The 71,875-nt window shown below is 39.5% G+C and overlaps 4 protein-coding genes across 7 annotated transcripts; 1 reads left to right on the forward strand and 3 right to left on the reverse strand.

Annotated features, from left to right (window-relative positions):
- Positions 1-6,595: 6,595 nt before the first annotated feature.
- On the forward strand, positions 6,596-27,763 carry thrap3b (thyroid hormone receptor associated protein 3b). Of its 2 annotated transcripts, none has more exons than XM_080862978.1 (11): positions 6,596-6,969; positions 15,505-15,659; positions 18,518-19,354; positions 21,437-22,042; positions 23,222-23,388; positions 23,533-23,644; positions 23,752-23,827; positions 24,419-24,600; positions 24,714-24,945; positions 25,387-25,536; positions 26,501-27,763. In XM_080862978.1, exons 2-11 carry the CDS (start codon positions 15,538-15,540, stop codon positions 26,726-26,728), a joined length of 2,712 nt encoding a protein of 903 aa, XP_080719104.1. In that variant the 5' UTR covers positions 6,596-6,969; positions 15,505-15,537; the 3' UTR covers positions 26,729-27,763. The 2 variants fall into 2 exon arrangements, with proteins under 2 accessions (XP_080719104.1, XP_080719105.1); XM_080862979.1 differs by having other exon boundaries at positions 6,596-6,898.
- A 1,130-nt stretch (positions 27,764-28,893) lies between these two features.
- eva1bb (eva-1 homolog Bb (C. elegans)) lies at positions 28,894-38,275 on the reverse strand. Of its 2 annotated transcripts, XM_080863256.1 has the most exons (4): positions 37,883-38,275; positions 37,680-37,735; positions 33,128-33,268; positions 28,894-32,515 (listed from the first exon to the last, which is right to left on the reverse strand). In XM_080863256.1, exons 3-4 carry the CDS (start codon positions 33,192-33,194, stop codon positions 32,082-32,084), a joined length of 501 nt encoding a protein of 166 aa, XP_080719382.1. In that variant the 5' UTR covers positions 33,195-33,268; positions 37,680-37,735; positions 37,883-38,275; the 3' UTR covers positions 28,894-32,081. The 2 variants fall into 2 exon arrangements, with proteins under 2 accessions (XP_080719382.1, XP_080719381.1); XM_080863255.1 differs by lacking the exon at positions 37,680-37,735 and having other exon boundaries at positions 37,883-38,274.
- A 1,251-nt stretch (positions 38,276-39,526) lies between these two features.
- On the reverse strand, positions 39,527-44,620 carry lsm10 (LSM10, U7 small nuclear RNA associated). 2 transcript variants are annotated; one of them, XM_080863440.1, is made up of 2 exons: positions 44,532-44,620; positions 39,527-43,147 (listed from the first exon to the last, which is right to left on the reverse strand). In XM_080863440.1, exon 2 carries the CDS (start codon positions 43,139-43,141, stop codon positions 42,728-42,730), a length of 414 nt encoding a protein of 137 aa, XP_080719566.1. In that variant the 5' UTR covers positions 43,142-43,147; positions 44,532-44,620; the 3' UTR covers positions 39,527-42,727. The 2 variants fall into 2 exon arrangements, with proteins under 2 accessions (XP_080719566.1, XP_080719565.1); XM_080863439.1 differs by having other exon boundaries at positions 44,487-44,601.
- A 1,039-nt stretch (positions 44,621-45,659) lies between these two features.
- Positions 45,660-53,719, reverse strand: oscp1a (organic solute carrier partner 1a; the record flags this gene model as incomplete). The annotated part of the gene is made up of 11 exons (XM_080863740.1): positions 45,660-45,932; positions 46,184-46,244; positions 46,331-46,476; positions 48,477-48,531; positions 48,616-48,744; positions 49,671-49,774; positions 49,875-49,955; positions 50,042-50,209; positions 51,912-52,066; positions 53,393-53,422; positions 53,608-53,719. 11 exons carry the CDS (start codon positions 53,717-53,719, stop codon positions 45,807-45,809), a joined length of 1,167 nt encoding a protein of 388 aa, XP_080719866.1. The 3' UTR covers positions 45,660-45,806.
- Between the last annotated feature and the right edge of the window lie 18,156 nt (positions 53,720-71,875).

Here is a 71,875-nt window from a genome sequence, read left to right on the forward strand (position 1 = left end):
AAAGCTCATTTTTGTCAAGATTTCCACCTTTAGGTAAATAAAGCGTCCATCAACGCCCTTCTCAGGAATATTTAAATATAGGATGTAACTCGGAGAATAGAGTCATAATAATAATGTGCAAATGCTTTTCCTCCTAATGCTCCAGGACAGTTTGATTTTTGCATAACCACTTGGCGACTGTGATATGAAAAGCATCACGGTCTGTCCAGGTTTGTGTGCTCGCTGTCAGTTTGTTATCTCCGGTGCCACACAGACCCATGTCTTTACGGCCCAAACACTCTGTGAGCTGAGATAAAAGACGGACGCTTCTATCTAAATACGGGGATAAAATACGACCACTAGCTGCTCCGTCATGAGGCAAAACCTTAAACACAAGTCATCTACTATCTGCAGCTCAGTGACTCACCCAACTTAGCTTTCACATGAAAAATAAAGTGATATCATTATCATGTTTATGTGATGATGACCATTTGATCCATAAGTGTGCTCACTGAAAACAACACATGCAATTACATTTGCCTTTTTTCAAGGTTTTAACACGCCATCAGGCTCCGCAGGAAGATTTAATGTGTGCCGGCAGAGGGTGAAAATCATCATAAGCTGCAGAAAACATTTTTGAAAACTCTTTCAGAGGATGAACTATTTATAATTCAGATGCGATTTCTCCAAGTGGCTGTCAGACGGTCACAGGTTGTTGGAGTCTGTGCACGTTTCACTGAGGTTTCTTCTTCAAGCAAGGATACACAGATGTCTCCCGCTTGTCTGTTTTAAGCAACTTTCACTCTTCGCTGCAAGGTGAGCCCTTTTTCTTTCTCCATCTTTATTTTTTCATGCCTGAATGAATTAAGATGTATTGAAGACCCGCTGCTGTTGTCTCTGGTTGATGCACAAAAACAAACTAACCCTCTTGTGAAGAAAAAGTAAGAAAATTCAAATGAGTGATTTCATGTGTGTTTTTAAGTTTTCCTGCTGCTTGAGTTCCTCTGTTTTGGAAAATGACACAAATGCTCCAGCGGGTAAACAAATCCCTATAATCTCACTGACTTTACATGAATTTCATGAGCTCACTGGTCAAAGGTGTCCTCTGTCCCTTGGAATTTAAACCTCGACCGACACCATAAACAGCTCGTAACAGACGGTGACAGACAAGGAGCGTCGTGTGGTCTCACATTGTGGCCGAAGCAGAGATTTGTCAGGTTTAAATTTAAGTCCGACACATATAAATGTCCAGCACCTGTGCTGCAAAGGAAAATGACAGTGATTAGGACGTGTTTGCATACCTTTGTGGAAGGTCAACGAGGGATAAAGGGATCTCAGCGTGCCAAACTGAGCTGTAAAAATTCAAACCAGGTTCTTTGTGCATGTCGAAAGACACACAGTTGGCTTTGAGGATCAGAAGTTCATAAGACTTTGATAAGACCGCAGTTAGATCAGCGATATAATCCTTATTTAAATTGTGTTATCTGTGTTTAAACTTTGTTTGTTTACTGAATTGTTATTTTGTTTTTCCTTTTCTCCCCTCTCCGTATTTCCTTTCTTGGACTCTATTAGAGTAGCTTTGCATGATTCACAGTTCAACATAATCCTTGTCTAAAACAAGCTGTATTATTAACTCCTCTTCCTTTAAGTCACCTTTCTTCTCACTGGCTACCCTCACAAATTGATAATGTTGCAGGTGGGTGTGGCTTTTGTGTTCAGAGCCATATTAGTATATCTGCTCTTTTTGACATCATTCAGAGCCAAAAATAGGAAAACTGCCTGGAACTGAGTATTTAGAGCAGTCTGAAGCCTGAGCTCATAGAGATTATTGCCAGATGCACCAATTATGCACCTCATTATGTGAGTTTTTGGCCATATTTAATATGACCAGCCACCATTATAACAGATTATAAATGACAGAAAGGAAGGAAAAGCTTGAAATGGGCCATTTAGAGCCACGTGTTGCTTTTGAGAATGTGTGGAAGAATTCTTAAAGAACAGTTTTAAATAATTTAAATACAATAGATGGTAAACAGCAAGTGTCATCAGATAAAAGTGATGGTTTAACAGTCACAGCATTGACATCCACATCAGAATCAGCTCAAAGACCCAAACTTTGGATCAATACTGTTCATAGTTACAGAATAATTCAGCAAATGCTTTTTTTTATTCTGTTATGATGTACCTAATGTTGATGCAATTCAGTTATCCATTTGCAGAAATGCATTTTTAGGAAAAAGTAACAAAGATACAAAATATGCAAGAAAAAAAAGACAGAAATAAAAAAAATAAATGCAAAAATTCAATTATACACAATGACAAAATGAATACTGTCACAAATGTACAATAACACTGTATTTTGCCAGACCTATTACCATATTATATTCCTGATCCAATTGCTTTTTCAACCCATCCACCCATTCATCCATCAATTTTCTTAACTGATTATCCAGTTCAGAGCTGCACCATCTATCCCTAGTGCCAAAGATGGGCTACACCCTGGATAGGCTGCCAGTCTGTCACAGGGCTAACACAGAAAAACATTCACTCAAATGTTGTCTGAATCACTAATTAACCAAACATCCAGCATAACTTTGGACTGTGGGACCAACCCACGCTGTCTCAGGGAGAACATGCAAACTCCACACAGAAAGGCTGATGGCAGGTTTGAAAATAAGAGCCTTTGTGTTGTGAGGTGACAGTGCTCAGCACTGCCCCACTGTGCCACCTAAACCCATAAATAATAAATTAATGGACTTTTCTTGTTGTCACCACCTGATATTTCAAGTCCAGCAGGTCACAAATGGTCCAACAAGAACATCAGGATCAGCACTGCTCAGTCCACAAAATCAAATATGATTACTTTAGACACAGTTTTAACCAAAGAGCTTAAAACTGACCTCAGAATAGAAAATTGTTGTTCTTTAACAGAAAAGACTTTAAAAATCAGAAGTAAACTGTTATTCAATACGTGCTAAAAACATCTTATTATCTCAGCAACTTTATATCTTTTTTTCATGGTGCTTTTGATTAGCTGTGACGCCGTGATATTTAACATGCACACTTCAAAGATATAAGAGCCATTTTTATTTGAAAATTATTACTATTATTGTCAATGCTTATATCCCATACAGTGATGTCATGCAGTATTCCTGCACTAGCAATGAGGTTTTGTTGTGTGTTTTCTCATGTTTGGATTTTGGTCTTGAGTTTATTATTCTAGCGTTCCTTCTCCCACTATCTCTCGGATTATTTCCTGTTTCACTGTGATAGTTAGTTGTCTCTGATGTTTTGACTCATTGCTCCAATTACCCCATTGTGTATAAATAGTCCTGTGTTTCCAGAATCTCTCTTGATCTTGTGCTTGCATTTTAAGCTTTGCTTGCACTTTACATCACCCGTGTCCTGTACTTGAGTCCTCCCTCCTGTACTCCACACACACAGGGACGCTGTTAGTGTTGCTTAAATTAAAGTTTCTCCAATTATTATTGATGCATGCAACGGATTCTTAAAGACACCTGAACACACTGCAGTTGTAAACATTACATGAACATTTCAAAATTTGTGAAATTAAGGTCAATAAGGTTCATCCATCCATCCACTTTCAGAAAATGGCAACTCCACTTTCTTCCATACTCCACTATCCCAGCTTGAGCTGACTGCAGTTCCAACTTCAGTACCATCAACCCAGACTTCCTGGTTTGGGACTTTCACATCCTTTCTGTCACTGGAGAAAAGACTTTCAACTAACCACCCCCACGTGGTTAGGTTATGCTCCTGCCTCTCTCCCTTCCTAAACGTTGTGTGCTGAGTCCCTTTTTTTATGTTCTCCATACCTAAAACTGTGTCCCTTCTATGCTATCAGTTACAGCATCGTCTACTGAGAAGAACCTTGGACCGAACGCCACCAAAACAAAATAACTCACAATACATTTATTAAGATCACAACCCAAAACACATCAATGTTTTTGGGCATGTTGCATATTATCAGTCCTGATCCACTAAGCTTACAGTGGTAGTTAAGAGGGCACAACAGAGACTCCACTTCATGAGGTTTCTCCAGAGAAGCTCATGGTGTCTTTATATTGCTGCTCCATTGAGCACGTTGTCAGACTGCATCTCTACGAGGTATGCCAGCAGCTCCGTGGCAGACAGGATAGCCCTTTAGAGGGTCATAAAACTCTGCCCAGAAAATCACTGGCTGCACACTGCTGTGTTTGGAGGAACCTTTCAGTTCTCACTGCCTCAACGGAGCTGCAAGAATCACAAAAGATCGTCCCAAACCCATGGTTCACTACCAACTCTGACATCTCCAGCAGAAAGGACACAAGAGAGAATCTAACTTTACTGAATGTATTTGTGGAAAGAGGCTAATGGTCCACCAGCAGCTGCGAGCTGTCTTTATGTGGCTCACTCTGATAAAAATAGAGCACAATCTGCAACCAGTGTTTACTTCACTGATATAAACATGAACCAGTGGAAATGCAAAACTGATTCATTTTCATCACCTCATTGTTTTTAATTCATCGTTTTGGTCGCTCAGTTGTCATCGTCTGAAATAAAGTTAATCAGATTTTCAGTCTTACTTTTTATTTTCATATTTGATGGTTTGATTATATTTTGTCATCATTTGTTTATTTACATTCAGGAAGAATAGCTACTCCTACTCAGTATTAATCAGAACTTAGTCAAAGTTGCAAACAATTATTGTATTTTTAACAGCCAATTTCCCATTTTTAATGAAATTAGATTCATTTGTCCTGGATCTAATTATTTGTGAACCTCGATGACTACTTGGTGGATTTAAATGCTAATTTCTTTGTGCAGTGAAGCCAAATAGCGACAACAGAACTTCTCACTTACTGTACTATTACATCAGCGATGTTCGCTTTTTTAATGTTTATTTTCAATCTTGTTGTAAATCATGTTTGATGTTTGTTCTTCAGATCAGCTACAGTTTGTTGTTGCTGTTGCTTCCATGGTAGCACTCGTTTTGTGCAAGACTTCATGCTTCCACCAATTTAAAATGTTTAACCAATGTTTTAGTGCGTGTGAATTTTAACTTTATTGCATGTGGACTGTTAGTGTTAATTTACTTTAGTTTCCCCCGTATCCTCAATGTGCATAGAGTATATTTTATAAATGCAGTTTACAAGTTTAGGTGAGGTAAATGTGTAAAGGATTATGCTGCTAATAAATGTTTAATAAGGTTTTTATCTGAAGCACCAAATAAAATGATGCAGCGAGATCATGACTTTTGATTGAGTCCTTTATAAGGTCTTTATGTAGGGGGTTCATGAGCACTTTGGCCTTTGGTTCTTTGCGCTTCTCTCTTGCCTGTCTTCTGGTAAGTGTCAGGCGTTTTGGTTACTGTGAAAGGTTTTACATATTTGAGTTTCATGAGATGCAATTTCATGCTACATGTACAGGCAGGTAAACACAGTGGGCTCAAACTCTGCTACAGAGAAGCAGACACATGGACTTAAACAGACACACAAATCTAGTAGACATGTTTTCCATCTATTTGTTTTCATTTTCATCTCTTTTTCCTTTGACCAAAGTTTTTTTTAATTAATTAATTAATTCATTCATTCATTCATATTTTTAGTGATTTTGCAACTTTCTGGTGGTTTTATGTGTCTTTGTAGTCCTCTTATGTAATTTTGTGTTAACTTCACATGTCTTTTGTGTTGCTTTGCATCTTAGTCATGTTTGTCTTTGTGTCTTCATGCAGTTGTTTTGCCTTTCATTTGCATGCAACTCACCAAGGCTGGTTTTGCTTTAAAGTTATTATGGATTTATCTCTTTTTCTGTTGTTTTTTCTTATTTTTTGGAAGCTACATTATTACTTTTGAAAGTGCAGCCTATATTTATAGTTTCTTGTTGCTTTCTCCCATCATTTTGTATTTCTTTTTAAACTGGGGACTGGAGACACTCCATTTAACCTGTTTTAAAGCATTATTTGGAACATGGTTATAATAAAAGTGTGTTCGTTAAATTTCCAGTAAAACAAGGAATACGTGCAGAACATGCAAGGAATGCTTTGTGACAAGAAAAAGAAAAACGTGTGAAACGTGAACTTATACAGGAGGTATAATTAACTGAGTGTCCAAATGATGCTTTACGTTTGCAACACATTTGTTTTGTTTTCTCATATTGTAGTTTATTTTATTGAGCTACATGCTATTCACCTTATTTAAGCTGTTATGAATTTTATATATATATATATATATATATATATATATATATATATATATATATATATATATATATATATATATATATGTATGTATGTATTTATTTTTCTTAATTAAATAATCTTATTCAATTTATTTTATTTTTTATTCTTTTGACGATGTCTTAATATATAAACAGACATCTACTGCTTTCCATGCCAAATAGTAGCGTAATACTTTTATAAATATTTTATTAAATTGTGTCTTTAATCTTTCTTCATATATTTGTGCATTTTGTGCACTTATTTAATTTTTATATATTTCATGTATTCACTGTATATATAATTTTTAGATATAGTACATTTGAATTTATTTTTTATATATATTTATATTTTATGTTCTACAGGTTTCTCTGCGTTTATGCATCGTCACAAAAAGTCTCGCGTGATCTGGACTCAGCGTTAGCGTTAGATAGCGTGAGGTCGAGCGTTAACTACCCGTGAATGTCGACAAAGCGCACTATTTAGCACAATTAACACAGAGAGAGAGATGTCTCCGAGTAAATATGTTATGCAGTGTGAGCGTGTAGTCCGAGCGCCTTGCCTCTCGTAAAGGTACGGTGGGCCTGTTTTGTTCGCTAAGTTGGTTTCGGTGCCGCTGCTAACAGGCTAGGTGGCTAACACTCGGTCAGCGCACTAAACCAGGAAGGAGGGACCCGACGACCAGGCAGCCTGGCCTCAGAGGTTGGTCTACTTCTGCAGACATTTATTCTTAAAAAACGCTTCTCGTCCATTCGTGTGGAAACGCGAACAAGGTAAGCGAGTTTGATTTTGTGGTTGCGCTAATAGGTGGCGAAAAATTAGTAACGTGTTCATTAACGTTGTTGCCTGCAGGGGAAGTATCGATAGCTGCAATCGGTTTTTACTGGACTCCACGGTTGGGGTTGTACATTAAAACAAACCAATCGTTAACACATCGATGTTTAATGTCATTTTGTAAAGATTTTTCTTTCTTTTTTCCATCTCTGTGACACCTGCTCTCCTAACCTCAGGCAGTCTTCTTGCTTAAAAACGCATTCTTAAATGGTAATGGTTAACAAAATTAGTGAACCGATCGAACTCGAGGTTAAAGATGAGTGCTAGTATCCACGCTGACCACGCTTGTTCAAGCGCAAAATGAAATTTGGCTTTTTATGGAGTAGTTATAGGGCTTATTGGTGCATATTGTATAATGCAAAGAGTGACACAAATCCAACACTATTTAAAGGTAACTGAGCATAGACATATAAAATAAATGGCTATAGGCTACGCCTAAGGGTATTTTAGTGCAATCTTACCAACTTGCATTACTCCCACAAATCCAGCCATGTTGTGAAACCCCATTAATTCTCGCCCCTGAACAGCTAACAAGGTGAGGAGTTGACCCACAGTAACATATATTCAGGACTTACCATGAAGTCCTGTAATTTGGCTCATTTTCATGAAAGATGCCTCCCTTTTTTCCTTTCTCTATCTAAAAGCAAAGTTGAGCCACACACTGTAGCTCCTGCAACCTCAATGGTATTAATAAGCTTGTCCTCCATTTCTTACCCCAGCTTGTAGGTTTACACTATACATAATGAAATAGATGTTTTTTTTACTGAAGTTCTAATATTTTAACCCACACTAAATGCGTATTCACCTCTATTGGAGTCAGCCGTCATGTGACACCAATACAAATGACTACCAAATTTGCCTCAGTTTACATTACTGCACATACATGCATTGCATGCAACTGCATTGTCTGCTAGTCTTTCAGTTGCTGCCTACATTGGATCTACATTGTTGATTTGACACAAGTTTTTACGCCAGATGTCCTCATTCGTCAGGGCTTGTCGAACCAGGTGTTTCATGTGTAAGTGTTAACTATTATAGGTTAAAAGACAAAAAAAAAAACCCCACAGAAAACCGAGAACAGTCAGTTCGACAAAGTTTAAAATAGGGAATGCAAATATTGTACATGTCTTTAGGATGTATGTGAAACCATTAATCACATTTTGCATGTCACTGTGCATGCCAAATATCCTTCCACAACATACTAACTAGAGATGTCCGATACCGATACCGATATCATAAATTTGGATATCTGCCGATACCGATATGAATCCGATATAGTGTTTTTTAATCAACAAAACTGTTTTTTAAAATATCTTGCTGCATTTTGCAAGTCTGCAAGTTCATACTCAAGTTTAAAACAACAACTACACTAAAGCTATTCTGTTATACCTATATACAAAAAAAATATTTCATAGTTCAGCAATACTGATCAATCTAATAAACTTAAACCTACACCATCCTCACTATTCTGGTATTTTAAAGAGTACTTAGCGTAAATATTAAGCAACCTAACTAATAGGGTTCCAACTCCCAGCAACAACAAAAATAAATAAATAAAAAATAGGGAACCACCCCTCACGCTCCACCTCATGATGCTTAATCGACGTAATCAACCTTAATTTGATGAAGTGTGAAAAAAATGCACAGAAATCAATTATTTTTCAAGAAATATTAAATAGATTCAACATCTTTCTTCAACAAAATTGCAGACTGCACAGATGGTACCTTCCCAAAGTAAAAAGTACTATAGCTTACTAGGGTATATATATTAGACTTAATAGTCACTATATACAGTAATTGACTTCTATTCATTTTACATCAAATTAAAACTTTGGGTGTCAGATAATTATTTATTAAAAGCTCGACATTTTAAATGAGAATAAGAAAGAAAAGTATGTCTTTGTGCCCCCTTTTCCCTGTTAATGCCCTATCGGCCCCCCTGGCTAAACTTTGCTAGATCCGCCCCTGCACAGTTACCAGCCGTCAGCTACGTAGAAAAAGATCCTCGAGTAGAAAGTAATATTAAATAAATTCTAACAACAGCTTATCAAGCTTAAACGTGCTGCTGTTGTTCAGCCGCTGGTTTCCTCTTTCTGGTGCAAAGTGGGCCAAAAACAAACAAGAGACACGGACTCGCGACAGAAAAGCCGATCAGCTGATCGTTAAGCAGTTTCACGATTGAAGTAGCAGCCGGAGAGCGAGAGGCAGTCGCTTGTTAAGCTTAACGCAGGAATGCTTTACAAACATTCAGAGATGGACTTACACACTTGCTTTACTTCTCTCGGGATAACTTTGTCGGAGATGAAATGCCGGGTTGCTAGCGAAGCTCCACATGCTATCCAGACCACCGACAGGTCCCGCATGCCACAGCCGCTCTATCACGTGATGCATACTGCTCCGACGTGCTAACGTTCTGAGGTGAGTTACGGCGTGTTGCAAGTTTTGTGAGGTGCTTTCGTGATATTTAATGGATCGGATTACATTTTTTATTTTTCTCCGATATCCGATCCAGTAATTTAGGTCAGTATCGGACCGATACCGATACGTAATATCGGATCGGTCCATCTCTAATACTAACCCCACGTTGCTTTTCGATGCGTCTGCTGGGGTATGAATGTGTGTGAATGTTAGCTAGAAAGCAGTTGGTAGGAAAAGGCATAGAACAAAGTGCTTCTATGAAGAAGTGAATGAGGCAAGTTGTGTAACACGCTTTGAGTGCTCAGGTAGAGTAGAAAAGCGCTGTATAAGAACCAGTCTATTTACCATTTACTTTGTATTTAAAATTGCACAAAGTCAGAAAAGTTTACCGAGTGCGGTTAAATGGTTTATTATCCAAGTTTCTGTGCAGATGGTGATTATGCATCCCTTTGGTTGTGCGGTACCGTTGGATCAGTCTGACAGAGCCAAACCTTCTGATCTTTTTCTTTATCATAGTACAGCATAACAGTTGGCATGGCTGCTATCATTGCCAATGAGAGAGGGAGGGGCTTAACCTGTCTGGTGTTGCGTTTGGATTGTAATATGTGTGAACCAAAAGGTAACTGCTGTTTGCGAATTAATAAAATTAGAATCAGTTATTTAACAAGACTAGTGTTTCTTGTGTTGACTAGTAACGCACACATCCCTAGTTTAAAGTAATGGTGAATAAAACATGAAGTTTATTTAGTTACTTTTTATTAGAGTCAGAAAATAGGATGGTATAAGATTTTCTCGTTGGTAAATATCCTGTCAATTACAAGTTGTTAGCCAATAGTAATGTCGTGTCTTCAGTTATACAGTCAGAGCAACCCCATGCACGTCCAGTGGCGTTCAACAGCGCCAGGCTTCCTTTGCTTTAGCTTGTTTGACCCCAGTTGGAGAGAAGAGGTATCACAATGGTTGTTATCAGTTTTCTTTCTGCTTCAGGCTCTGTACATGCTCACATAAAAAAGGGTGCTTTGCGGGTCATGTGACCCTTGTTCTGAGCAAAATGATCAATGTGAGTGTCACCGCCACCAGTCAGATATGTTATCAAACGGTTATTACCAATGAAATTCAACTCTGTTGCAAATAAGACAAAATTAATGCTGCTGAAAATTGTTAATCTTGAAATTTATCATATAGAGTGGTAAAATAAAGCTTTTGATTTAAGTATTTTTGTCACTGACTGCTCTCTCTGCTGCTGCTGTTGATTTCTAAGTGGTGGCTGCAACTTAGATCCCTGAAACTTAAAAAGTTGTTTTCTCTATGTTTTTTAGGAGCAGTAGCTGCAGCAGTGTTTAAAAGAAAAAGAAAAAAGACGTAGCAGCAAGTTAGAATCAAGTATAAAGGCATTTATTCATTTGCTCCTTCACCAATTTAACACCTTGTCACAGCAAGACGTCATTCAGTGGTTTTAGTGATGTATTGCTCAACACTGAAGCTCAGTACTGAAATACTTAAGAGTGAAGACGCCATTTTGAAATCACCTAATTTAACATGATTTGTTATTCTGGTTCTTCCAGTTTTCACCCATGGATATTTTCCCCTCGCAGCTTCAGTTAGTTTCATTCTTCGCTCATCGTGCTTATAACCGTCAAGCAGCACTTTTTGCTTTTCAGAGTAACCCCAAACCACTTCTACATTATTTATTGCACATTATCTGATAGTTGAGTCGGGGCACGAGAAACACTTTGACATTCAGAGATGGTGTGCGGTGAAAGAGCTGAAGTTATTTGTGCTTGTTTTCACTTCCTTTTTTTGGTCTGGGCCAGTGTGGGTGACGCTTTAGTAGCATACAGTAGGTAATGTTGTGAGAGTCACCTTGCTTTAATTATCATTCAAAACATACATAAAGTCTGCAAAGGGGGCAGACTCAGGGGTGCTGCTTCTGTGAATATAAACTCTTTATAAACTCGCAGCTTTTATAAGCTTAGATTTGCATAAACAGTTTCTTAATGAGAGACTCACTGCTTACACAGGAACCCTTTCATGCAAGGAGATTGTTTTCTTTCCTTGGTATTAGTCTGATTTTTTATTTTTTTTTCACTGAAGGAATTTTTTGGCTGACCTGAATATTTATCTTTGTTCGAACCGTGGGAACCTCCCCTGTAGGATTTCCTTCATAGGTTTATTCAGGGGACAAAGAAGTATCTGATAATAGGTAGATTCTTCTGAGCAGCCTTGAAAACAAAGCATGCACCAATATCTGATTTGGATCGGATATTACTCAGATTAGGGCTGGGCGATATGACCCAAAATTCATATCTCAATATTTTTTAACTAGATGGTGATATACGGTATATATCTCGATATTTTTTTTAAAGCCATAAAGTAGGAACAAAAAGAGGGTTCATAGTCAAAGCTGTGTCCCAGATGTCACACAGGCACTTTTATTAACATACAGCATAGAAAAAACTACTCAAAATTGTGAGCATTTATTAAATAATAATCCTCCATAAATAAAAGAAAACTGCTGTTTTTGTGTATAACAAAGAGCTCACAATTGTGCAGTTAAAATGTAAACTAAAAGACGCTGAGCATAATAACATAGGCAGATTTCACAGCTGCTCTGTTCCCAACTTCTACTGCGTGACTGACAGCCTGGAGTTTGAAATCCGCTTCGTAACCATAACCATATAGTAACATAGACTATATCGATATAAAGGATATTGTCACATCTTATATCTTGTATAAAAATATCGATATTTTTAAAAGAACTCGATATATCGCCCAGCCCTAACTCAGATCCTGACTTGGAAAAGTAGATCAGACATCACTGTCAATATGCTGATCTTTTAATTTCCGTTCTGTGTTTACTGGCCACCAGCAGCAGGACATTGGTTACTTGTAGGAGAGCTCACAGCAGCAGTTTGGAGGTACTTTCTGCCTGCTACACGGACAGCTTTTCACATTTTTCCTAAATATGCTCATCTTTCTCTCCTCCACACTGTTTTCCACCAACAAAAACACTCCATGGGGAACGTTGAGGCGAGCGAGATGAACAAGCATTTGTTCAAGTACAGTAAAATTAAAAGCTCTGAATTAAAAGTCAAAACCAGCAGTCAGTTTTCTCTCACTTGACGATGATGATGATGGGTCAATCTAACCACTCCCACACACACAAATAATTTTCAAAGCAAGCAGAGGTCCAGGCATGAACCTGTATTGATTATATGTATTGGGTAGATTCAAATAGGAATTATGTTAAATTTAACACGTTAAAGAGAGGAAGTGACCACCTTGATTGATGAGCGATCTCCAGTCACTTTGATTATTTGGATCATCATACATCGCTGCAAGCTGTTGATTGACTAAACTGCCACAAGCAAAAACCCAGCAACCTCGTGGTAGCCAGGGGTGAAAAACAGGGCAAATGGAAGAGATGAAAAATGAAAGTCAGAAATGACTCATTGACTCAGTAAAGGCTTTATGGGCTTATTGCCATGGTTTAAGCCCTGAGAAATTTAACATGAGAAAAACAAAGTAGTGAATCAGAGAAATAATGCGCCAATAAACTTCTCCTCCTTACAACCCTGCAGGAAATTGCTGCTTTTAACTGAGAAGCAGGCTTTGTTTCATCTGCTGTCTGTCCCACAGACAGAAAAAAAAGACTGAGACAGGCAGCCTTCAACCTGGTCACTACTTTTTACGATGGCCTGTGTAGATAAACAATAATCTTTGTTTCACAGACAAATGGAAAAATGGAAACAAAACAAATTGCAATTTGAAGGAACCCTGAAAAGGGAAAAGGCATGGGTTCTTTTGAAGTAAAATCAGCCATTGAGCATTCTCAAGTTTGGGGGAAAAAAACAAGTGAGGACCTTTTGTGCCCTAGATTTGCACAAATGAAGAAAACTCAAGTGGTCTGCAGTGGTGGTCTAAAAACCTGCATGAAAAACCTTTGTTTAGCAGGTAGAAAGTGGCGTCTCTTCAAACCACAACATTCGGTTAAACCCCCCCCCCCACAGTTGTCATTTCATTGCTGTCTCAAAGTGAGATCTTAAAGGCTTCAGACTTTAGAGATGACAGTTTGACGTGTCATTATCACCCAGGATGCTGCCTCTTAAACATCCTCCTTAGTTCCTGTTGCTGTAAACGAGTTCTCTGCGCTTTACTGCACAAAAGCAGCTCCGCCCGCTACATGCCTGCTGCTTTCTGAGAGTTTGAAAAACACTTGAAACACCCCTGCACCCAATTTAAAGTTAGTGGAGGGTAAAAATACTTGTTACTTTATCAGAAACTGGCTTGTAGATGAGTTAATTCACAATTCACAAAGTGTGGGCTGAGAGAGGTGGATTACAAAAATCTTTTATGTTGTTGATTAAATATTTACGTCTAAAAAAATACTAATGAAAAGTCATAAAACAAAAGCAAAGCTGTTGATTTTTTTTTTTTTAAATTTACCAATAATAATCCTGCTTATTGATAGGAAAATGGAGAGGTGGCTATCAGCAAGCAAAAAGAGCCATAAACGGGGAAAAAAACTGAAAGAAATTCATCATAACATCACAATAAAACTGTGGCTTGTGATTAAAGTAAATTGGGACACGGCGTACTTAAATTTAGGAATTGTTGCTGTAGATAAAGAAAGTCTCATCGTCTTATCCTGCAGTGTTGGGATAAAACACCATCTGCATCCCCCAAAGGCTTCTTTAATCCCTCACCTCCTCGGAGGTTTCTGTCAGCGTTGATTAATTAGTTATTTTTGGAGTTGAGGTTACTTAACAGGAGACGGCGTCTGTTTACTTCACTGCTGCTCTTTAACTGTCGCACAAAACAATGTTTAGTAGAAGTGGTAAGATTAAAAAAGAAAGAAAGAAGTAATTCAGCGATGAATAGTGTTGGACAAGCTGTCTTAAAGAAAAAATCTACTTGTTGAATTCAGAAGCATTAAAAACCCTTGTTATTATTGCAGTAACTATGGCAACAACCTTTAGGGGTGCATGATTAAACTACCAATCAGTTATTTTGGGGCAGTCTCGATTACTGAACATGATTTTTCATTAACTCAACAAAAGATTAATTTTCAAAGCGGATTTTCTTGAACTTCAGCTCTAACTCGAATAAAGAAGTACTGAAGTCACAGGTTCGCAACGCCACTCCCTCAAGAGCAACCGGTGCTCTCCTGGCCTGCAGCTGCTGCACGAAAATTTTAAGAGCAGGTGGTAATCATGAATTTCCCTCTGGCTTTCGTAACCCTTCTGATAGATCAGTCGTGTTTGAGATTAAAATCACCCAGCCCTATCATCACTGTGTGTTTAACTGTCAGTTAAGACAAACCTTTAAAGGGTTGTTATACATCTAGAAATTTGATCCTTTATTAGAAAAAGGCGATGAAGGAAAAAAAAAAAGAGCTTAAAGTTTGGAAGGTCTTAAAACATTTTAAATGTCACCTGTTATTTTTCAAAATTTGTAATTTGCAGTCTTAAATAGCAGCAATATTTATATTTGTAGCTAGTAATGATTAGCATGTTAGATTTTAAAAAGGACGAGAAACTTAAATAGTGATCAGTTGATGTTGATTTACTTTCTTTGTATAATTATTATTATATCGTTATAAAAAATAATTTTGAGTAATTTTTTAACCCATCCATATGTCCCTTTTCTGCTGCTTATCTTTCTGCTCCTCTTCAGCAACAGCCTGAATATCTTTTGTGCACAGAAGCTCTTCTCCTCCTGTCTCATATTGCTGCCGGCTCTTGTGTATATGTTTACACCTTGATCCAGCTGTCTGCTGCGGTCTTTAAGCTGGCCCATTGGCCTTGGTTTGTTGCCACTGAGTTGGTTGTGATTTATTTTCATGACAGTTCAAGGTCATGGGGGGCCGCAGGGTCTTGGTGATGGGTAAGAAGGTGTTGCGCACATTATTCAGTGTCTATCTGTCAGCAGGTTTTGAAGTGTTTAGCTGCGTAGTCCTGATATATGTTTGTTTCATTTGATGTTTGCCCGACATTCTGTGTTCAAGTAGCTGTGTTCTGTGTTTTTTTTTTTTTTTTTTTTTTTTTTTTCCCCAGGAAAGCAATACTTTTACTGGCCTGAGATCAAAGATGTCAAAGCCTCCAAATTCTCCTGCTCGGTCCCGCTCCAGATCCAGGTCTAGGTCCAGATCCAGGTCCTACTCCAGATCCCACTCTAGAAGCCGCTCAAGATCCAGAAAACGTCGTTACAGGTAAACATTTGACTGAACCTTTGGGTCACAAATATCAGTTTTTACATACTTTGACCTCATAATTAAATAAATAATTGATGGATGGATGGATATCAAAAACAAGGAAAGCATATATTAGGTTGAATATAAATAAATATTTCAGTATGGCTCAGCAGGGTGGCGTTTTTCTGATATGTGCTGCTTGTGCTGGATATTGACACTTATATGACTCCAAATTGACACATTAGGAGGTGCATATGCTTGCTGCCAGCTGAGTCAACTAGTAAGAGTATAATATATAAAGAGCATACTGTAAATGTAGGCTTGCCAAGAGGTCACACACATAAATTACGGTATATTAAAAAAAAAAAAGTTGAAGTGAGATGAAATTAAAACTTATAAGATAAAAATATTAAAAATAAGACCACTCTTTCCATTCCGGCTGCCAGATAAGATCAGTTTTAAGTTATCAGATCACTTGAGTCTTAAGATAGCTGGTATTCTCTTAACTTACTGGTTGTAAGTTAAGAGCTGGTTTTGTTTAGCTGGCTCTTCTCTGCTGTCGAGTAAGTCAACCAGTAAGATTGCGTGTACAGTAATTATTGTCGACAATATCGGGAATAAATAAATGTATTGTGTTAGAGCTCTGACTTAAAAGAGGAGGAAGAGGAAGAAGTGGAGTTGAGTAAGAAGAGAGCGCAATGAGGAAGAAATACATGATAAAATATACAAATGTTAAATGGTCGAATATAATTTAAAAGGGGTGATCTTTAAATTAAAAACGAACTCATAATTAACACTTTACAGCATTTTTTTAAAACTATATTTCGTGTAAAGTTCATCAGATCTCATTTATCCTTCATAATTCTCGGGTATCTGGACTATCCCATTAGAAATCCATTGTGGTGTAGAGGGTTAGATGATAGAAGGCTTAGAGGGGAGTGTCTGCCCATTTCTAAAGGAGGTCAAAGCATTCATTTCCAGTAATCTTGCCTAGTTTGACAAACTGGACCTTGTTTGTTTTGGAACATATGATGTTTGGCATATGATGCAAGTAATAGTTGCTGTCATAGATTTTGGCATTTACTATCTAAAGAAAATTCAGTCAAAAATGAGTGCAAGTGGAGTGTATTTGTGTACAAAGGTCTTTGTGGCTTTGGTGTTTACTGAGTACGAAGTAACAAGGAAATGCTCGGCTCGTGTTTCACTCACTATCTGATTCGGCTCATCTTTCAGTGAAGCACTCATGCAAAGGGCTGAGCGGTTTCAGTGAAGATCGTTTCTTCCTAAATTATCTCTCACAAATACAGATGTTTTGCAGCTGCATGTATTTGTGTAGTATGCAGCATTTGCTCAGGTTCACTCTGTGGGTCCTTCAGCCTTGACTCAACGCAGCTCATTCTAGGTTTGATTTGCATGATTTGTTTTTAAGCAGTTTGCATCAGCGCACCTTCACTCTAAAAATCTACCGGCGTGCCTTTCTATTTCCAGTCTGCCTGTTTTTGGAGCCAATAAACACATTCAGAGACAGTTGTTAGATTGTTTTCTTTTTTCTTCTTGCCGTATTGAATATCAATGATTTTTCAAAGCAGGAAATAGAAGATAAGTCACCACTCTTGGCCTTGTTGTTATCTCCCTCCCTTTCTGATGCCTCCTCCCTCTGGGTCTACTCGTTTTTCCGACACATTCATTAAGGCCCTCGTGTGCGAACAAGTGTTGTTTTTTTTCCCGTCTTGTATTTGATGCAGCCGAGTCCACAACAGCTCTGTTTCAATGAAAAGGTCCAAGGGGTAAGCAGAGAAGATTTGTTTTCTTTTTCCAGGAGAGATAATCTGTGTTGCATGAGTAAAAGTTTGACTTTGATTTTATCTGGAATGTGTAGGTGAAGTTCCTTAAGTAATTTTGTTGTTAATGTAACCGTTTGCTGAAATGGAACTCTTTTAATCACGGAGATCTTTAATGTCTGTTTTAGTTTACATGTGAGCAACCTGCTGCTCCTTCCAATCAGGCCACAGTGCTCAGTAACTGAGCTCCTGTTGGAGTGTGCACCTACATTAGGGTCTGTGGACCACTATGGTCCGTTTTGTAGCCTCGGAGATCCACGAGTGAATAAAGGTTTTGTGTGACATCCGAGTCTCAAAGGTTACCAGAGCAAAAAGACCTGTTCTTGATTTGGGCTCCATCTGCTGGTCAGGCTGCTGAGGTGTTACTCCTGTATTATGAATCAGTATAAATTTAAGCATTTAACTTGGAGGGCTTCAACTTATTGCTTTCAATGTCTATTTTCTGAGTTGGTTGTTTTTGGCTTGTAAGATGATGATTGTTGCTTAATTTGTTCAGCAGCAGCCCAAACAAAATATAAAGTTTTAAAGCAGACCAGGAAATAATCACATTAAATAATAATTTGTGCAACGGTGACAGTTTTTCCTGTCTTAGAATGGGACTTTGGGAATGTCTATTTACTGTGTGTGTTGGGATGATTCAGTCCTCCTTTTTTATTCCCTGTTTCTCAGACCTTTAGTTTTTATTAACTGGTGAAAGACCTAAACCTCTTTGGTGGATGCCATTTTTTTTTTTTTTTTTTTTTTTTTACGTGCAGGAATAGATGTTTGTTTTCAAAGCTTTTTGTAGCACCCACAGACTACTAATGCACTAAGATTATAAACCTTTAGGTTTTCAGAAGTTTTCATTCAAATCTTGTATCCACATGTCAAGTAGACCCGGTTGAAATGTGTGATACTTTCCTAAGAAGACAACAGTTTGACAGTGATCTTTTTGTGTTTGGTGTTGTGTGAATTACCTGTACTGACTTGTTCTTAATGTTATGAACAGCTTTTCACATGTATCTCCTCTTCTCTCTCCCCCCTCCTTTTATTCAGTTCTAGGTCTCGTTCCCGTTCTCGCTCGCACTCTCCGTCCTATAGAAACTATCCTTCTCGGGACTATCAGAACAACAGAGGTGGCTTCAGAGGTTACAACAGAGGCTACCGTAGGCCGTACCACTACCGAGGTAGAGGCCGAGGCTATTACCAACGCGGCCATTACCAAAACAGAGGTGGAGGAGGTTATGGCTATAAGGGTAATTGGCAGGGTGGTGGTGGTGGTGGTGGTGGTGGTGGTGGAGGAGGAGGTGGCGGTGGTGGCGGGGGCGGCTGGCATGATCGGCATCATGACCAGGACCACCATTCTCACAGCCCCAGGAGGGGCCGCTCACGCTCCCGTACACCCAGGAAGCGCTCGGGCAGCCGGAGCCGCTCCCGCTACTCTGATCGTTCGTCTTCTGGACGATCCCGCCATTCTAGGCGCTCCAGCTACTCCTCTCGGTCCCGCTCCTCATCCCCACGCCACCGCAGCAGCAAGGGAAAGCCCAGCAACAAGGATGCTAAAGACAAGCCAGTTGAAAGTCAGGTTGAGAAGTCTACTCCGGAACCAGATGGCAGCGTCATCGAGAAGACTTCTGGAGGCAAATGGATTGACTACGACGCAAGCCCCAAACCAACCAGCCCAGAGACTAAGAAAGAGGACGCGCCTTCTGGTCCTGAGGTCAAAGGGCCCACCAGTGGTGGCACTATGTGGAAAACCATCAGCAGTGCATCACCTCCAGCAAAGAGCCCCACAAAGTCTGGACAAACGGCCTCGTTCAGCGGATTTGGATTCTTCTCAAAGGATGATGTCAAAACTACAGATAAGACTGTGATCTCTGCTGCCTTCAAAAAGTATGTCCAGTACTTTATTTTAGATATTGAAATGTAATTATATTATTTTCTCTTTTTATTTTTCCTAACAAATCATGAACGTTATTTGTCTTTCAAACATGTTTAGCTTTTTTCAAAGATCCTTGGAAGAATACAGTTTAAAAAGGAATGAAACATAAGACTCCTGATTTTAAGTGAATTGAAAATGTAGCCGGCTGTTTTCTGAGAGGAAGTTGTATGAAATCCCACTTACTTAAGACGATGGTGTTGACGTGAGTATATAACCATGAAAATGTGAGTCATGGTCTGTACTGTTTGCATTGGGGATGGGCTTTTTTTTTTTTCCATAAGGTTGTTTAAGTCAAATGATGACAAGCATCCTGAAATTTGAATTGGCAGGTGATCTCCAAATTTGGTTGTAGTGCTTGTGTTTGTCTGCCTTCAGTCTCTTGAGGAAAGTGAAGGGTAGTTCAAGCTTTTATTTAAAAAAAAAAAACACACTAACTGGGGAATTAAATTAGTGGTCCTGGTTCTTAAAAGCAAATGTAGAAGTGCCTTAAACCTGTTTTAAGGCACTATTTTTCTAAATGGCCAGCAAAGGGTGATGTTTAAGGTTGCAATAGACTTCTGGTTCTATAGAAATATGTGAGAAAACAGCCTCAGCCTCCATTATTTTGTGGTGACTTTATGATCAACCCTCAGGCCATGCTGTTTAGAATATGAAGCCAATTTGTAAATTATAATAATTTTTGAGTTAGAAAGGACAATTGTTCAGGATTTGCATGTTGGCTCACGAGTAATTAGCCCCAGGTAATTAGCAAATGAGCATGCTGTCAGATCCACCCCTTCACAAACCAGTGGGAGATGCTGCTGTCTAAAACCCTTTAAGCCATTTTTCTTCAGAAAAAGCAAGGTCTGCTGATGGATATTTGAAAATGAAGTCATGAAATTCAGTAATTATAGAGCTCTGAAGGGGCTTAGTAAACAGCCTAACTGCTAAAGTTGATCTGAAATTAGGTGCTTTAGCTCCTGTCCCTTTAATCGAGGAATTACCTTTTCATATTCTGACCTCAATGACTTTAAACTTTGGCGATGTATATTTGAGCACTGACCATTGTAAAAACAAATGGAGACAAAAATAAGGCCGTACCGTACCAATATGCTTTTATATTGTAAGCTAAAGACCCTACAATAACAGACTCCACTTTGGTCATGTAAATGGAGAGTCTTTTTTTTTTTCACACATTAAGGTTAATTATGGACTTTGACCATTTCTATTTACATTATATATTCTATAGATAGATAGATAGATAGATACAGAAAGAAGGCATACATTTTCATTGCTATGCAGATGACACCCAGCTTTATCTTTTCATGAACTCACACAAGTTAGCTGAACTACAGGAATGTATTAAAAACATTAAGTTTCTCTATGACCTCCAATTTCCTGCTTAGAAGCAGTACAATAACCTCTGATAACTGAGGTTTTTGTATGCGACTCTAAAAATCCCTAACCAGATAGTTACTCTGGGTGGCATTAGCTTGGTCCCCAGTAACACTGTGAGGGATGTTGGAGTCGTTTATTAGACAACTAAACAAATGTGTAGGACTATTATATAATTTGGGCAGTGTATCTAAAATGAGCAATATCCTGTCTCAAAGTGATACTGACAAACTAGCTCATACATTTATTACTTCTAGTCTATTTCTGCCTATAAATACACATTCAGATTCATGATTCTGTTTTATTAAGTGTCATTAAGCGATTTTTCTTTCAGAATAAAAGGTAGTTTCAAGATTATTTGTGATACACAAGTTTGACAGAAATGAAAATGAAAACATTAAGGAAGGACAGAAGGTTGGGTAACAGGAAAATGTCTAATGTTTCAGTAAATAATCTTTTTACAACCTGGTTTTAAGCATGCCCATCCCCAGTGTGTATTGTACCTTTCACTTTCAGCTTGTTAGAACATGTTGCACTTGTGTGGTCTTGTTTTCCCTCTTGCATTATTCATCCCAGTCTGAAATTATTAATTTAAATCGTATTATTGGTTCACTTGGAGGTGCGGGTGCTAAAGTTCACTTTGAATTTCTCTGTTTCAGGTTTATGGCTGAGAACAAAAACAAAAAGCAGGCAGCTGAAAAGGAGAACAGTCGTGAAAAGGAGCAGATCACTGTAGATAGAGAACAAGAGAAAAGTGGCAAAACTGGAGAGCTCTTCAACCTCTCGTCCTTTGGTGACATCAAGGAAGACAAGACTATGCCTTTCTTTGAGGCTGGAGAAGAAGAGTTCCTCAAATCACACGGGATGAAAGAGAGGGACCTTGAGGAGGATGCTGAGGTAAAACCTGCCCTCGTAGCTCGGGACATGTTCGGGAAATGGGGGGACGAGTCAAGCTATTCAACATCTTACCCGTCCATTAAGGAGAAAGTCCGTGTAGACCCCGAAGACATAGACCCCATTGATGATGTGGAGGAGGAGTTGTACCGAAGCCGCAAACATAAGAAAGAGGAGAAGTCCAAGAAGAAGGAGAAGAAAGAAAAGGAGAAGGCCAGAAGGAGTTTGTCCCCACCAACCACTTCAAGAGAGAAAGACCGGCCACTGTTCCCTGGAGCTTTTCCTCCTCGTGAACAATCGCCCGCACCGCGTCTGTTTGCATCAAAAGAAGACTTTGAGCTCAGAATCGCTTCTTTAGATGAACTTCCCAGGTATGTGCAAATAAACTACAAATAAAATGCAACAGCAAACGCGCTCTAGTGTGAACCCTCATGCGCAAAAGAAGACGTCACACACAACGCGCTCTGTTTAGACGCAGAGCAAACAATATTGTTTGACTGATGGCCCTTAATATAAAGACTTCGGACTTTACGTTTCCCAATTTTTGCTTTAAGTTATTTTGTTATTTACATAATAATGTAAATAACCTAATAATTATCCTTATTGCTGTTTTAGAGGAGCGGCGCTTCAAAGGTTAGCTGCAGATTTCTGTCAGAATCTGCAGATTATACAGTACAAATAAAATGTTCACGTTGTCTTCCCAACAGTTTCACTGACATCTACTCTGGATGGCCAGGAAGCGTTCGCGATGTCTTCTCGGGCGCTTCTCCGGAGCTGATAATTGGCGTCTGTCTTGTGTCAGTGATGTAAAAGACGGATTAATGCGACCTGACTGTTCAAACAGCAGTCGCTTTCTAAAACATCAGATATGTATCGGATTCAGTACCACTTATGAAAGTGACCCAGATCGGATTTGAAAATATCGGATTTGTGCCGTTCACACTGTCACACCATGATCGGATATGGGTTGCATAGGGTCAAAAAAAAATCAGATTTGATGCGCTTTCGCCTGCAGTGTGAACGTAGCCTAATGCTCACGGGCAGTAAAGGTGGCACCAGTAATCTTAAAGCTTAGCTGGACACTTTTCTATTTTTAAGATTTCAAACTACCAAACTAGCAAATCTCTCAATAAGGAAAGAAAGAGATGATTTTTATCGGTGTGACGTTTGCATTTTAAACTTCACAGCTTCTTTAAAAACAAAAAATAGCGTCTGTATTTAACACTGATCTCGAAATTTGGTGATTTTAAAAACACAATATTCCAATGCCATTTTTCTTTCTTTCAGACACTTGAAACATGAACAGACTTCCCTAACATTTGTTAGATGTAGTTATTTATTTACTGTTCAGGGAAGTAGTAGACTACCATCTGGTGGACACGCTGTGCATCGTAATTACATGGTTGAAGGGTGTTTCTCTCTTTTTTTTACTCTTGAGTTTTCATTTGTCAGCCATTATAAATGCAGATACCAAATAGCAAACATTTCATCATATATTTGTTCAGCATGTTTGCATTAATCTTTGCTCCTTCCTTCCTGTTTGCTCTTAGCTCCTCCCTCTCTAAAGATCGCCACCTGCCCCGGGAGCTGCTGAATACCACTAAGAAGGATCCAGAATTTCGCTCCATTTTCCAGCACATTCAGTCCACACAGCTCCGTCGCAGCCCGTCTGAGCTGTTCGCTCAGCACATAGTCTCTATTGTGCACTACATCAAAGGTACAGTGTGTTTGCAGTGTCACGTCCGCGCAAAGGTTTGGGCAAACTGATGAGCTCCGACGATTCATTACTTGCATATTAGCGAGTTATCAGCGTTAGTCTTGTGTGTATTTGGAATAATACCTTTCTGTGGTTTGTCTGCAGCTCAACACTTCCACTCCTCTGACATGACTCTAAGTGAGCGCTTTGCCATGTACCAAAGAAAAGCTGCAGAGGCAGAAATGATGAAGCCAAGGAAGAGCCCAGAAATCCACAGGTAGCCTCCAGAAACGACTATCTGATCATTTTTGATTAATTCATCCAAGAATCTCTGTTCTGAAAACTTCCTACAATCACTAATGAGGCTTTTCCCTCGTCTTTTAGGAGAATCGATGTTTCCCCCAGTGCTTTTAAGAGGCACTCTCACCTGTTTGAGGATTTGGAGGAGGCAAGCTACAAGGTGACGAGCCCTTTTGAAATTTGACGTATGTGGAACAAGCAAATCTGAGACAATCCAGAGCAGCAGTGGTTCAGCTTTGTGCTTTTCTTTCAAAGGATGCGTATTTCTAAATCAAAAGAGCCCAATTGTGTTTTATAAGTGCCAAGCAAGCCCCCCAGCCTATGAGATATGGTTATTGATTGGGTATGTACGAACCCAAGCAAAGGCTTAAAGGAAGTGAATTAAGATCCCGAGTCCAAGCCTCTCAAGGGACGATTATCAGTGCCTTTACCTTGTAAGTATTTTTCCTAAAAAGAAAAAAAATCAAGCCACAAAACTGTAAAATTCAGTTTATTTAAATAAGCTACATGCATGCTGCTGGTTTCCACAGATACTTCCACAAATAGCTGTAAGATATAAACATTTTGTTATCATAGTTTTTCTACATTTGTAACAGTTGCAGATTACGGTAACATGTTTCTTGACCACCTGAGGGAACGCAGTATTTGTATAAGTTGTATACAGTGTGGTGCTCTGTGCATTCATTCAAAAATTTCCCATCAGCCCTGTGAACGGCTGCTTTAACTGTTTGCTAAAATCGAATCTCTGCAGGACCCAAGTAAAAAGTTCAAAGGCGACGTGATGGACCTTCGCCTGGATATTGAAAGACGTAAGAGGTTTGCTGGGAAGGAGCGCGACTTCAAGCGTGAAGGGGCCAGGAGCCCGGGAGGCTCCCAGGGACTGAGTAGAGAGAGGTCCTCTGAGAAATCTGGGAAGCACCACAAGAAATCCAAGTTTGTTGTTATTTATTTGACACAGATTCATAACAGCAGTATCAGTATATCCACTGATTCATAACTTAGTTTTAATGACGCACGTCCTTTATTTTTTGTCACCTGCCTTACAGGAAGGGTAAGAAGAAGCGGGATCGCTCTCCTTCCTCTTCTTCCTCCTCATCCTCCCAGTCCCCTTATCCTCCGCCATTCCGAGGCAAAGAATACATGGGGGAAGGGATGGAGCACCCTGAGGAGGGCTTCAGCCACACACGCTATCCACCGCGGGACTACGCTGGCCCTGGTGACCGAGGCCCTCGAGATTATGAGGGCCATGGCATGGAGAGAGGCCGAGGCCGTGGATTTGTAAGTTCCCTTCATCTTTGAATGTCTCCTTGGCTGTTTTTGTTATTGACATGTCATCTTCTTGCGATTTCCTATCCTAATGGCAGTAGACAGTAGACTGCGCTTGTCTGCTCTGTTCCTTCCTCCTAATGCTACGGATCATAATGTGGATGATGACAATAAATGATGATGATGACAGTCTATCATACATATTCCATGCACTACATGGTTTTTATAAAGGTAACGTAGCGCCAGTCAGTGGAAAGTCAGCTCATCACTAAACTCTAATGCCTGTAGTCCGTGTGTGTGTGTGTGTGTGTGTGTGTGTGTGTGTGTGTGTGTGTGTGTTCTTGTCTCATTGTCACAGGACCTAGTTATAATCTTCTCCTCCATCTCGTTAGATATCAAAGAGTTTGTCTCAAGACTGCGAGTTTCAGTCCTGCCTGTTGTTTTTGCTTTCAGTTCCCCAGAGTCAGAGGAAGAGGTTGGAGCAGGGGAAATTACCCCGGCAACAACAGCAATGGAAACCCTGCCAACATAAATCCTCCAGTGCGGCCGCCTGACGAGGAGTGGGACCCTGAATACACCCCCAAGAGCAGGAAGTACTACCTGGTGAGTCTCTGCAGCTGCTAATTGATTTACTGGTGTATTTGAAATGGAGGACATGCAAAGCCGAAAAAGTAGTCCAGTGAACAACAGCTGTTCAGTCAGTGCAAGGCATAATCCAAAATATATACTCACTGCTTTATTAGGTACACCTTTCCAGTATTGAGCTGCACATTCTTTGGCCTTGAGAGCTGCTCTGCTGGATTGTGATTTGGTGACTGGGATCATTTGAGTACTTCTGCCGCTGCAGCCCATCTATGTCACGTGCATTCAGCGATGCTCGTTTGCACGTCTTGTGATTGCTTGAGTTATTGTTTTCTTCCTGTCAACTTAACTCACCAAGACCATTCTACTCTGGCATCAACATGACATTTTCATCCAGAGAACTGCAGCTCGCTGGATGTTTTCTGTTTTTCAGACCGTTCTCTGTAAAGAAAATAGTCTGTAGAGACAGTTGTGTGTAGCTTCTGAAATACTTGAACCACCAATAACCATTTAAATTAAAGTCACCTAAATCACTTTTATTCCTTATTCTGATGCTCAGTTTGAACTTCAACAGGTTGTTTTGACTATGTCTAAATGCCTAAGTGCATCGAGTTGCTGCAATGTGATTGGCTGACTAGATAAGTCTTAAAAAGAAGTTGAGGTTTGCCTAACAGAGTGAGTGCTATTCCTACAAAGTTGATTCTGTTGATCTGGATGTCTAATGTTTTTTATTTGTATTTCTTTTTAAGTTTCTGTTTTCAGTTCAGTTTGAGTGAGTTTGCTCGATCCTGTTCAGCTTTTATTGTTTTCAGCGGTTCAGTTGGTTTATAAATATGATGTAGGAGTAATTTGCCAGAAATTCACTGGAGTTTGTCTGAAAATGTTTTAGCTCCTTCAGAAAAGATTTCAGGTGCTTTGGACTTCTTTGATGTTTAAGCGTGTGTGAATGTTGTGGGATAAATAAATCACATCTTTACACTTTCAGCACGATGATCGCGATGGAGAGAAAACCTGGGTTGATAACCGGGGCAGAGGCCGCGGCTCCTTCCCCACTCGCCGAGGCCGCTTCGTGTACCGGAAGGGAGGCAGCAGCCCGAAGTGGACCCACGACATGTATCAGGGAGGAGAGGAGGGGGAGCTGGCAGACGACAGCCTGGAAGTCGACCATAAAGAAGCCAAGGGCGCCGGGGATGCGCCGAGCCTGAAGCAGTAAAGCTCTCGCTCCATCACCTACATGTAGAAGTCCTATCAGAGCGGTTAGAGTGGTGATGAAGGGGTTAAATTTCTGTTTTTTCCATCTTGCTTCATCTCATGTTTTAACGGTTAACATGTTCAGTGAGTTCTCTGTGTAGAAGCGAAAAGAGGAGCGCAACTGTTACTGTGATTGTTTTTTTTGTTTTGTTTAGGTGTTAAATGGTGAGTTTTGATTTGTGTTTATCGCATCGGCAAAGATTCGAAAAGGTAAAAAATGTTTCCGCGGACACGGCAAAAAAGAAAAGAGATTGTGCCTTAGGAAATAATACGGTCACGTGTCCGTCTGATATGTTTGAAGGTGAAAGCGTGTAGGAGAAATCTGATTAATCTGTTTTGGGGGTTTTTGTTTTGTTTTTTTTAAATGCATGAGACATTTGATTCATACGTTGCTCAACGGGACCAATCGGAGGCAGCTGCCCGGCTCGCTGATTCGCAGACGTGGCGGTCTCCCCGGGCGTTCGTCACTTCTGCTTTCTGAGCTTTTACACGCAGCTCATCAGCAGCTGCTGCATATTCTCGTTGGTTTGTGGATGTTTCCATAGTAAGACGGATGTGTTTTAGACAGAAAACGCGTGAACATTTTTCCGGCGCCGTCATATCTGTTTAGATAAGAGGCCATGTTTGTCTAGATTTTTAATTAAAATAAAATCAGTAGTGTTACATGACATAATCCATGTATAGAATTAGATCTGAAGCTTTGTAATCCTGCAGTTTTACTTGTGTAAAAAAAAAAAAAACTAACTGAAGAGAAATGTGAAGATTTGTGGTGAAAAAAAACAAACATGATGTGATGATTTTAAATGGAATCGACCTGAACTAGCAGAACTAGTTTGGCCACATCTCGCCGCGCCCTTCTCGTCCACGTTCGACTGTACATACTGCATGAATCAAACAGGACTGATTTTGTTCGGTCTGATGCTGAAATCTTTTTTACTGTTCAAGAGCTTTGAACTACCCGTCTTTTAATTTTCAATAAATTTTTCTTTGATTCGGGGCATTTTTGTGAGTGTTTTTTCTTTAGAAAAAGAAATAAATGCAGTTTCAGGGGTATATGTTATTACATGTGGGTTACAGATCACATTGAATATACAAAAACACAAAATCTTCACATAAAGTGTATTATCCTAGAGTTATTTATCGACATCTAAAAACATGTTAAGATTTTTGCATATTTTCATGCCTCTGTGCTAATAAATTCTTGTAATTGCTGTGCATTTAATTTAAAAACTATAAGTATTATTCACACGCAGCTAACTCTAAAAGCAGTACAGTAATCAATCTAAAAGAGACATCAATAATTAAAAACTGCAAAAAGTCTCAAATGACATTATAAAGCTTCTCATTTTTCATGAACACACCCCCGTCGTTATCGATGGTAACTAACAGCGCTTAAAACTTTAAATCTCATCTGATATATATATTTTTTGCGTAAATATGTTTATTATAATTTTAAAATTAGGATGCAAGATTTCTGAGCTCATTGAGTGCTGTTTATTTTTGCCTGGAAATTAGCACCACAGTATAATTTGCAGAGTAAATTGTTTTCAGCAACTAAACGAGAAGAATGAGGAGATGGAGCCATCTAGTGGTGACAGTGGGTCAGCTCCTGAAGAGTGAGGGTGAAAATACAGAACGCACCAAAGAGCAAATGTATTTTTTTGTGGTGACCCTTGTGACAAGGGAGCTCTCAGTGACAGATCTAGGACAGGACCAGAAGGAAAAGACCTGACAGTAGAAATCTTGTCTTAAAAATGTTTTTCAGTAAATGGAGACGAGGGCACAAAATACATCGATTTATAAGAGAGTTATGTGTACTAAAAAGAAAGTGACGTTTGTGGCTATGATTTGATACAAGTTTTGACAAAAAACAATAGTGTTGTGTTGCAGCTTTAACAGGTACTTTAGTAGGCTGTTTTTATAATATCTAATTAAACGGTTCCACCTTCTCTCTGCGCATCAGCCTCAGAGCAAGAAAATGTCTTTAAACTGCCATTAACACAAACATCCACAAAAAATTGCTTACTGTGTATTAGGATAAAAACCTGAAATGGATGGGAAATGCTCATAAAATCAGTAAAATACAATACAATTACAATACAATACAATTTTATTTATATAGCACATTTAAAAACCCGAAGGCACACCAAAGTGCTTCACAGTAATATGGAGAGTCAACATAGGTCAATAACAGGGTACAAATCGGGCACAAGCACAGACAGGATAGAGGCACTAACAGACCAGGAGAGTTAGATAAATACAAAATATGCTAAGAAGACAAAAACAGCAGTAAAATTAATAAAAAATAATACATTTAATAAAATCTAATAAAAGATTTAAAAGTTTAAAATTTAAAAGATTTAAAAGGGTATTAACTGGTCGGGAAAGCAAAGTCAAATAGATATGCTTTTAATCTTGATTTAAAGGCGTGGATAGAATCCAAGGCTCGAATAAGGTTGGGTGCAGCTGAAGCAAAGGCACGATCGCCTCTGGTCTTCAGTCTAAACTTAGGTTGGGCCAGGAGTAATTGACCTGATGATCTTAATGCACGACAAGAAATGTACAATTGAGGAGGTCAGTGAGGTAGCTGGGCGCAATGTTATTCAGGATTTTAAAAGTGAGTAGCAAGATTTTAAACTCAATGCGATATTTGATTGGTAACCAGTGCAGATCAACAAGAGCCGGAGTAATAGGGTCAAATTTTCTAGTGCCAGTAAGAAGGCGAGCCGCAGCATTCTGAACGAGTTGCAGCCTTCGAAGAGAGAAGGCTTGGAGACCACAGTATAGAGAATTACAATAATCTAACCTGGAGGTCACAAAAGCATGGATAAGTTTTTCCAGGTCCCTGTGTGCTATATAATGCTTAGCTTTAGAAATCTGGCGCAGTTGAAAAAAACCAGATTTAACTACAGATGATACTTGCTTATCGAGCTTAAAGGAGCTATCCAAATAGACACCCAGGTTACGCATAGAATCGGAGAGAGAGTTAGCAAGGGGCCCCAGCAGAGCAACAAGCTGGTCTCGAGGAATATGGCTGTCGAACACCATAACTTTAGTTTTTTTCTCATTTAAAACGAGAGAATTTTCTGCCAGCCAATCTTTAACCTCTCTCAGGCAATCGTACAGGGAGTTCAGTGGTGCTGCCAAATCATCAGTCAGTTGACAATAGATTTGAATGTCATCAACGTAAAAGGATGAAGAAAAGACCTAAATGAGTGCCAGTTGCCAGCTTGTGGAAAGCAGTTTTCCCCCCCATCCTAAAACAATCTCCAGTTCAGGCAGTGCCACTTAAAACATGACAGCTGACAGACACGGGACACAAACTCCCCTGCTGTAGCATAATCGACCTTTTCATGGCGCACGAGAGAAATTCAGCCAGCAAAAAACGAACGGATCTCCTGGGAGTTTACTGGGATCCACTCTGAGACCATCTGCATTGGTAAAACCTACAGTATTTTTGAGCTAAATGGTTTTATTCATACCTCCAAACAGACACGTCTTTACCAGAGAGAAGGTGCTGTTGCTCAAACTGGGAGGCAGGGAAAATGGGCTCGAAAGGTTCCGAATGTCTAAAGACGAGTTCTTTAGAGGTGTGTGAGAAGCTACGTTTTTAGAAGTGACTTTTGGCTGATTTTACTTATAGTTCATTCTCATTAGAATTAACCCAAAAGGATTATCTTCTGATTCATCTTATATATATGTGCATCTTATCCTAAAACACCAGCTATCAGTTCCCTTTAATGCAGTCCCAGGCAGATCAGCCCCCATTTCAACCTTGACCCATCTGATCTCAACAACTCGCATGATGGTGACCCGTAACGACCCATATGATTACTAGTGGGTCAAAAACCCTTGGGACCGTCTCTAAGTCTCCAATAGTCTCAATCAGTTGCTTTACAAGTGAAGAAGCGTCTTAGACTAAACATAAAACATCTTCACAAACCAAGAAGTCCAGATACCTTTAGCTTAAGGATGTAGTCTAACATGACCTGGGATTACTAAGAGCCTGCATAGACTCATCCTATAGTCATGTAAGAATTCAGAAGGTACCACTAAATATATCTATATCTATATATATGTAGTTAATGGGTTCTCAAGACCAACCTGCAGTACCATCATTGCCCACTACAGGGGCCACAGCCTAGCATGAAGCAACCCCAGAGCTGAAAAGCCTGGTAGCCTCTGTGGATTTTCTCCTTTATAATAATCATGAATAGACTGGATTTAATTGTATTTTTCTTACAATCATCTGTCTAGATAACTGAGTTTAAATCAATAAACTCTTCGATGTGTGTGTGCTGTTGGAGTGTTTTGGAGCATTTTAACAGCTTACTGTATGTGACTAATAGTGTGGATGCTGTGGGGTACTGACGATCCCAAAACTGATTGAAGCTTCATAATGTGTGGGAAAATCAGAGGCCTTCTTTTATACTGACTATGTTTTTTTAATCTCCCTTATTTCACATCATTGTGATATGGAAGCTTGTTTCTACCACATAAAGAAATGTTTTTTGCCATCATCATTTTGGGTTTTTATATCAGCTTTGACTTATTAACTTGAAATGTGCAGATAGAGCAAGATCAGCATATTCTTAACAATTTTTCTTCATTTATTCTTTCTTTCTTTTTAAAAATTGTTTATTCTTCATTTTGGAAAACAGTGACTATAAGACCATTTGTTTATTAAAAAGTGGTTTAGCTTTAATTATTCACATTCCAAAGATGAATACACATGAAGCCAACCTTCCCCCCAAAACAAACACTTGTGCATAAAATCTGTGATAGTCCACATTTATGGAGGCCCAAAGTGTCCGATTTTCCATAATAATAAATTAAAATAATGAAATAAAAAAATTTATATGAGGAGATACGCAACATGCAACCCCAAACCTCTAAAATAATTTGGTGTGCGTTTGTTTGTTTTTGTAATTTTTCATAATGCCACTACATCTTGACTGAGAAACACTTCAAGCATGAAAAAAAAGCTGATTAAAAATAACTTTTATGAATTTTTAAATGGTTAGCTTGCATACATATTTTCTCTCTTATTATTCATATTTATTTTTGTAATACTGCAATTTATTTAGGGACTTTAAAAATACTAGTATTTTGTTTTGAGTAGAGTGGATTTTCTTCTAAATTTCATTTTACATGATAAAAGTTAAGTTATTGCAAACTCTTTAATCGGTAAATAATATATATATATTTTTAATGTTGCGATTAGTTTGCGTCCATTTTTGTGCCTCCATACAAGGCACGTTTCTCTCCATTGGTTGTCCCTTACAGGTTTTTTAAAAGCTCAGTCCAAGTCTCTCTTAGTGGTAATGAACTCGTCCAATCGTCCCGGTCCCCGTAACCAGGATGTCCGGCTGCCCGTTCCTCCAGATCTCCCTGACGATTCGCTCCCTCTCCTCCAGCCGTCGAGCCTTCTCCAGCTCCTCGGCCGAGGTGAAAACGTTCAGGCTCCTCAGAGTGCCGTTAGACTGGCTGCTGCGGTCACTCAGAGGACCCACTGTCACTTTAGGGATCTCCGTATCCACCGCCCTCTCCTCTCCTACACTCTCCTCCTCTTCTTCCTCATCCTCCTCCTCTTCACTGGACTCCTTGAGCTGTCTCCTCGATGGAGACGGAGGTGGTTTTCTGTGGCGGCGAGCCCTGCAAGTGATGCCGGCCACCAGGAGGCACAGCGCCATGAAAAGCCCGAAGCAGACGCCCATCATGAAGTAGAGGGCAAAGCTCTCTGGATTGGCTGCACAAGAAGAGGGAAGAAAAACGAATTTACTGAAATAAAAGCATTAAAAAGTGGATTTATTAAGCTTTTCTTTATTTTCTGTCATCTCTATACTGTTAGAGTGGTGGATGCTCATATCAAAGACAGCGAAAGTTTCAAATACTCAGATCAGTGTATGTTAAAGTAAACCCTGTGAGCCAAAAACTCAGGTTTCAGACTCTAAACGCTTGATTTTCACCAGATTTTCTACTCTTGGCTCTTTGTGATGTCACTAAGAAGGGATATCCCTAATATGGCCGCCTCAGGCAGAGCGTTATTAAAGCAAACTATTATGGCTCTAGGTGTGAGCACAAAGGCCCCACCCACTGTTGTTAAACCCTTCTGTTTGCACGAGGCAGCCAATCAGAATGAAGTTTAAAGTATAAAGTTAAATAAAGATTTCTTTGAACTGTAACATGCAGAGTTACTCGTGTAGGAGCTTAGAAAGAAATATTCATGTACAACCTACGTAAAGTCATACAGTGTGGTGTAGCAAGCTGCCTGCGGTTTTATAGATTCATCTAATAACCCCTTGAGGTTGTCCCCAACTCCATGGTGGAAGCCACACTTAAAGCCCTGCTACGATTTTACCTTTGATGTGAGCGTAGGTCGCCATGCTGTTACTCAGCAGCTCCATATCTCTCTTAATTGGCTCCATCTTGGTTCACTGTGGGTTCAGACACGCACCATCTCCTTTTACACGTTTACCTCCTGGATAACCCGAGGCAGATCCTGTCAGAAAAACAAGAAAAACAAATGCTTTCAAAGTCATCTCAAAAGAAAAAAAAGTGTTTTAAGCCTAAAAATTGCATTGCTCCAAAGCACCACCCGTCATTCTTCTGATCTAAATGGGTGTCAGAGGTCAGGAGACATTGTCTTCCTCTGACGACACTCAAGCCAGGCAGAGAGGACGGCAGCGAGAGGTCTGCTGAGACCGATGGGGATGTTTATATTTATGAGAGGGGCGCCTTTCCGGCTACGCAGTTTTTATTTTTTTCCCACAGAAGAAGTGGCATGTCAGGTTTCACATGTTCACTCCAAGAAACTCACACTCGTGATGGGAGACCGGCAGGAAGTGAAAAGGTCGGGTTCACAGAAATGTAGCAGTGAATTTCTAATTTCTGCCTCTTCCCCAAAACAATGGAGCTGAGAGGAGTTGTGTTTGTTTTGCACACAAGGTTTCACAGCAAGTTATTTCATTATTTAATTGGTATTTATATAAAGTAGGAGCATTTCTCTATTGTTAGCTTGTGATAATCTTTTGGCAGGTGTTAGATTTTAGTAAGTCATTAAACTGGATGTAATATTCTTTTGTTTATTATCTGTCATATGCACTCACTGGCCACTTCTTTAAGTACACTTGTTCAATGCTCTATAACATAAATATCTATTATATATCTAAATGGTCAAGATGACCTGCTTAAGTTCAAACTGAGCATCAAAATGTGGAATAATGGTGATGTGAGTGACTTGGAATGTGTCATCATTGTTGGTGCCAGACTGGTCTGAGTTTCTCAGAAAGTGAAAAAGAGAAAGTATGCAGTGAGCAGCAGCTCTGTGGGCCAAGATGTCTTGTTGATGTCTGAGGTCAAAGGAGGCCAGATTGTTTTGAGCTGATAGGAAGGCCACAGTAACTCAAATAACCATTTGTTACACCAACGTATGCAGAAGAGCATCTCTGAATGTTAAAGCAGTTGGGCTACAACAGCAGAAGACACAGATCCACCTTGGCTTGTATCATGGTGCAATGGTGGGGTGGATGTTTCCTTGACGTCTTCCCTTAGTGACCACAATGCACTCATCTTCTCATCGCTGCTTCCAGCAAGACAATGCACCATGTCACAAAACTCATGTTCCCTGTACTTGAATGACCTCCACAGTCAGCAGACTGTGATCCAACACAGCACCTCTGAGATGTGGTGGAACAGGAGATTCTCATCGTGGATGTGCAACCAACAAATCTACAGCAGCTGCGTGATGCTGTCATGTCAGTATGGACCAAAATCTCTGAGAATGTTTCCAGCACCTTATTGAATCTGTGCCACAAAGAATTAATTAAAGTGTACCATGAGAACACAGAGTACAAACGTGGCAAACACGCCGTTGTCCCTCTTTGCAATGCATTGAGGAAGTAAAGAAGCTGCTCACAGCTGCAAAAACTTAAAACTAATTGTTTTAATGGGGGTTAAACAGCCTCAGGGATGCCTACAAAAACATTAAGAAAAATGGCACCTAAATCTCCGGTAGAGACATTCTGTTTTTTGTTAGAGATGTTTAACAAGTATTTCACTGTTAGCAAATTTAATTATCATTCAAGAGAGTAATCACAGTTAAAAAAAAAAAAAAAAAAAAAAAAAAAAAAAAAAATATATATATATATATATATATATATATATATATATATATATATATTTATTATCCTGAGGACAGCCACGGATGTCAGCACAAAACGACCTGACATTTCCCATACAAAAAAAAGCTTCTCAGAGCGACTGCATCCTTCTGTTATTTGGGTGAATCGACCCTTTAAGAGAGCGAGGGGCTGCATTAGACCGCGGTAGATGGATTTGCTCCGGACCCGTCTCGCAGACGGTCCCACGGTTACAGTAAGGATTGATGTAAACATGATGACTGATACTTCCCACCCCCTCACATTCCCTGTCACTACAAAAACAATTTCCATGGGAGCCGAATGTTTTTCTTTCTCCTGCTCTCTCTCTGGGGAGGACCAAACCGTGCCCCGTTCCAGTTGCTGCTGCTGGGGGTTTGGGTCGCTCTCCCACCCTGATCTTTATCCCAGCGACTTTTGGCAGCCCCAGTGTGCTCTCAAAGGCTTTCTTTAATTTGCTTTTGGGCAAATTAAAGTTGTAGTTGCTTTGTGGCTGGCTCGGGGTCCATTTACTCATGGGAACTGGTGGTTCCCAACCAACACTGCCTTCTGTTTGGGATTTAATCAAAGAAGAAGCGTGACTACTTCTGCACCCTCAATTTGCTGCCCCCAGACCTTAACAACATAAGTGAGCAATTTAGTTTTCAGCTTAGCTCGATTCAAACGATTAAAGACTGACTTTACACCCTGTACTTTTACACAGCTTATCAAGACTGCAGCATTTATCACAGCAGCACATATCACCTCATTCTTTCTAAGTTTTTTTTTGTTTGCATCAACACTCACGTGTCTGTGGGCAAAAATATCAAGCAGATCTCAGCTTAGGTTAACTTGAACTCCATCTGCACAGAGGTTTAACATTGAGGTTACATTTTATTTATTTTTTAACTTAAATTTTAAATAAAAACGAGGAAACAGTTATAAAGTGTTATGCAACAGCAGGGAGCAATTTGTCCAGGGATTGGGGGAGGATTTCCTTCAGTGTCTGCTTAGTTATTTTTATTTTTCCGGTGGGGATAAAAGTTCTTTCCATAATCTGATTTTTATCATTGCATCTTGAAACAGTCCACAGCACAAACAACAATCCCAAACTGACTTTCACTATCAGCGCTGGGAAAGTGAGATGACACTGCAGGAGGCCGGATGATCCAGATCCACGCTGTTCCAACTTTTCACGATGCTGCCAAGCACCGCTTAGAACAACAGCTAGAATGAACTTAAATCTTTAAAAATGATCCTTTATTTTTTATCTATTTAAATTATTATTATATTTTTTTATTTTATTTTGTTTACCTATTCTTATAAACTACCATTAATGGAATAAAAACAGAGAAAATCAAAGACTCACAAAATTAAAAAAAATTAATTAAAAAACATCCCCAGGCCTTCCTGCTCAGTTCATGTTTCTACTTTCAGGTCATACAGAATAAAATAGTTAATTTTGTAAATTTGGGGATTTGTAGGTTCTCAGTTGTCCAGGTTGTGTGAGTCTTGAGCACAGGGAGGAGCGTCCCCATGGGGGTGGTCCTGAGGGTTGTTGATCATGTGAGCAAATTTGTGACAAAAGGCGTGGGTCATTACGATCAGACGTTTCAGCTCTTGAGACTAAATGTCTTCACAAACTTAAAAAAGTCCATCTGGTCATTCTAAGAGTCAGAGAGGAGGATTATCCAGGGTATGTACAACAGGCTGTCGATTACAGCTTGCATTCTATAAGCCAGCGAGCTTGAGGTTTCATAGTCAAATTCACAATATGTGGTCGTTTCACCAGTCACTATGTTAACGACTGCAAAAACTTATAGGCTTTTTGTTAGGTCTATCTTTTGGAAGTAACCATGAGAAGACTAAAGGAAAGCTGCCAAAACTCACTTAATTATATATTGAATATGACCTGAAGTGAGTGATTGAGGCCATAAACTTAGTGTTTACAAAGGGCTGTTCTCTGATAGAACTAGAAGTCTTTTTCCAACCACACATTTCCCCCCTGGTGGTCATGAAAAAGAATGCAGTTTTAAGGCACTTTAGTGTTAGCATCACCTTTTAAACCTTCATAGTTTCAACTGTCTGTTTGCTAATCAACACACATCGCATTTGTTCACTTGGCTAGGGTTTTGCAATTTATGTATGAGGTTATTTTTAGGGCAGAGACCTTTTATCTCAACTTCACTTTAATTACAATTTTTTCTTTTTTTCAGTGCAGCATTCAGACTTTGTACGTTTTTTGGAAAAAAGTGCCCTCCATGAACTTTCTCATTTGTTTTAAGAAGGCGACGTTTTTAATACTTAATTATAAGGAGAAATGACACAAAGAGGCGCCTCTTTTTCTGTTTTCTCGATTACAGAATGAAATCGTGTATAAATATTTTTTTCTTCATGGCTCCAGGACTGGCAGTTTGTGGTGAGCTCGAAGCACCACACAAATACCAGAGGGAGGGACACATTTTGTGCAGCCGCAGTCTCGGGCAGACAGATTTAACACCTAACATTTCCAGACGAGTCCAACAACCTCCACGCAAGCATAGCCCGGCAGCTGTTTATGTGAAACCCTGTAAATGCACTCCCGCTCGGCCCTTCCTGCTTAGATAATCCTGTTTAAGTCCAATGAGGAAACTTGAAACTGCTGAAAAAAATCACTTTTTAACAGTAGTCAAAAAAATGAGAAATGAGGTGGAGCTGCTGTCAAAAACATTTAAAGAGAGTGAGATTAAGACTGATGGAAAATACATGTGACAGACTGGGTGACAACATACTCACTGTGCTATAATTTTGGGCATGTTGCAGCTCCTCAGCTTGTAAAAACCTTTAATTGTCTGTGGTGTTGTAAAAAAAAACCAGGAGGCCATGCTAATAAACTACTGAGTTGCATGACAGTAGAGCTTTATATTTGTTAAGGGGTGTAATAAAATTTAAAAAATCTTTTTTCCCAGCAAAGATAAAGTTAAATAAAAGTCACTCACCTCAGTCATGCACAGATTGACAGATTTAAAACTTCCGTATGCAAAACAAAGAATTCAGATCCACGTTTGGAGCCGGTCACTTAGATAAGACTCCCATCTTCTCTCGGGCAGAAAAGCAGCAGCGAGAGGTCGTGGGTCACTCGGCATACGTGACAGCTGAGCAGACGCTGCTGGACTGAAGAGCGAGCAGCTCTCCACTGTGATTCACTCCCTCTCATCCCTCAGAGGGAGGAGGACCAGCCAGTAGTGGTCCACACTTGTGTTTTGGAGGAGGTCTTTCCTTTTCCTGAGAGAAGTGAAAGCCATGCATGCTTCACTGCCATCGAACTCCAAAATAAAAATTCCACACTGCTCAAGTCTTTTATTTTAGCTATTCTATCCTCTCCAGGTATGACCCACACACTCCTGACCAGAGGGAGGTGATCTCTCTCCTGCTGGATGCCCAACACTGAGGTCTGTTCACAGTTAAGCCAGGAGGGTGGAACAGGAAATAGCTAGGTGGCAGCTGTGGGCATGGGGCCACGCTGCTGTGGGGGCTCCTGGATTAATTGAGCTCTTTGTGTTTTAATCTGAGCCTGGAGGGGAGTAAAAAGAGCTCAGAGTGAGGTTTGTGGAGCAGGAGAGGAGACCGATGAATAGATTGATACTTCATGGGGAAATCTGACTTGGACTTTACAAAGCTGGAGCTTTCCACACGACACCAGGAGATACAAATTTTAAAACCTATCAAACAACCGAAACAGGAGGTGCTCATAGTTGATTTGAGCTACACTGCAGTGTCACACAGCCGACACATTGTTAATATAACTGATCAAAAGAGCAAAATAGTTCTTAAACCAGTCCAGTTTGCACCTTTGAACTCAGTCCAGCAGTCCAGAACACCCAATCAACATTACATGCCAGGTTATTGTGCTTTAAGGAAACTATATGGTCACTAAGATTTTTGTAGGGCTGCACTTGAGTAATTGAATAACCATGGGACTGTGGTCGTCAATGTGTGTGTCAAAAATAATCTCCTCTGTCTTTTATTACATTTAAAAACTCATTTCACTTTCGCTGCTTGATTTGAGCAAAACCATACAGGCTTGGAGACCCTTGGAAACCACTGGTTGCTAGGGACAAATAAGGATTCCACAACTGGTTGGCAATTGATTGCCTACAGTTGTTAGGTCAAATGGAAATTCTCCTTGCGTCAGGTTGCTAGCAGTTTCATGGAAGACACCAACTCATCTGTAACCACTCACCAGCTACTTGCAGAGCAGCAGTGAAACTTGAAAAGGTGCGATGCAAACCAGAAATGGAGAACGTTAACCTTCTAAATAAAAGTAAAGCACTATTTTGCTCTGAAGGTCAAGTTTGTGTTGCACTTTTCCAAGTTTCATTACAACTCTGTGAATGTTTGCAGACAAGTTGGCATCTTCCATACAAACTACAGGCAACCACAGCAATCTACAAGCAACAAAACGCAATCACAGGCAGGTCTTTGGTTCAGCACCCTGTTGGCAACCATTTTCAAATCAACTAATACTCAACCACTGGTCTGGGGAATACACACATTTCTTCTTAGCGACTGGAGACTGCAAGGGGGTTGCCAACTGGTCTATAGGCCTGTGTGACTGAGAGCTTTGTCAAAAGGCAAGGCAAGGCAAGGCAAGTTTATTTGTATAGCACAATTCAACAACAAGGTGATTCAAAGTGCTTTACAGAGACATTAGAAACAAGAACAAATAAAAAGCATGATTTAAAATTGAATAAAACAAGCAAATTAACTAACTAATTAACAAACAAACAAACAAACAACAGTATATAAAATCAAAACAGATAAAATCAGAACAGTAGATAAAATCAGTAGTTAAATGTAAGTTTTGAAATTTAAGCTTAAAGTGTGGATTTGGTGCTTTATTCAAATGCAGCTGAGAACAGGTGAGTCTTCAACCTGGATTTAAATAAACTGAGTGTTTCAGCTGATCTGAGGCTTTCTGGGAGTTTGTTCCAGATATATGGAGCATAAAAGCTGAATGCAGCTTCTCCGTGTCTGGTTCTGACTCTGGGAACTGATAAAAGACCGGATCCAGATGACCTGAGGGATCTGGATGGTTCATACTGGGTCAGGAGGTCATTGATGTATTTTGGTCCTAAACCATTCAGAGCTTTATAGGCCAGCATCAGAACTTTAAAGTCTATCCTCTGATGGACAGGCAGCCAGTGTAAGGACCTCAGAGCTGGACTGATGTGGTCCACTTTTTTGGTCTTACTGAGGACTCGAGCAGCAGAGTTCTGAATGAGCTGTAGTTGTCTGACTGATTTTTTAGGTAGACCTGTAAAGATGCTGTTACAGTAATCAAGCCTACTAAAGATGAATGCATGGACTAATATAGGTAAGTCTATATTTTTCCATTCAATTCAACTGAAGAAACTAAATTCATTTAAGTGAACTGAAGTGAACCTGACTCTGTGGCCTGCTGGGAGTGAATTTAAACCTCAGCCGAAGCCAAAATATGAATAATTCCACAGAACTGGATATGAGCGCATTCATCATTTTAACAGTATGTGCGACAGAAAATAACAAAAACCAACACAGCCCCCCTTTAATTTCTAAAAGTACGAGCATATAATTCTACAGACTGACTACAGCGATGAAAGCAGGGCTTGTCTTTCTTATTTATACTGGTGCTTTTTCCTGTAACACTAACCCAGACTCTTAAGTATTGCAAAAGACCTGTTTATGCGGTTGTAAAGTACTATTCTGAGTCTAGTGAGCGTTGATGTGGCACTCGCTGGTGTTTTTAGCACAGCAATAAGCGGTTATTATGTGGTTGCTGTCATTCAAACACTCAGGGTTGGTCAAGAGAAAAATATGTCCCTAAAATCACTCTGAGGCTAAAGCCCAAAACAATGATCCAACTGCTGAGGGACATTCCTGCGTGCATATTCCTCCTAATTTAATGCACTCAGTAACGGCTGGTGAACCTCCGCCCTTTTTGTCCACAGTGCGGGGTTTATCTGCTCCAGCTGCCTGTGTTATGTCAGGCCTGTCCTCTTCCTGATGCTGTGTAGGAATAACATAGCACTTTGCAAATTCCCCAGATTCCCGATCGCAACTGCGCACGGGTAGAACACCAAGCAAAACACTACCTTCCTTTCACCCGCCACGCTTGTCTCCACTGGCTAAAAAACAAGAGTGGATGTCACTGTTGTGACTGAGAGCGACTTGCTCGCTGATGCAGAGATGTTTGTGGAGCTGTGGAAACAGGTCAGCTTGTTTTTCCCCACCAGTGACTAATGTTTTCCTGCATACAGGCAGTGATTAACTTAGGGCTGTTTTTTTTTAACACACAGAAAGATGGGCTTTGTGATGCTCACCATTTACCAGTAAATACACTGGCCCTCACACCACAACCGCATTCAGTGTCAGCTGCAATATGAGCTATTCAGTTCTCATAAAACTGAGCTGGAGCAGAGAGATTAACTTTGGGAATAATTTGGTAAGAGAAGACAAGTCCCTCAAAGTATTTTTACAACTAAATTAAAATGATAACGTACTGAAAGACAGACAAAAGAGATCTTTAATAATGCGATAGCACAAAAGTTAGGATAGTTAATTAAGTTGCTGGCTGGAGGGAGCTATTAGAGAGCGACACATCAAAAGGCCCAGAATGACAGTGAGGAGCTTAATAAGTTGAGTCATTTTGTTGTGGGGAGCAAACCACAACTGTGGGAGAAGTTAACTAATGCTTAAATCCCGCTAAAGGGAAACCTACTTAAAAAAAAGAAACATGGGCCAAAATAAACAAGCTGCAACCTCTGGCGGTGGAAAAATTGAGCCTGTAGTTGCTCCAAAAGCGAGTCAAATCTCATAAGACCCCCAAGTTTAAATTTCGTCCTTTATAACAACAGTGTGGAGGTGACTTTTGTTTTTAGCTGATCCGTCTGGTGAGTAAAAAGCATGGCTGCTTACATTGACAGGTGTACCTCACTGGTGTTATAATAGCAAAAAATGTAGGTGTCCAGATTCTGCAAATGAGGTGTAGAAAATACTATAAAAATTAGGAGAAATGTATGATAAATGTATTTTTGCTATTTAGTACAAATATGAGGTGCAGCACCTCAAAAGGCACAAAAAGTGACTGCTTTAGGGTATTCTCTATGTTTAAGAGATAAGACTCTTCACTGTTTCTAAGTCAGCAAAATATGAGAGAAGCTGTGGTGTCGTTTAAGTTAAACCCTTTGTGCAAAAGAGGATCTATCATTTAGTTGTTATAATTATATTGAAAAAGATTTCACTTTATTCTCAGATGGATTTTTTTTTTAGCATTTTCATCATATCTCATTTAAAAATCCCCCTAAATAGTTTGTCTTTTTTTTTTTTTTTTTATCTCAACCAAAGAGCTTCTTTGAGTTGATACAAGGAAGATGCATCAATTAATCCAAGAAATAATCCGCAATGTATTAAAAAGAATTGTTACAGTGTTTACATAGGGAAACAAATCAATCTGTGGAGTTTTATTTTTAAACATTTAAACAATTTACTGATATCAGCCTCCAAATACTCCAGCCTTTCGAGTTTGTGATCCTTACAAGAAATCAAACCCAGATTGTGGCCTTTCATCCCAGGTTCCAAGCTGTTCAGTTTTTATAGCACTAAAGACAGTTTCCAGTATTTTACAATGAAAAGGAGAACTGTAACTATATCTTACTGTACCTGAGATCTCTCTCCCTGTTCTTGACCCTGGAGTCACTTTGTGGGCCCTCAGGATGTAAACTACTGGTCTAGACTGGTGTTTGTCCTCTAATCTCTGAACCTTACACAAGCAGCGTCTTTTCCAAATGTAAAAAAAAAAAAAGTCATTTTGTTTTCTTGGCAAACTCTTTCCTGCCTCCGCCTTCACTGCCGAAGTTCCGGACGCGGTGAATCTTGGCCAGCTGGCTCTCTATGGTCTTCATTATGTCCATATGGTCGGGGATGTGGACATAGCGGATGTTCCTGCCAGTGATGAATAGGTCCTGCAGCTGTGTGAGCTGACCCAGCCGGTCCCGGTACAACACGTCCTCTAGCCGTACGTTCATGAAGGCATCTACGTTGACCACGCGTCCACGTGCCGTGCTCTCGTTCCTCAGGTCCACCGTGGTCACCTCTCCCTGAAGGCCCTGCAGGAGGATCACCATGCTGTTCTCTGTGATCGTTCGCTCCCGAATAGAGTTCACCACCTCAACCGGCCCCACGCCGGATGGCTGAGACTCAGCTCCCTTGGGCTCCATAGTAACCTGCAGAAAAGCAGAAGATTGATAACTCTGGATTAGAGTCTGTCATGCAGTGTTGGTACCTGAGACGTGTTTCTGTGGTTTACTGATTCTGACCTTGAAGCAATAAAGCAAAAATTAGCAAAACCTTGCACACTTTGTGGACAGAACATTAGAATCAGAAAATGAGAAAACACAGGAACATGTCAAATAGAAAATGTCCTGCACAGCTTAAATGCGATTGATCTCATCTGTCACAAACCAATCCTGCATTTAATAAACGTCAGACGACGAAGAGGCTGTGGTCAAATCGTTAAAAAAGATTTCCCTCCCTCCATCTTTTCTTAATCACTTTTCTGATTGAAAATAAGGTAAAGGAAGAAGAATTTCTGAGGACTTAGGAAAAGAGCACCATGCCCAGACAATGTGACTGCATCAACGTTAGATCCTCTTAGGCTGTTAATGGGGCTCTACTGAAACTGCAATGTAGGGACCAAAAAGGCTGTCTTAGATACTTTCTTACTGCGTTTTTTTAATGGAGCTCACAAAAAACACACATAAAAAGAATGAAGTGAATTAAATGTTTCCAGTCTTATTTTCTTTATCTGCTGGAGAGATGATCCAATGTAACTCTGGAAACTGTTACAAGTTCTGAGGAAAAAACAAAATAATTTTATTCCACTGTCACTTATTAAAAATCAGGGGATCAATACCAGCTGACTTGACGTAAAGTCAATTAATGGTAATCCTAATTGCCAAAACAACTACTTCTTCTCCTCCTTTTTTCAGCAGCTCACTGAAGGTTGCTAATCTGCCTTCATCTCATCCTAACCCTAACGTCCTCTGTCACCACCAACCATCTGCATGTCCTCCTTCACTACATGAATCCTTTGAGGTCTTCATATTCAGCATCCTTTCTGCACATATCCAAACCACGCCAGCCTCCTCCTGCCTCACTGTCACATCAGCATCTCATTCAGACACACGTAGTCTGTTTTGCATCTCGTGACTATCATATCCCGTAACCGCATTTTCTTTATTGGTCCAAAAAACACTTTCATATTTGGCTTTCAAAGTAACCCCCGTATATGCACATTACAGCCGAATATAAATGGTAATACAGAAGATATAGTGTCATATACTGCAGTGTCATCTTAGCTTTAACTAAACCTACAGAAAACATAAAAACACGTTTAAAATGACACTCAAATTTGTATCTGAAAGCACAAAGTTAGTCTTCTCTGTTAGCTTTTCTTTTTTTAGCGTTTCCTTAGCTTTAGCAGCGACTAAATAAAGCTCCAAAATGCGTAAAACATGACTGTAAATCAAAGCTTCTCCCTCCGCTGATGTCTGTAACATTTACCTGAATTATTTAAACACAGGTTTCATGTAGAAGCGAAACACCGACCTGCTGAAACCTCTCAAAACATCTCAACACGTTCGTTTTCCCGCAGAAACCCGACAGAGGAGCAGCGACGTGATGACGTTTCACCGTCGTCTTTGCGTCAACCGTTTAAAAAAAATAAAAACTTTATTCACAACCAGCTTTAATACAATACAATCCAGGACATAAATGAGGAACCCGAGAACAGGACGTCATCACAGCAACATTATTTTTCACATATATGCTGGATTTCAAAGCTGCAAAGTATATATTAAGATTAACAAATTTGCTCTCTGGAGTGTAAAATTTTATTAATTAAGCGAAAATTCTACTGACAGATTTAGAACATCATAAAACACCCAATATGAAACCACACAAAAGAAATACATTAAAAATGTTAATCTTATATGTGTTTAAATTGGTGTTTTTGTTTGTTTTGTTTTTGGATAAATTCAAGTTATACATAAAATCTTCTAAACTACTTAAAGGAAATAAACCAGAAAAATCATACGATATTCTAAACTGTTTTTCCCACCATTGCCATTGTATTGTATGCATGTATGACTCTTTTATTTAATAGTACACCTTGTTGAAAGGATGATGCTAAATGATCTTATGCCTACATGAACGTTTATACTCACTGCTCTGTTCCCTTTTGTACCTTATTGGATTCATACAGTACTAGTTGTCATATTTAAAATATAAGTATTAAAATTAATTAATTAATTGATTAAAAGCCGGATAAACAAAGAGCAAAGACTCCGAATCAAAGAAACCTTCATGAGATTGTTCTTTTCTTACAAAGCGAAGACAACAGCACCCCCTACAGGTTGCTGCTGCAGAAACGAAATCGTCTCAATGAACATTTATTTTCATTATCCAAATATTAATTTATAGCTTATTTAAATTAGTACGTGTCCAATTAGATGTCGTATTTAAAAATATGATCAATCCTTTTCATTTAATTTCTTCCCTGCCTCACAGCAACATTTGCAACTCATTTTGTTTTACAGCATGTAAACACGAGCCAGCCTAATCATGTAAATATAAATAAATACTTTTATTTAACATTAAATTGTTAAAAAGAAAATGAAACCTCAAACACAGCAGGTGTTACCGTTTAACATCCAAGTCAGTTCAGCTGCAATTTAAACATAGAAAATAGTTTCTGTCTATTGTAACTGTGTTATAATGTTGAGTTCTTGCATCTGTTTCACTGAATACTGCATATTTCAGATTAAAGTTCACAGTGGAGATTAACCATCCGATCATCAAACAACCACAGACTGGATAAATGAGTCAGAGGTCGTCCATCATGGCCAGGAGCTCTTCTCCCTTGTTGTTGCTGGGTTTTTCGGGTTTCTCTTCTTCTTCTTCTTCAAACTGTCCGGCGATGCGAGCCAACTCTGATGCCGCCTGCTCATCCTGAACCAAAAACTTGGATTAAGTTCATCACAGATGTTTTAAGAGAGACATGGCAGTCATAACAACAGTCCAGAGTGTAGCCAGACACTCACACTAACACACTTTTTTGCCAGATTTTCTGTTTATATTGTTAGGTTTGTTCACGTGCTCAGCAGTTGCCTTTTTTTTTTTAAGTCAAACTAAACTGTTTTCTTGACTGTGGTTTAGTTTTAGTTCACTGAAATACCCCAGAAGAGTCTGCATGATCATACCTGCATTGCTTGAATATTTATCACTCCATACAAGGACTCCTCAGCACTAGCTGATGCTCCTCTGTGAAACAAGATAAAAAGGCCTTGATGAGGAAATTTATGTTAATGTAACAACAGGGAATTAAAATAGAAAAGAAGAACACCCACGCTTCCGCCTCCTCTTTGTCTGTGTTGAACAGGTTGATTCGAAAACCTGATTCGTCTTTGGGCTTGTTCTCTGTCTTCATGCTGCCCATCAGACGAGCCAGCAGGTTCAGCTCCTCCTTCGCCAGCGGGTTGGGAGAGCCGTCTGCCTGCAGCACGATGGAGGTGCAGAGGCAGGTTATAACAGAGCTGTGAAAATAGTATTTGCCCCTTTTCTGATCTTTTTCTATTTATTATAGTTATATGTTTCAGGTCATCAAACAAATTCTAATAATAAAGAAAGAGAACCAGACTAAATACAAGATGCAGTTTTTAAATTATATAATTTATTAATGGAAAAAAGTTCTCCAATGCTACCTGGCCCTCTGAAAACTCCCCCTAAACCCAATAACTGGTTGCACTGCTGTTGGCAGCAAGAACTACAATCAAGCGTTTGATTGAAAAAAACATCTTCCTTACAGAGATGTTTTTAATTCAGCCAAACTGGAGGGTTTTTAAGAAAGAACAGCCTGTTTAAGGTTCAGGGCAAGAAATGATAGCTGGAGATTCTCCTTCAGGTTTCTTTTAGTAGAAATCAGAATTCATGGTTCCACCAGTTTTTGCAAATCGTCCAGCAAACCTGCGTCAGACCATCACGCTGCCACCACCATGTCTGACTGTTGGCATGATGTTCCTTTTAATAAAATGCTGTTAGTTTTACACCAGATGTAACGGCATGCAAAGCTTAAAAAAATTCCAGCTTCTTTCTCATTATCAAGATGTTTTTGGCAAATGTGAGATGAGCCTGCGTATTCTTTTTGGTCAGTGGTGTTTTTCTCTCATGGATGCCACTTTGGTCCACTCTGAAACAAGTGAGCCCTGCAGTTCTTTAGATGTTGTTCTGGAGTCTTTTGCAACTAATGCGCTCCTGGGAAGCTTCACAACTGTTCCAAGTTTTCTCTATTTGTGGATAATGGTTCAGGAAAGGGAGGGGTGCAGTGGCAGCACAAGAGTTACTACAAGTTTTCAAACATTATTAATGTTAATATTGACTAATTAAACATTACACTGTCTAACCAGCCGTTTAATGTTGATATGGTGATAATATAAGCAGACACAAACATTCACAGTTACTGAGAAACACTATTATTATTATTTTTGACACTTCATTAATCTGATTACCATCTTCTCTTTGTACAGCAGTAGCACTGGGGTGTGGTTTTCTGGCTCAGCTGTAGAAGCCAGGAAACCACAGTAGTGTGGTTTGGGCACACCTGTCTTACACACCCAATTAAGCTCTTCTCTTATAGAAGGTGTGAGGCTGTAGAGAGACACACAATGATGAGCCTACACCAGTGAGATGTTTTGAACAGCGGGGCAAGTGAGGTGAGTTTAAGTGTATATGCAAAAAGTGTGTCAATAAAGAGCTGCGTGTGCAAACCACAGGGAACGGGCCACTGCCATAACAGCATTAACGGCTTTTACTATGCATCAATGTCCAGGCAAGCAGGAATTTCTGGGGCTAATATACGAAGCCAACACAGAAGTACAAAACAAACTAAAGTTCCTTGAGTGGCCACTTGAGGCAAGCTGCAAAAATGAGTGAATCCCCGCAGACCTCCATTACAAAATATCCAAATTTACAGCATTTAAATGCATGTTCACAGCCTGGTATAAAAAGTGATTTGGAGGCACATGGACAGTTTCCCACTCTATAACAAATGTATGTTGGGTTCCTTTGGCGTAAGAAATATCTAAAAATATGTTAATATATCAAGCATATGTCTGTTTTTTTGGGTTTATTGCTGCAGCTAGATAACCTTAGCTAACTCGGTGCCCTACCATCTGATTCAAAAATTGTCACTTCTGGCTCCAAACAAACTAGGAAGCATCAGGTTAGTGGAGTGAGTGTGAAAGTGGTGCAACATTTTGAGCCCCTTGGTGCCACCTGAGCATCCTTTAAACACCACTATCAAAGGTAAATATCACCTTGTAGGAAAAAAGCTCCATATGATATGATTTGCTATTATTGCTTAAACATAATTTCATGGTTTCACAACAGCAAGAGCTCAGGTGTAGTTCAGGACAATATTAAGTTATATATATATATATATATATCACCAACCATAACTGTAAAATGAAATCTGTGACCTCCCTGACATGTTATTACCTTTACAGAGGGAGCCCTGGACGTGTGTGTCTCCTCTGGATGATCCACAGTGTACCTTTAAGTCATGAAATGCAGCAGTGTCACCCACAGGTTCAGTGTGTGTGTTCACCATGTAGTGTCCAGCAGCATATTTACATACATGTTCATGCCGAGTCTGATCACTCTGTTTCCATGCAGCTCGAAAGACCCCTCTCTGATGGAGCTGGTGTAACTCCCTCCAGAGGGGAACTCCCTTCGTCTCACTTCTCTGCCGCGACAGTCAAATATCCTTTGAAAACAGGAAACAGATGGCGACACTCTGGATTGTGGACACATTTTTTTTAAAGAAAATTGAAAGTTGGGATTGGTCAGCCTTTTGGCGGTGACTTCAGAGTTGCATCAGACCACCAGGCCACAGAGTGGCCACATCTAGTGCCGTTAATGAAGTGGCAGATGTTAAACCAGGTTCAGTGTATAAACATTGACAGTAGAAATTAATTCTGCTTATAATGTCTAAACTTGAATTAGAAGCAAATATGTGATAAAGACACTGAGAATCTGACAAACAATGGCAGACTCATTAATGACAGACATTAATAAAGTACTCGCATGTGTATTAGTTTGCATGAATGATGCTTACAGCACATGCTTTTAATCAGCACTTATGTAAAAATATCACATTGTAGAAGTAAAGGGATACGTGGTACAGAGGCAGGAGGTGCTTTTCTGATTCAACAAAGACAAACAAAGGTTAAATTTTGGTCTTTTCTGTGCTTGTTTTTCATTGTAAACAAAATAATCCAAAGAAATTAGTGAAAGACTGATGAAATGACTGCTTTGAATTCTTTTGATATGGTCACTTTGGCACACTTAAGACACATATGGGCCAAAGCACAGATCTGATACCGTTGTGGATGTTGTGGATATATTTGAAACAGGCAGTATGTGCAAAAATCCCCCAGAAATCTTACAACTGAAGAATGCATGTATACAAAATGTATTTCTGCTTAAAGGGGGCACATCTGAGCGCTTACTATCAGGGGAAGGATAAATGCGCTGGCCATAGCTGACCTTTATTACTTTGCATAAAATGCTCTATTACATTGACAGTGACAGATATGACTGAGGACATATTTTTGATTTACATTTATGGATTCCTTGAAATTCATTTCAAAACTATATGTAAACCATCTGCACACACTGTAACCTACATACCTAATAAGCCCAGGAACATCAGTCCCATGAGGCACTGGGCCTGACGTCGTCAGGGCGAACCGTCCGTTGGGATTTTGGATCTGATCTTTTAGGAAAAGTGATACCTTAAAAAAAGAGAGAGCATTAATTGAAAGCAGAAAAATGAAATGTTTAATTTGATATTAATATGTTTGAGGAGGATGGGATTTCAAGCAGGGGACTCACACGAACGTGCATGTCTTGGAAAAATGTGAGGAGAGTCTGTCTGAGAAGCTGGAGTTCACCCTCTGATAAAGACGAGTATGCCTACATCAAAGAGAGACAATGGCTGCAGAGGATGCTTGCACCTTATAAATACAAGGTTTATATAACTTCAGTTATCTGAGTCATACCTCAATGATTTTCCTGTGTGTCTCATCGACTTGGTTCACGGCCATGGGAGTGTCTTTCACGAATTCCCTGATGGTGTCCATGTGATTGTATGAGATGAGCAGCAGGTCTTTTGGCCGCAGACAAAGGAAGACTTGATATTTGAAAGCCATGACCATTAGCTCATAAAGCTACAAGAACAAAAACACAAATCTACACCTTAAAAAATTAACAGAGCTGTAAAATGTTTACATTTTTTGTCATGTTATGTATTAATAAGATACCAGAACAATCTGACAATCAATTATCAATCAATATCTGAGAGAAAGCAATTTGTGTAGGACTTTCCGTGAGGTTAATGCACTTCAAACTGCTTCACATGACTAATATGACAGAGAAAGATGCAATTAAAACAATAACATTAAAAGCTAATAATAATAACAAAGAAATTATAAGACAAATCAAGAAAGTAACAAGTAAAAAATCATCTGACCCTCAATAAAAATTAAGAACTATCAGAAACAAATAATACAATTATAAAATATATGTTGAGTTACAGTCCTGTGAGAAACTAACTACAACCCACAATTCATTTGCTCGTTGAACTACCTTTAGAAGTAATAAGTAGTAACTGCTTGACTTCATCAGTCTCTCACATCGTTGTGGAGAAGTTTCAGCCCACTCTACTTTACAGTGTTGCTTCAGCTCAGTAAGGATTGTGGGAATTTGCTTGTGCAGAGCAGTTCAGTCACCTGAGATTTAGACTTTGACTGGACCACTGCAACATTTTGATTCTTTTCTTTTGCAGATTTGCTGCTGTTCTTGGAATCATCGTTCTGTTTTATGACCAAATTTCAGCCAAGCTTTAGGTAATGGACAGATAGCTTCACATTTTACTCTAGAATACTTTGGTATACACAGAAGTTTGTGTTTGACTCGATGACTGCAAGCTGTCCAGGTCAAGCCCAAACGATTACCCGTCCACCACCGTGCTTAACAGTTGATGTCAGGTGTTTTGCTGGTATGCTGCGTTTGGCTTTCCCCAAAAGCCAAACGCAGTGGTGCTGTGGATTTTACCGAAACATCTCCACTTTGGCCTCATTCGTACACAGGACACTTTCCATCTTGTGGTTTATTCAGATACAGCTTTGCAAACCTGTGCTCTGCTGCCATGAATGATTTATAGAGAAGACGCTTTGTTTTGGCAACTCTTCTAAACAAACCACTTGTTCAGTCTTTTTCTAGTTGTGCTGTCATGAACTTTAAAATTTAACATGCCAATTGTTGGCTGTAAAGTCTGAGATGTAGCTCCTGGGTTTTCTGCACAGTCTGACTTCTGAGTGAATTTTCTAGGACATCTCATCCTGAGAAGATTGTGGCATTGTGTTAACACACACCTGAATGGTCCTGACCTGCAAAATGTTGTTTTCCAAATGCATTTTGTTAGACTTGACAAGTGGACATACTTGCTCACATTAAGTTTATGAAATGCATTTGATTAGCAGCACCTGGCTGCTACATACAGTATTCCCTATGGAAGCAGGAAGGTTTTACAGGACTGCTTTCTTTTTCACATGACTATAAGTCCCTAATGACTCGGGATGTGCATAAAATCATTGCTCCATTAAGTAAAGTAAATTTTATGGGTGCAGGTTTGACAGTCCTGCATTATAGGGAGAGGTAATGAGTAAACTGTGGAAGCTTATTTCCGAACTTCAAGGACTGAGTCATAGGTTTGAGATCAATGAATCGACTCTGTTTTTCCTGGTATTTTTTTCCAGTAAAGGGAAAAACTTTCATTGTGAACAAGGGGAAGATTTTTACTTTAAAAAGTTTTTCAGTTCACTTGCTGTTTATAATCTAGTGCTCCTGTTCCTGGTATTTGGTATTTACCCTGTCCATGCTGGCCGGGTTCAGTCTCATGATGGAGGCGTGCGCTAACCGAGTTAGCACCGTTTTCATTGTCCTGTGAGAATACAGCTGCTGAGGTTTGAGAAGTTCATCCATGAAGGCTTTACTGAACATGGTCCCAACGATGTCATTCATGACTGTGAAATGGAGAAGCAGCCAAACAGAAAGGTGGAGAATTTTGCTTTTGAATTGAAGCTACTTCTTTCTTAGTGCGGTCGATAAACACAGAGGTCATGAAAAAGGAAAAAAATGGTAAATTTTTTTTTTTTTTTTTAAATGGTTGTTTACCATTGTTTTATGCATTTTTTTTAATTTATACAACTCCAAATATATATGGGAGACAGTCTAAATAAACTCACTGGCCACTTTGTTAAGTACACCTATTCAAATGAAGCTTAAGTATAAGTTAAGGAAAATCTGTATTAATTCATCTGCCTGAATTGCTTGGTGTTTGGGCTGATTGTCTATTCTTTACATCACTTCCTCTTACCCAACCTGTCAAACTGGTGACATCATTGCTCTAGTCCAATCATTTTCTTGTCCACCTTCTGTGAGCAAATAGCCTCATATGTGTTTTAACTCTGAGTGCTCTTTTTTCAGACTCTCATTCATGAATGGCAAATGGGCAGTATTTTGTATAGCACTTTACTTAGTCCCTAAGGACCCCAAAGCGCTTTACACTACATTCAGTCATCCACCCATTCACACACCCATTCACACACTAGTGATGGCAAGCCACATTGTAGCCACAGCTGGCCTGGGGCGCACTGACGGAGGCGAGGCTGCCGGACACTGGTGCCACTGGGCCCTCTGACCACTACCAGTAGGCAACGGGTGAAGTGTCTTGCCCAAGGACACAATGACCGAGACTGACTTAGCTGGGGCTCGAACCGGCAACCTTCCGATGACAAGACGAACTGCCAACTCTTGAGTCACGATCGCCCCTTATGCGCATAGATTGATCCTTGTGTCTAAGGTTCAGGTATACCAATCTCTTTTTATGGCTGCTTCCAGCTTTGTGCCATGTCTCAAAGCTAAAATCATGCCATACTTCACTTACTCAAATAGCCTCCACAGTCACCAGATCTCAATCAGATAGGGCACCTTTGGGATGTGGTGCAATGGCAGAGTCATATCGTGGATGCACAGCTGACAACTCTGCAGCTACTGTGTGATGCTATCATGTCAATATGGATGAGAATCTCCGAGGAATGTTTCCAGCACTTTGCTGAACCTGTGCCACAAAGAATTAACACAGTTCTGAAGACCAGAGTGCAAAAGTGTACCAAATAAAGTGGCTGGTGCACTGTATATACAAATTTGTGGTAGGTGTCTAGCTACTTGTCTGGCTCTGTGTGACAATTTCACATGTGTTTTCAAGAAAATTATATATTTTCTGACTTGTTAAGAGAGCTCAGAGATGCTGGAGGAGCTGACTAAAGAACATTACGCTCAAGTAATACCTCTTTTCCTGTCATTTTCTGACCACACTCCTGCAGCCATGTTGGGTTTCCAACAAAAGAAGAAAGAAAAAGAAGGAAAGCAGATTTGTAATTTGGGTAGTTATGCATCTGACATAAGAAAAGCACTTTTTTTTAAGTTTATAAATTGGCATCAGACTGCTACAGCTTGACACAAACTGGGAAGACACATCTACAAAGATGTCAGCTGCCTCTACCTTTCTCTGAATTGTCCTCTGAGGTGTTGTGAGCTCGCAGGCGTTGGTCCAGTATGTAAAGCATCTCTCCACCCAGATTAATGAAAACCAGGGGGAGAGTTCTCATAGACATCTTGCAAAGTCAAAAGAAAAGGAGGATTAGCTCCTTAGCACAAAGCTGTCGCAGAGGTAGGCGTCAGAAGGAGAAAAATCCTTTGCAGCTGAAAAAAACTCTGCTCATTTCCACCCAGTTAACTGATTGTTCCTCTTGTGGATTGCCACTGTTAAGTGAAATGTTCATGCTAGGTCTTATCTGATCATTCTTCTGCTCACTAAGATGTAACAGGTGGCCAACAAGAGGATAAGGAGTGTACAGACAGAAGCTTATTGGACAGGATAAGGATGACGTTACAGCACATTACAACCAAACACAGAAGGTAAATGGGTATGCCATGTGCAAGATTAAACAGACTAACTAACTAACCCTTTATAAGCAGGTTACATTTAAAGGGCTATTCAGTGAACCAAAGTCCAAAAGTGCTAAAAGAACATATGTGTACGTGTAATTGTTAAATTTTATTCTACACTCTCCTGTGGAGACTTTCCACCACATCTTTTAACCTTCCAGCTTGGATTTGCTCCCATTCAACCAAGAGAATGAGTGCGGTTGGCAACTAATGTTGAGAGATGAGGCCTCTCTTCATTGCAAAGCTCTCAAAACCTCATGTAGACAAGTCTCCCCCAGCACCAAACATGGAAACAAAACATGTTTGTAAACAGTAATGATAAAGCTTTACCAGTCTTTAATTGTATCTTTTTACCTCATCATTTAGGTGTGTAGCATAGTCAGCTTAGCATGATAACTAGCCTTAGCTAGCTTAGCGTATTTGATCTGGGACATCTTGTACATTCCTTGTACAAAAATCTAGTTCCCCCCGTTATTTCTTTATATTTTACTTCAAGTGAGCCACAGTTTCTTGTAATTTTTTAAAGAAGTCTTGAGAAATAGTTCTCCTGACTTTCTGAAGCTTTTCTTTTGGACATTGGCTGTTTTTTCACTCATTTTTATACCCACGGTGCACTTATGTGTATCTGCACTGACCACAAGCTGAAGTGGAAGATCAACATATAGGTTGTGTACAAAAAGGAGATGAGCAGGCTCTATTTCCACAGTATTCTGAGTTTTATTCACATTCTGAGGCAGATGATTCATCCACAAAAGCATCGTGCTCTATACTCCTCCTGCTGCTCATCACTAATAAAAGAGTAAAATGGTAAATGGCCTGTATTTATATAGCGCTTTACTAGTCCCTAAGGACCCCAAAGCGCTTTACATATCCAGTCATCCACCCATTCACACACACATTCACACACTGGTGATGGCAAGCTACATTGTAGCCACAGCCGCCCTGGGGCGCACTGACAGAGGCGAGGCTGCCGGACACTGGCGCCACCGGGCCCTCTGACCACCACCAGTAGGCAACGGGTGAAGTGTCTTGCCCAAGGACACAACGACCGAGACTGTCCGAGCCGGGGCTCGAACCGGCAACCTTCCGATTACAAGGCGAACTCCCAACTCTTGAGCCACGATCGCCCCACACAAGAATTTCTCTCCTTCCCTCTCCTACACTACTCTAAATAAAAGATAAGAGAGCAGAAACATGCAAATCAAAGTTTATCTTCATGTTCACTTTACCAGCAGCTCACTTAAGTGCACACCATTGTCTATTGTTACAGTCATGTCTGCAGCTAACAGCTTTTTAAGTTTTTGTGAATTATTTCCCTGCTGAAACAATAATTTAAACACATTTTGGAAAGAAATTTGGAACTCAACTGACAAGCCTAAAACCTTATTATGGAGTTCTATCATTTCCTCTGGTTTTTCTCTATGTAAGTAAAACATAAAATTATAAATTGTGCTGTGTTTTTAATAGTTCAAACTAGTGTTACTTTTAAGACTAATTTGTTGTGATTGCAAAAACATATATAAATAGCAAATATTGCTAATATGCCTTAGTTTGGGGGGGGGGGGTTCTGAATGAAAAAGAATTAACAGAGTAAAAATGTCTTCCTCTCATCAGAATAACCTGCTCAAGTTCACAGTCAGCTTTCAATGAAAACCCAGTCCTGAGTCAAAGCTCTTATAACCGGGAGTGGATGAAGTCTATACCTGAAGAGACCCCACTATCTGCTATCGCTATCCCTGGAACACATGAAAGCTTAACATTGTACAAAGGACTATTTGCAAGTTATTTGCAAAGTCAAGTTTGGAATTTGAAAGACCAACTTAATGTAGGAGTACGATATTTTGACTTGCATTCTAGAAATTGGATTCCTAAAAAAACCATTTATGTTGGGGATAGTCACTGGTTGATTGGGAAAGAAATTCCCTTAGGTGAAGTTCTTAGAGATATTCTTGATTTTTTAGAAAACCACAGGAATGAGACTGTGATTCTAAAAGTGACATTCCATAAGTTAGTTTTTCATAATAACAAGGATGCTGAAGACTTGATGAAGACAATAATTGACAAGTTCCGAAGTAAAATATGGACAAATACACTAGCACCAAAAATGAAGGATGCAAGGGGTAAGATTGTTTTTCTCAAGACTGATGTGTTTCGAGCTGGAACAGAAAGCCATGACTCACATTTCTTTGAACATAATAGGCTCACAAATGTGGAAAAAAAAATAAAGAATATCAAGTCAAACCTCTGTGAACGTCACATTATGGTGACTGGCACGTCAGCATCAACTACTGAGAAACCAATAAAACTGGCTCAAAAAGTTAACGAACAGCTTTACAACTTTCTGAAGCAACACAATACCAGTTCAGAAAATCATGGTTGCTTAGGTGTCATAAGTATGGACTTCCCCAGTGCTGAAATTATTAAAATAATCACTGAGCTCAAACCATGTAAATGTGGACACGGAGATGGAACAGGACAGTCTGGAAAGAAGGGACCAGCACCTGTACCAACAACTAAACTGACAACGTCACCTGTAACCACAACTTCACCTGAACCAACAACTAGAATAATAATCATACCCAGACCTTCACCTGAACCAACACCAGGACCTACAATTTCACCTGAACCAACAGCTTCACCTGAACCATCAACTTCACCTGAAGCAACAGCTTCACCTGAACCAACAGCTTCACCTGAACCCACAACTTCACCTGAACCAACAGCTTCACCTGAACCATCAACTTCACCTGAACCAACAGCTTCACCAGAACCATCAACTTCACCTGAACCAACAGCTTCACCTGAGCCAACAGCTTCACCTGAACCATCAACTTCACCTGAACCAACAGCTTCACCTGAGCCAACACCTTCACCTGAACCATCAACTTCACCTGAACCATCAACTTCACCTGAACCAACAGCTTCACCTGAACTAACAACTTCACCTGAACCAACAGCTTCACCGGAACCATCAACTTCACCTGAACCATCAACTTCACCTGAACCCACAACTTCACCCGAACCAACAGTTTCACCTGAACTAACAACTTCACCTGAACCTACAGCTTCACCCGAACCAACAGCTTCACCTGAACTAACAGCTTCACCTGAACCTACAGCTTCACCTGAACCATCAACTTCATCTGAACCTACAGCTTCACCCGAACTAACAGCTTCACCCGAACCAACAGCTTCACCCGAACCAACAACTTCACCTGAACCAACAACTTCACCCGAACCAACAGCTTCACCTGAACCAACAACTTCACCCGAACCAACAGCTTCACCTGAACCAACAACTTCACTTGAACCAACAACTTCACCCAAACCAACAACTTCACCTGAACTAACAGCTTCACCCGAACCAACAGCTTCACCCGAACCAACAACTTCACCTGAACCAACAACTTCACCCGAACCAACAACTTCACCTGAACCAACAACTTCACCCGAACCAAGAGCTTCACCTGAACCAAGAGCGTCACATGAACCAACAACTTCACCTGAACCCACAACTTCACCCGAACCAAGAGCTTCACCTGAACCAAGAGCGTCACATGAACCAACAACTTCACCTGAACCAACAACTTCACCCGAACCAAGAGCTTCACTTGAACCAACAGCTTCACTTGAACCAAGAGCTTCACCTGAACCAACAGCTTCACCTGAACCCACAACTTCACCCGAACCAAGAGCTTCACTTGAACCAACAGCTTCAGCTGAATCAAAAAAAATGGGACCAACACATTATTCTGTGCTTCCTGAACCAGTAATTGATTCACATCCTGTTGTTCCCCCTGTCACACAGCGTAAGAAAGAGCACAAATTAGATACACACTGGAGAAGGCGCAAGTGCTTCAGAGGATAAGTGGAGTAATAAATGTAACAATAAAAGTAATACTTAAGTAATAATTATTTGTAATAAGTTACAGAAAAGGAATACAATTGTCTGTAAACAAATGTCTTAGAAATGGGAAAATGAAAATTCCGCATATTATAGTGTCAGTGATGAATTAAACTATCCTTGTTTACTTTACGGTACAGTAGACAGAATTTAAGAGAAAATTAGATTTAAGGGTAGTTAAGTTGCTTTCACAGTTCAGGTGCATAATTTTTTCACAGTTACTTATGTTATCAACAGGACTCAGGATGTTCACAAGTGATCTTTAACATGGTAAAATATAAATTTGCTGTCATACTTGACCTTTCCTAGCAAGGCTAACAAGTGAGGTAATAGCTTTTAAAAGTTAGAAATATTATTAAATATTAACCCATAAAATATAGAAAAAATATACCATCCATATTTAATTACAGAATATTAAAGCCCAATTACAGCAAATGGAAACTTTACCACAAATCCATGTGAAATTTAACAAGAAGCTTTTGAGAGGCAAATAGACCAATTATTATTGGAGAATTTCACGTTTATTACCATCTATTTTTTTCTTCTTAGTAAGTAGTTAGTTTAATGATCAACATTTGATAATAAAACTCTTAAAATTTTCAAAATCTACTAGTTAAATAATCCTAAATATTAGGAATAGAAGCTTTACTCTGTTTTATGTCATTTTAACTAATATGGTGAGTATTAAATTCACCATTTAATGGATCTTAATATGAGGAATATAAGCTTTTCTATGTGTCTATATTTAATGCCAAACAGCATTAGAATAGTCTAAATAAATAATATCAATATAAGAAAATGTCTCAAATGTTAAACAGTCAGCAGGAGTGATGAAGCTTCAAAACATTTGCTTAAAAGAATGGAGCTAAACTCATTATATTATATTATTCCAGCTCAGGACAGATGGTCAGCCTGACGCAGGGCTGGGATAATATAATATAATATAATATAATATAATATAATATAATATAGGCAGCACGGTGGTTAGCACTGTTGCCGCACAGCAAGAAGGTCCTGAGTTCAATTCCACCATCAGGCCGGGGTCTTTCTGTGTGGAGTTTGCATGTTCTCCCCGTGTTTGTGTGGGTTCCTTCTGAGTACTCTGGATTCCTCCCACCGTCCAAAGACATGCAGTTTGTGGGGATAGGTTAACTGATTAATCCTGGTCCGGCTAAAGAACTAGAGTATGTCAGCTAAAGAGTCCTTATTCTTACATGTAGTGTATGTAAAATATGTAAAGGATAGAAAATTGAGCTGACTCATCACCTCCCTAACTATCTTTAAAGTCATATTTTACTAAAACTGCTACAACATGGCCTTCACATGTCTTTCTCTCTCAATTTTTCTCAGTGTCTCTCTTTCTCTCTCCTACACTACTAAAAATAAAAGATTAGAGAGCAGAAACATGCAAATCACCGTTTATCTTTATGTTCACTGTTACAGCAGCTCACTTTACCGGAGACCATTGTCTATTGTTACAGCTATATCCGCATTAAATGTACAAGCGTTTTGAAGTTTTGGGAATTCTTTTACAAATTAGCCGGTGGGAAAAAAATGTAAAGGCATTTTGGAAAGAAATTTGGACACATCCTGACTGTCTGAGCTCAACAGACCAGCCTATAAACGGATTATGGAGATTAATCACTTCCTCTGCTTTTTCTCTATGTAAGTAAAACAAAAAATGATGGTAACACTTTAGAATAATTCACACTATAAACCATTAGTAAGGTATTAGTAAGTGCTTAATTCAGTGATTATGTTTTAGTAGTCATTTATATGTTTATTAGTGATTAATGAGCTCATATATAACGCGTTCATGGTATCATTAGAATGATTGTGTTGCACATTTATATATATAATCCTTAAGATATGAGCTCATTGTTTGTAAGTGTGTTAATAGAGGTTTTATACATACTTATTTCATGCTGTAATCCATGGCTAATTTAGACAGTTTATAGTTATTAGGTAAGTATTTTGTGTGACCTCATCTAAAGTGGGAACTGTTATTGCCTTATAAAACATTTATAAATGAAAAGAAAAGTATGTCAAGACTCAAACAAGTATTAGCTATCTTCACAATAGAAAAATTACAGACAACCTATAAAGAGATACAGAATATATTTATATACTGATAGCAAAAAACAACCTATCTGAGAGCTGAAGAATACTGAAATGAGTTCGTAAGAGCAGTCTTCCATTAAAATAAAAATTGAATAAGGTTATCAGAAAACTGTGTGTCCATCATATTAAATTGATAATATAGGAAAAAGTCTTTGGAATTTTTAAGAGTTTGGAATACCTTTGGTTCATTCCTGAGTTTCAGCTTTCTTCTGGTTTGTAGTCTGTTAGCTAGATTTAGTCAGATAAGTCAGCATCGAGTAGCTTCACTTGCAAAGTGCTCCTGAATTAAATGAAATAGAGTTATCACAGAGGTGAACTCAGCTGGAAAGAAACGTGTACTGGATGATCTCCTTCTTCTTCTCATTTATATAAAACAGGGATGGTACTGCATTAATATCAGTAAATACCAGTATTTAATGGTCATAATGACAATAAAATCTGAATTCTCAAAATACTGTGTCAACCTTTTTGGTACAGCAATGCTTACGCAGTATTCTACCTTTTTATATCCATCTTCTTTTTATTCTCTTTTTAGTAGCAGTGAATCTAACCATATTAAATATTAGTATTATTAGCACTAATGGTGAACAAAAGGCAGCCCCTGAAGATGTACACGGTGTAACAATAACACAGGAATGAAGTAAGCTAGCATCAAAAACAAAGGTAGAATTGTGTAAAACAACCATAACAGCATAACAGAGACTGTGTAAACAGAGACTGTGGTGCTAATGGGTCAAAAACATGGCTAAGGGGCTAGTTAGCCATGTTAGCTTAACTCAGCTATACTCACAGAGAAACAGTTCCAGGACAGTTACAGTGGGATGCAAAAGTTTGGGCAACCTTGTTAATAGTCATTATTTTCCTGTATAAATCGTCTGTTGTTACAATAAAAAATGTCAGTTAAATATATCATATAGGAGACACACACAGTGATATTTGAGAAGTGAAATGAAGTTTATTGGATTTACAGAAAGTGTGCAATAATAAAAAACAAAATCAGGCAGGTGCATAAATTTGGGCACCACAAAAAAAGGAAATGAAATCAATATTTAGTAGATCTGCCTTTTGCAGAAATTACAGCCTCTAAACGCTTCCTGTAGGTTCCAATGAGAGTCTGGATTTTGGTTGAAGGTATTTTGGACCATTCCTCTTTACAAAACATCTCTAGTTCATTCAGGTTTGATGGCTTCCGAGCATGGACAGCTCTCTCTAACTCACACCACAAATTTTCAATAATATTCAGGTTTGGGGACTGAGATGGCCATTCCAGAACGTTGTACTTGTTCCTCTGCATGAATGCCTTAGTGGGTTTTGAGCAGTGTTTCGGGTCGTTGTCTTGTTGAAAGATCCAGCCCTGGCGCAGCTTCAGCTTTGTCACTGATTCCTGGACATTTGTCTCCAGAATCTGCTGATATTGAGTGGAATCCATGTGTCCCTCATCTTTGACAAGATTCCCAGTCCCTGCACTGGCCACACAGCCCCACAGCATGATGGAACCACCACCATATTTCACTGTTGGTAGCAGGTGTTTTTCTTGGAATGCTGTGTTCTTTTTCCTCCATGCATAACACCCCTTGTTATGCCCAAATAACTCAATTTTACAGGGAGTGCAGAATTATTAGGCAAATGAGTATTTGATACAAATGAGAGTGATGCAGAGGAAGCCTTTTCTCCGCCCACAGCACAAACAGAGCCACTTGAGGTTTGCTAAAGCACATTTGGACAAGCCAGCTTCATTCTGGAATAAGGTGCTGTGGACTGATGAAACTACAGTGCAGAATTATTAGGCAAGTTGTATTTTTGAGGAATAATTTTATTATTGAACAACAACCATGTTCTCAATGAACCCAAAAAACTCATTAATATCAAAGCTGAATGTTTTTGGAAGTAGTTTTTAGTTTGTTTTTAGTGTTAGCTATTTTAGGGGGATATCTGTGAGTGCAGGTGACTATTACTGTGCATAATTATTAGGCAACTTAACAAAAAATAAATATATACCCATTTCAATTATTTATTTTTTACCAGTGAAACCAATATAACATCTCCACATTCACAAATATACATTTCTGACATTCAAAAACAAGACAAAAGCAAATCAGCGACCAATATAGCCACCTTTCTTTGCAAGGACACTCAAAAGCCTGCCATCCATGGATTCTGTCAATGTTTTGATCTGTTCACCATCAACATTGCGTGCAGCAGCAACCACAGCCTCCCAGACACTGTTCAGAGAGGTGTACTGTTTTCCCTCCTTGTAAATCTCACATTTGATGATGGACCACAGGTTCTCAATGGGGTTCAGATCAGGTGAACAAGGAGGCCATGTCATTAGTTTTTCTTCTTTTATACCCTTTCTTGCCAGCCACGCTGTGGAGTACTTGGACTCCACTCATGTTTTTCTTGAAGGATGCAGACTTCTTCCTGTACCACTGCTTAAAGAAGGTGTCTTCCAGAAACTGGCAGTAGGACTGGGAGTTGAGCTTGACTCCATCCTCAACCCGAAAAGGCCCCACAAGCTCATCTTTGATGATACCAGCCCAAACCAGTACTCCACCTCCACCTTGCTGGTGTCTGAGTCGGACTGGAGCTCTCTGCCCTTTACCAATCCAGCCACGGGCCCATCCATCTGGCCCATCAAGACTCACTCTCATTTCATCAGTCCATAAAACCTTAGAAAAACCAGTCTCGAGATATTTCTTGGCCCAGTCTTGACGTTTCAGCTTGTGTGTCTTGTTCAGTGGTGGTCATCTTTCAGCCTTTCTTACCTTGGCCATGTCTCTGAGTATTGCATACCTTGTGCTTTTGGGCACTCCAGTGATGTTGCAGCTCTGAAATATGGCCAAACTGGTGGCAAGTGGCATCTTGGCAGCTGCACGCTTGACTTTTCTCAGTTCATGGGCAGTTATTTTGCGCCTTGGTTTTTCCACACGCTTCTTGCGACCCTGTTGACTGTTTTGAATGAAACGCTTGATTGTTCGATTATCACGCTTCAGAAGCTTTGCAATTTTGAGACTGCTGCATCCCTCTGCAAGATATCTCACTATTTTTGACTTTTCTGAGCCTGTCAAGTCCTTCTTTTGACCCATTTTGCCAAAGGAAAGGACGTTGCCTAATAATTATGCACACCTGATATAGGGTGTTGATGTCATTAGACCACACCCCTTCTCATTACAGAGATGCACATCACCTAATATGCTTAATTGGTAGTAGGCTTTCGAGCCTATACAGCTTGGAGTAAGACAACATGCATGGAGAGGATGATGTGGACAAAATACTCATTTGCCTAATAATTCTGCACTCCCTGTAAAATTGAGTTATTTGGGCATAACAAGGGGTGTTATGCATGGAGGAAAAAGAACACAGCATTCCAAGAAAAACACCTGCTACCAACAGTGAAATATGGTGGTGGTTCCATCATGCTGTGGGGCTGTGTGGCCAGTGCAGGGACTGGGAATCTTGTCAAAGATGAGGGACACATGGATTCCACTCAATATCAGCAGATTCTGGAGACAAATGTCCAGGAATCAGTGACAAAGCTGAAGCTGCGCCAGGGCTGGATCTTTCAACAAGACAACAACCCGAAACACTGCTCAAAACCCACTAAGGCATTCATGCAGAGGAACAAGTACAACGTTCTGGAATGGCCATCTCAGTCCCCAGACCTGAATATTATTGAAAATTTGTGGTGTGAGTTAGAGAGAGCTGTCCATGCTCGGAAGCCATCAAACCTGAATGAACTAGAGATGTTTTGTAAAGAGGAATGGTCCAAAATACCACAATCCAGACTCTCATTGGAACCTACAGGAAGCGTTTAGAGGCTGTAATTTCTGCAAAAGGCAGATCTACTTAATATTGATTTCATTTCTTTTTTTTGTGGTGCCCAAATTTATGCACCTGCCTGATTTTGTTTTTTATTATTGCACACTTTCTGTAAATCCAATAAACTTCATTTCACTTCTCAAATATCACTGTGTGTGTCTCCTATATGATATATTTAACTGACATTTTTTTATTGTAACAACCAACGATTTATACAGGAAAATAATGACTATTAACACGGTTGCCCAAACGTTTGCATCCCACTGTACTTCTGATGTGCACGTTTCTGAATCTCCTCTTTCAATCTACACGGCTGTTGTTCCAGACTACAGTTATCCCCAAGTAACACAACTTGTTTTACTCAGTGAGTCTCTAATCTACTCTAATCTGATTTCTCTTCCTCACGCTAACTTCTCCGAATGTTTTGAATGAGGAGGCCATGAAGTATTTTTTTCATTCCAGCCGAGTTTGCCTGTGTGAAAGCACAGAGCTGGATATTCTGACTAATTAGTTTATTTCAGGAGCACTTTAGAACTGAACCTGACTGGCCAATGACTTATTTGGCTAAAGTTAACTAATAGAGGATTTGGATCAGTGTTGCCAACTCCTCAGTAAGAAAAATCACTATTGGTTGTCCTAAAAGACACTAGAAGTCACTAAATGATGTCATCGCCTAATTTGCATAATTGGTCATTCTTATAATTATAATTGTAACCGACTCTGTAGGAGAGAGAAATAACATCATGGAAGAGACATAAAATGAGTAAAAAAAACACCCTAAAAGCATTTAGAATATATTTAGAACTACACATTAAATTTCTTTTAGCAATTATTGTTTTTTTAATGTCACAGTTCCAACTTTCCTTCTTTATCTGGGCTTGGGACTGGCAAAAGTGACCCGAAATAGACAGCCTGGGACACTTTTTTCGTGTGTGTTTTTAAGTAGTTTTAAATCTTGTCACCCACAAAAAGTAAGAGTAAAAGAAGAATTGACTGCGTTACAGCCAGGGTGTGATTCATTTGCAGTTTGGAAGCGTATGGGTGAACATCTTCTGCTCTGACAGCAGCTGGGGGCAACTGCTGCGTGAGGACTGTCCCCCGCCTGTGAGCGTTTTGGCACTGGCGAGCAGCCCACAGCAGAGTTGAGAGTAAGAGCGATATGTGCTTTCACATCAAAAAGTCATCATAAGTCTCCAATAACACCAGTAAAAGTCACCAGATTTGTCGCTAGTCACTTTTTAGGAAAAAAAGTCACTAAAGGGGGGCTGAAAACTCGCTAAATATAGTGACAAAGTTGCTAAATTGGCAACACTGATTTGGATTTTCTCTATTTCTTTGTGCTTTGCCTGTGTTCTTTTTACATGAGCTTATACTTTATATGTTGAGGTACTTTTATTTTAATTTTTAAATCTTTATAAGGCAAAAATAGTCCTGGTTACACAAAATACTTAACAACTAGTAACTGTATGAATTAGCCATGGATTACAGCTTGAAATAAGTATGTATAAAACCTCTATTAACACTCACGAACAATAAACTAATATCTAAAATCTTAATGATTATATATATAAATTCTTATCTAAATACTTTGTTGATCACTTATTTAGACTTTCTAAATTAAAAAATGAACATGCTGTATATGAGATCTTAAATCAAAAATAAACATTATATCTAGATTTATAAATTCTATAAGTTACATACTAAGGAGAAGTAATGCTTCATAAATGATGCATTAAGCACTTACTAATGCTTGATAGTGTGACATTATTCTAAAGTGTTATCAGTTGTGAGCTTTATATTTGTTCTACTTACAAGTAAGACTTGTTGTGATTTGAAAACATATTCAGCAAACATTTCTGTCCTTCTTTTGTTTGGTATAGAAATAAACAATTCAAACTTTTTTTCTGACTTTGAAAGAACAATGAAAGAATTAAAAATAGAAGTAAAAATGTCTTCCTCTCACCAGAATAACCTCCTGCTCAGGTTCATGGTTAGGTTTCAATGAAAACCCAGACCTGGATCCAAGATCTTATAACCTTGACTGGATGAAGTCTATACCTGAAGAGACCCCACTATCTGCTATCTCCATTCCTGGAACACACGAAAGCTTAACATTATACGGAGGACCACTTGCTATATGTCAAGTTTGGAATTTGAAGCAGCAACTTAATGTGGGAGTACGATATTTTGACTTGCATGCTGGGATTTGGTTGCCTACACAAAAAAATGTTTATATTCGGGATAGTCACTGGATGTTTTGGCAGCATACGGAATTAGATAATGTCCTCAGAGACATTCTTGATTTCTTAAGAGATCACAAAAGTGAGACAGTGATTTTGAAAGTGACATTACATGGTCTTTACAAGAAACAAGTTGTGCAGTTGACAAAGGAATTAATTGACAACTTCAGAAATAAAATATGGACACAGACGATGACACCAAATATGAAGGACGCAAGGGGCAATATTGTTTTTCTCCAGACTGATGTGTTTCATGCTGGAACAGAAAACCATGACTCACGTTTCTTTGAACGTAATAGGCTCAAAAATGTAGAACAGAGACTAAAGCAAATCAAGTCACACATCTGTGAACATCACATTGTGGTAACTGAGACATCAACGTCACTTTTTAACAGTCCAAAAATGTTTGCTCAAAATGTTAACAAGTGGCTTTACAACTTTGTGGACCGGCATAAAAAAATCTCTAAAAACTATGGTTGCTTAGGTGTCATAAGTATGAACTTCCCAAGTGCTCAGCTTATTAAAAACATCATTCAGCTCAAACCATGTGAATGTGGCCAAAGACCAGGAAGAGGAAAAAGTGGAAAGGAGCAACAAAAACCATTTGGACCAAAGATTAATACAGAATCACCATCATCTGAGCAGCATACCACCAGTTCACCTGAATCACCACAACAACCTGAACCAGCAACTGAACCAACTAAAGCACCAGCACCAAAAGGTGCACCTCAACCAGTCACTGCACCTGAACCAACAGCTGCACCTGAACCAGTAGCTGAACCATCCACTGCACCTGAACCAACAGCTGCACATGAACCAGTACCTGAACCATCCACTGCACTAGAACCAGTAGCTGAACCACCGACAACACCTGAACCAGCAGCTGCACCTGAACCAACAGTTACACCTGAACCAGTAGCTGAACCATCCACTGCACCTGAACCAACAGCTGCACCTAAACCAGTACCTGAACCAACAGCTGCACCCGAACCAGTACCTGAACCACCCACAACATCTGAACCAGCAGCTGCACCTGAACCAACAGTTACACCTGAACCAGTAGCTGAACCATCCACTGCACCTGAACCAACAGCTGCACCTAAACCAGTACCTGAACCAACAGCTGCACCCGAACCAGTACCTGAACCACCCACAACACCTGAACCAGCAGCTGCACCTGAATCAACAGTTACACCTGAACCAGTAGCTGAACCAACAGTTGCACCTGAACCAGTACCTGAACCAACAGCTGCACCTGAACCAGTACCTGAACCACCCACAACACCTGAACCAGCAGCTGCACCTGAACCAACAGTTACACCTGAACCAGTACCTGAACCATCCACTGCACCAGAACCAGTAGTTGAACCACCCACAACACCTGAACCAGCAGCTGCACCTGAACCAACAGCTGCACCTAAACCAGTACCCGAACCAACAGCTGCACCCGAACCAGTACCTGAACCACCCACAACACCTGAACCATTCACTGCACCTGAACCAACAGCTGCACCTAAACCAGTACCTGAACCAACAGCTGCACCAGAACCAGTACCTGAACCACCCACAACACCTGAACCAGCAGCTGCACCTGAACCAACAGTTACACCTGAACCAGTAGCTGAACCATCCACTGCACCTGAACCAACAGCTGCACCTAAACCAGTACCTGAACCAACAGCTGCACCCGAACCAGTACCTGAACCAACAGCTGTATCTAAACCAGTACCGGAACCATCCACTGCACCTGAACCAACAGCTGTATCTAAACCAGTACCTGAACCATCCACTGCACCTGAACCAACAGCTGTATCTAAACCAGTACCTGAACTATCAACTGCACCTGAACCAGTCACTGAACCAACAGCTACACCTGAACCAATACCTGAATCAACAGTTGCACCTGAACCATCCACTGCACCTGAGCCAACAGCTGCACATGAACCAGTAACTGAACCAATAGCTACACCTGAACCAACAGCTGCACCTGAACCAATACCTGAACCATCCACTGCACCTGAACCAACAGGTGCACCTGAACAAACAGTTACACCCGAAGCAGTACCTGTACCATCCACAACAACTGAACCAACAGCTGCATCTGAACCAGTACCTGAACCAACAGCTGCACCTGAACTCACAACTGCACCTGAACCAATACCTGAACCATCCACTGCACCTGAACCAACAGCTGCACCTGAATCAACAGCTGCATCTGAACCCACGGCTGCACCTGAACCAACAGCTGCATCTGAACCAACAGGTGCATCTGAACCCACGGCTGCACCTGAACCTATACCTGAACCATCCACTGCAGCTGAACCAACAGCTGCACCTGAACCAACAGCTGCATCTGAACCCACGGCTGCACCTGAACCAATACCTGAACCATCCACTGCACCTGAACCAAAAGCTGCACCTGAATCAACAGCTGCATCTGAACCATCCACTGCACCTGAACCAACAGCTGCATCTGAACCCACGGCTGGACCTGAACCAATACCTGAACCATCCACTACACCCAAACAACCAGATGCAACTGAAGGAACTGCTGCACCTGAACCACTATCTTAAGTCTGGATAAATGTGGAGTTTTTGGGATCCTCCTAAAGAGTCTTAAGCCAGAGCGAAAAGAAAATCACAAGCATTATGGGTTTTACTTACTCAATTATAATTGAAAATATTGTGTTGTCAAGTCACAACCCCCCCCTCCCCCCCCCCCCCCCCCCCCCCAAAAAAAACCAAAAAACAACCATAGATCTTCCCCTGCATAAGAAAGTGGTTCAAAGCCCCCAAACTCAATCTGAGACAATAATTTGAGTAGATTAAAGCCCAACTGCTTCATATTAACACACAGCAAATGAAAACTTTACCACAAAACAAATGTGTGAGAAATTTAACGAGGACCCAAGTTTTTTCTCTGTTAAGCCAACTTTTGAGCGAGAAACAGACCTATTAGTAATGGAGAAGAATTTCACTTTTATTTATTGAATTGTAGCAGTGATTGCCAGTTATTTTTCTCTTCTGTTTACTTATGTGATATTAAAGTTAGTAAACTGAAGTTTTCCCAGCAGGAATGCCAAACATTGCCTGGTTTCAACTTTTAAAACTGAATGTTTTGATGCATGCTCAATCATCCAGGTAGATAAATCCCAAAAGATTGATTCTGTTCATCTGGACATATGGTTTGTAACTTGGATGAGTGACAAGACGTTTCTCCCGCTGGAAACGCTATATCCAGATGAACAGAATCAACCTTTTGGGGTTTTAAAACTGAAGAATTTTCTCCATCTTGTTTGATTATTAATTTAAACATTGGGATTCAGCTATGATTATCAAACCATTTTTTACCATAATTTTAGTCATTCATTGAAAGGAAAACAAAAAATACCAAAATAATTAGCTGTGACTGTGAATATAAATAATAACGAGTAGCAGAACATAAAAAATGATAAAGAAATATGATTTATGACATGAATATGATAGCTTTTCTTAATTTATATAATTTAGATCATAAAACGCTTGAAAAATTTCCAAAATCTACTAGTTAGATAATCATAAATATTAGGAATAGAAGCTTTACTCTGTTTTATGTCATTTTAACTAATATGTGATACTCAGGTAATTGTTGTACCCAGTATCATGTGCATGAAAACTAAGTTTTCATGGAAAGATTCACTGGCTAAGGGTTCTAAATATGAGAAAGATATGCTTTTATATGTTTCTACATTTATGAAAAAAACAGTATTAACATAGTCTAAATAAATAATATCAATATGAGAAAATGCCTCAAATTTTAAATGGTCACCACATTCCACATTAGACTTTAAAACTTTGCTTAAAAGAATGAAGCTAAACTGTTGGATTAGATTAGATTAGATTAGATTAGATTAGATTAGATTAGATATTTATCGTGTCTTTATGGTGAAGTAAAGGTTTATTGAAAATTGACTCTGCTGTATGTATCTCTAATCCAATTGCTGATGCTGATATATGTCTCTGCAGCTGATTTGAGTAGTCATGCTCCCCTGAACTTCCTGAACACCTGTAGTAATCTTCATTTAAATCAGGGCTGAAAACTTTTAGCCCTGATTTAAGTCCTTTTATTCTGAGTGCCCTACCAATTAAATAATTTATGTGACAAAGTTGTTTGTTAAGTTTGAATAAAGAAAATCATTGTCTTAAATTCATATTGATGACTCTTACCACAATTCTTCTAGAAACACTTCCAGGTACTCAGCAGCCACACTAAATCCCATCTAGGCATTTTTTGTAATTTTTTTGAAGCACTACCTAAGTTAACTTTAATTTCAGTGGTTAAGGTTAATAAAAAACAGAATATACAGAACATTCAGTCAAATAAGATTTGATGAGTTGACAGATTAAATCAGGCAGGAGTCTCTGTGGCCTGTAATGTTTGCAGACAACATTGTGATCTATATTGATAGTGGAGAGCAGGTGGACGAGAGCCTGGTGTGAAAGAGGAGGGATAGGGTGAGATGGAAGCAGATGACCCCTAAAGGACGGAGCAAAAAGAAAAGGCATTGTCCTTTTGATGTCATTAAACAGAATAAAGGTTTAAAGGAGAGGCTGAATTCAACATTCTAAAACTATGTTCATCAAGTGACCTGGCTGATGTTTAGAGCTCCAATTTACAGTTAAGACAACTGTATCCCACTTTTCATGTAATTGTATTCTTATATTGATCTCCCCATTAGCACAGTGTTGTGGCTTTGATGAGTGTGGGTGAAATGATGAACCAATCATTGAAGATTTCCTTATATAACTCACAGGCTGAATCCAAAACTATTAAGGTGTTCCAGCTAAAGAACGTAGGGGATGCCTAAAAACAGATATTCGGTGAAGGAATACTTTTACATGTAGTGCATGTAGATATGTAGTCTATGCAAAATATGTAAAGGATAGCCATTTGAGCTGACTCATCACCTCCCTGACTGTCTTCAAAGTCATATTTTACTAAATAAACTGCTACAACATGGCCTGCACACCTCTTTTACAACGTCTCACTCTCCATTTGTCTCAGTGTCTCTCTTTCTCTCTCCTACACTACTCCAAATAAAAGATTAGAGAACAGAAACATGCAAATCAAAGGTTATCTTTATGTTCACTGTTACAGCAGCTCACTTTACCAGAGACCATTGTCTATTGTCACAGCCATGTCCGGAGCTAAATGTAAAAGCGTTTTGGAGTTTTGTAAATTCTTTTACAAATTGGCTGGTGAGAAAAAAATGTAAACGCATTGGAAAGAAATTTGGACAAATCCTAAATTCCTGAGCTTGATGGAACAACCAGATTATGGGGATCTATAATTTTCTCTCCTTTTTCTCTATGTAAGTAAGACAATATTATTGATTTTATAATAATAGTTTATAATTGCTTTACTTTTAAGACTGACTTATTGTGATGGGAAAGAGTATTTGGCAAATATTTGTCTTCCTTTTTCTTGTTGTAGAAATAAACAATTAGAATTGCTTTTTTGACTTTGAAAGAACGATGAAAGAATTAAAAATAGAAGTAAAAATGTCTTCCTCTCACCAGAATAACCTCCTGCTCAGGTTCATGGTTAGGTTTCAATGAAAACCCAGACCTGGATCCAAGATCTTATAACCTTGACTGGATGAAGTCTATACCTGAAGAGACCCCACTATCTGCTATCTCCATTCCTGGAACACACGAGAGCTTAACATTATACGGAGGACCACTTGCTATATGTCAAG

Source organism: Rhamphochromis sp. 'chilingali' (assembly GCF_963969265.1).
Source record: "Rhamphochromis sp. 'chilingali' genome assembly, chromosome: 17".
Classification (NCBI taxonomy): Eukaryota; Metazoa; Chordata; class Actinopteri; order Cichliformes; family Cichlidae; genus Rhamphochromis; species Rhamphochromis sp. 'chilingali'.

Excerpts from the sequence above, each read along its gene's own strand:
- thrap3b (XM_080862978.1), top strand. The coding sequence starts at position 15,538 with ATGTCAAAGCCTCCAAATTCTCCTGCTCGGTCCCGCTCCAGATCCAGG. Across the intron at positions 24,601-24,713 it reads AAGCACCACAAGAAATCCAA|GAAGGGTAAGAAGAAGCGGG; the intron begins GTTTGTTGTTAT and ends CCTGCCTTACAG. Across the intron at positions 25,537-26,500 it reads AGAGCAGGAAGTACTACCTG|CACGATGATCGCGATGGAGA; the intron begins GTGAGTCTCTGC and ends TTACACTTTCAG.
- eva1bb (XM_080863256.1), bottom strand. The coding sequence starts at position 33,194 with ATGGAGCCAATTAAGAGAGATATGGAGCTGCTGAGTAACAGCATGGCG. Across the intron at positions 32,516-33,127 it reads GACCTACGCTCACATCAAAG|CCAATCCAGAGAGCTTTGCC; the intron begins GTAAAATCGTAG and ends CTTCTTGTGCAG.
- lsm10 (XM_080863440.1), bottom strand. The coding sequence starts at position 43,141 with ATGGAGCCCAAGGGAGCTGAGTCTCAGCCATCCGGCGTGGGGCCGGTT.